Genomic DNA, 71,185 nt, shown 5'->3' on the forward strand with positions numbered 1-71,185 from the left:
GGGAACGTGAACGGTTTGGGAGCACTTGGGGGGAGCTTGGGAAGCTCTAACCGGGCTCTTTAGGGCGCAGGGAAGGGCAGGAGTTTTAGGCACAGACCTGTGTTCTGAGGGACTCTGGGGGACCCAGGGAATGACAGAAGCTGAACTCCCAGAAGTGACTGTAACAGGAATCTGTGGGGTTGGGAGCTTCCATAGGATCTGGGGATGCTTTTGGGGTGGTCCCGAATGGGCGCTGAGGGGGACCTTAGGAATCCTGGAGGCTCTGGGGGACACTTACGGGACATGTCGGGGGCAGATACCGGGGTGCTGGGGAGCGCGGTGCATGATGGGTGTTTTACTCCCGGCTCCAATGGGGCTCAACTGGTGTGTGGGGCATGATGGGAGTTATAGGCAAAAAGAAAAGATGGCGTCGAGTCTAGGCACCGCCCATGATGCCACGATCTCTGGAGCTGATTGGCTGCGGGCGATGATGGGCGGGAGCTTCGACAAATGGGAGGTGGCGTAGGCAGGAACAGACCATTCAAGCCTTCCCAGTACAGCCCAGTTCATCCCCAGTACAGCCCAGGAGAATCCCAGTGCACCACCAGGCCCTTCCTGTACAGCCCAGTTCATCCCTAACACAGCCCAGTCCATTCCCACTGCCCCTCGAGGCCCTACCAGTACTCTCCAGTCTCTCCCAGTACACCTTAGTTCATGCCCAGTCCCTTCCAGTTCCCCCCAGTGTCATCCACAGTATGTGCCAGTGTCTGCCAGACTTCCCCACAGTGTTCCCAGTGTCCCTAGTTTGTCCAAGTATTACTCACATTATCCCCAGTTTGCCCCAGTATGGCCCAGTATCACTCCCAGTACATCCTGGAATGTCCTCAGTGTGTCTCTGTGTACCCCCAACATCCACCCTCACAGCTGGCCCAGGGCAGCTCTGCAGTGGTTTTGGTGGAACCTTGGGCTGGCACACACCTGAGAAGTGTGTCTGTTTGCAGTGGGGAACATTAGGAGTTTTAGATTGCTTTAAAAAAACCAAAAATACAAAACTCCTCTTTGCCAGACCTTCTGAGGAGAGACCCTGGATCAACATCAATCACAGAATGCTGCAATCACCTCTGCTCTAAAGAGAACAGTAATAAAATACGCCCTTGAAAATAGGAATGGATATTTTTAAGAAGCTCTTTCAAATATTTCTCCATATCTGGTGTTGAAAACCTTCCTAATGAACTGCACTGGACCAGAGGGAAATCATTGCAGAACCATTGTTTGTCAGGACTTGCTTGATCCCAGTGAGCCCCGTGGTGCATTTGGTGCTGCCCAGGAGCTCCAAATAATATTTTGGAAAGATTGGCTCTCTCTGCAGTGCTGCTCTTGCCAGGAGCCCAGCCCAGCTCAGCAGCACAGACACAGCACAAGGACTTTAATGACCCTCTCGGGGTTGGGGCTGAGTCCCTGAACATCAGTCCCTGAGAGGGAGCTGAAGAAACCTCTCAAGAATTCAAAGTTAGATCCAAACTCCAAAGTTTCTCTTACTTTTAGTGAGTCCCACTGATAAATATGAAGGAGAAAGTCTCCCAAGGGTTGAATTAGAGCAGAAAATTGATGACAATGATGTCAGGTAGGCAAAAATAGAGTAAAGGAGGAAAAGAAACCTCTCAAGAATTCAAAGTCAGATTCAGAGTCCAAAGTTTCCTGAAGTTCTAAAGGGTCCCCCTGAGGGACATGACTGAGAAAGTGTCCCCAGGTGTGGGTTTATTGTATTTACATTATATTTCTGAAATGTGGTTTTATTTTTTTATGACATGTTTTTAAAATGTGGGCTTATTATTTTTATGTTACAATTTTTGGTGGGAGTTTTTTCTTTTCTGAATGAAACAGAGAGACAGGTCTTCTGAGTTGCTTTAGAAAGTGTGATTTAATTTTTTTTAATTTTCTATCCAGGCAGAAAGGGTAAGTTTGTCTTACAGATGTTCACAGCATAGCTTAGAAGTCAGAAGACTTACGGCTACAAGGTCTTTTCAGGATTTATTAACCAATAAAACACTGTTAACAGAGATATTTAGGTTTCTAATTCAATACTAAGATATTTCACCTTACTGACCCATAATACAGAGTGAACTTTCTTAGCCAATTATATCCTGACACACAAACTTACATTGCTGCAATCTAAAACTTCTTGTTCCCTTTGTAAGTACCTTTATTTCTTCTAGATCTTAAATTCCAAAGCTAAAGCTATCTCTACTTAACTGTGTTTAATTCTAAGCTTTGGCTTACAGACTCTTGCATTTTGAATTCTAACACAGCCATGAATTGAGTTTGCTCTGGGTGTTGCCTGCAGCCTCCATCAGCTCCAGCTGGGCTTTGCCTTTCCTGAACACATGAACACACGCTCAGGGCAGATTTCTGAATTCCTCCTCTGTACCTTGTCCTCACTTCCACCTCCTGGTCGTTGTGCTGTGGCTCATGCCTGTCATTTGTCCCTGAGGCAGCACAGCCCCCCTGGCCAGCACAGGCCCCACATCCCCTCATCAGACACGGCACAGCACAGGGAGTGGTTTGGGTGGGCAAATGTTCCCCACCAGAGTGTCCACTCCACACCTCAGTGTCCAGTCCCAGCACCCACATCCTGTGCCAGGGGTCACAGAGAGCCCTGCTCTGGGCTCTGCCAAGGGCTGGGTGAGGAGGGAGCCCGGGCAGGGCTGATGGTGCCCCTAGAGCAGTGCTGAAATGGGCAGGAGGAAGGAGATAAGCACAGAACAAATAGACCAAGACACTGGGGTGAGAGCCCAGGTCTGGAAGTGGCTGATGGAAGAGGCTGGAGGGATGCTGAAAACCCTGGGGCACCTTCTCACACTGGCCATGCCACCAAGGCCACAGACCAAGCTCCTCAGTGCTGCACCTGCCTGTCTGAGATCCCTGCCAGGGGACTGGCACAGCAGCACACACCTGCTGGAACGTCCTGGCCCTGCAAAGTCACACAGCTCAGCTGACACGAGTGGGTTTTATCTCCTGAGCTCTCGCCTTAATTCCGTGGGGCTTCAGACTTCCACAATGCTCTCCTTGCTTCTGAAGTGTCACAATGGTCCCTTGCTGCCATGAGGCCCTGCAGGGTCACAATGGCCCTTTGGTTCCCCACAGTGTCACAATGGTCTCCATGATTCCATGGGGCCTTGCAATGCCACAATGGTCTCCATGGATCCACGGTGCCCTGCAGGATCACAATGGCCCTTGGGCTGCACCAGGCCCTGGAATGCAACAATGGCCTCTTGGTTCCACAAAGCCCTGCTGCTTCACACTGGGCCCTTGGCACCATGCAGCCCAGCAGGGCCACAGTGATGTCCTTGGTTCCATGAGATCCCACAGTGTCAAAATGGTCCCTTGCTTCCATACAGCCCAGCAGTGCCACAATAATGTCCGTGGTTCCACAGGGTCACCACAGTGTCACAATAATCTCTTGGATCCCTGCTGTCCCCACAGTGTCACAATGGCCCTTTCATTTCAGAACGCCCCACAGTGTCACAATGGTCTCCATGGTTCTCCATGGGGCCCCACAGTTTCACCATGGTCTCCACAGGAAGGAATCCATGAATCCCCCGTGTTTCATGGCCTCATGAACTGCAGCCACCAGAGGCAAAGGCCAGACAGCTATGACTGTCCTGGCAGTTTCTGTCTGGGAGAAACCCTTGCAGATAGGAATTCTGGATGAAAAGCACCAATTTTCACCATGGGTACCTGTACAGGAGGGATGGTTCTTTTCCATAGGAAGGAAAGCATGGAGCCCCAGTGTTTGAAGACCGGTGAGACCCAGTCCCAAGGAAGCCAAGGGCAGCCAGAATGTTGGAAATGGCAACTTTTGTTTGGGAGCAATCACAGATATTGAGAATTTTGGAGGGGGAAATCTCATTTTGGCAAGGGGTGCCTGGATGAGAAGGACAGTTCTTTTCCATTTAAAGGAAAGCCCAGGGTTTCAGGGGCACATGAGAAGAGACCCTCAACATGCCAAGGGCAGTTGGACCAGTCAGGCCAATCCAAGCAGACCTGCTACCTGTTCCCTTGGATCCATGTGGTCCTGCAGTGCCACCATGGTTGTGTCATATTGGATCCTTGGTTCCATGAGGCCCAGCTGTGTCACACTGGCCTCTTGTTTCACTGGGGCTACACAATGTCACAATGGTCCCTTGTTTCCATGAGCCCTTGCAGTGTCACAGGGGTCTCCTTGGTGCCACAGTATCCCAATGGACCCTTGGTTCCGTGGGGACTCACAATGTCAGAAGGGTCTCCTTGGTTCCATGAGGCCACAAAGTGTCACAGTGGCCCCTTGGTTCAATGAGGCCTGTGATGCCTTAAGATTTTAGCCTTTCTATTTTTCAAATCTTATACTCAATAGTGCATAACTCTAAACTCCATACAAAATGTTAGTTAACTGTCTTCACATTTTGGTCAGACAAAACAATTCCTCTAGGCCTGAAACTCAAGGACACCCTACAGTCTCAGGCTCTGAAAAATATCAACAAAAGTGAGTTCAGGGCTGAGAAAACTGAGGGAATATGGCTTCATGACCTGAAGCTGTAATTGGAGGATTAACCTCTGATACCAAATGAACCAAACTTAAATCTGTCTGAAAAACTCATCACCACTGTCCATCTTGGGTGTAGCCTCTGGGAGGCTTTTGACTGCCCAAGGTGAATCTATTGAAGGCCTTTAATAAATACTCACTTTATTCTCTTAACCTTGTCTAGCCTCTGTTCTAGGTAGCCACTCCAAGGCATCCCCTGTAGTGTCACAATAGTCTCCATGATTCCATAGGGCCCTGCAGTGTCACAACAGACCATTGATTCCATGAGACCCCACAGTGTCACTAGGGTCTCCTTGTTTCCAAAATGCCCCAAAATGCCGCAATAGCCCTTTACTTTCAGAAAGCCTCAAACTGTAAAAATGGTCTCCTTTGTACCATGATGCCCTGGACTGCAACAAAAATCTCCTTGGTTCCATGGTGTCAGGATGGTCCCTTCTTCCCATGGAGCCCCACCCTGTCACTGTGGTCCCCTTGATTCCATGAGGCTTTGCTGTTCTACAATGGTCCCAATGGCTAAAATCGTGTCCAGTGGGACTCTCTACAACTCCCTGAACAGAGGTTGTAGTCAGATGGGGGTCGATCTCTTCTCCCAGGCAACCACTGACATAGTGAGAGGACACAGTCTGAAGATGAGCCAGGGGGACTTTAGGTTTGACATCAGGAGAAAAATTCTTCACTCAGAGAGCGATTTGGCACTGGAATCTTCTGCCCTGGGAGGTGCTGGAGTCACTGTCTCTGGTGGCATTTAAAAACAGACTGCACGTGGCACACAGAGCCATGGTTTAGTTGATGAGGTGATGTTAGGTCCTAGGTTGGACATGATGATTTCAAATGTCTTTCCAAACTTCATTGCCTCTGTGATTCGTTTTCATAATAGTCTCCATTGTTCCATGAGGCCCTGCAATGTCACAATGGACCTTTGGTTCCATGAGTCCCCACAGTGTAACAATGGATCTTTGGTTCCATGAGGTTCCTCAGTGTCACAATGGTCTCCTTGGATCCACAGTGTCACAATGGCCCCTTGGTCACAATGAACTTCTGGTTCCATGAGCTTTCATACTCTCAGCAATAATTCTGCAGTGTCACCATGGACCCTTTGTTCCATGAGGTTCTGTGCTATAACATGGTCACCTTGGTTCTGTGAGGTTCTGCAGGGTCACATTGGACTCCTTGTCTCTGTGAGGCCCCACAGTGTCACAATGCACACATGGTTGCAGGAGGTTCCACAGTGTCACCATGGCCTCCTTGGATCTGCGGTGTCACAATGGCCCCTTGGTTCCATGAGGCCTTTCTCTGTCACAATGGACTTTTGGTTCCAGGAGGTTTCTCAGTGTCACAATGGTCTCCCTGGATCTGCTGTGACACAGTGGACCATAAGTTCCATGTGGTCCCATTCTGTCAAAATGGATTTTGGTTCCATGAGCTCCCACAGTGTCAAAAGGCCCCTTTGTTCCTTGAGGTTCCATAGTGGAATATTTGACTCCTTGGTTCTGTGAGGCCCAGCTGTCACCAAATCCCCAAAATATCAGAATAAGACTCCTTAACACTAATTTGATGTTAAAAAGGACATCATTTTTTTCAGGCCTGAGGTCCAATGTGGGATAACTCCTAACGTTACATGGACACATTATTCTATAAGTGTGTTGCGTATATTCAGTCATTACACATGTATTACAATTTACCCATTCCTATAAAACCCACCCCAAGTTCCCAGGATCTGTCCTTGTTTATTCTATCACTGCACCTTTGAGCCAGATGCCTTTTTCTTCTCTTCTGGCAGTCCCTGCAGGGAAAGCAGCCCCTGCATGCCTTGTTCCTCTGGTGAAAGTTCACAGGGACAGTAAAACTTGAATGAACCCTTTTGACATGAAGGTCAAGGCTTTGTGTGTGCAGGCAGAGGCAGGCAGGAGGCAGAGCTGTCAGCAAAGGAAGGGGCCAGCGAGGTGGGGCAGCCGGGGGATGACGACAGCCTGCAGGGACAGAGGCGCAGGGCATGGACACCGTAGGACAGCCTGGGCTGCAGAGGCCACAGGGATGGGCAGCAGCTGAAAGGCCCTGACACAGCCAACTCCTGCAGCACTTGGGCCATGCAGGCTGGCCCTGGGCCTGAGGCCAGCAGGGGACAAGTGAGCCTTGCTGTGCTGGGGCCTCATTGCCTCCTTGTCCCTGCTCAGCAGCCTGGCAGGGGCCGCCCCATGGTGCTGCCCTTGGCATTGCACATGGCCAGAGCCCAGTGGGCCGGGAAGAGCCCTGAGCAATGAGGGAGGGACAGGATCTGCCTTGCCAGGGGCTGGGGCTCAGCCCTTGTTCCTTTGCATTCCTGAAACACATCCAGGTTTGCTCAGCATCACAGACACCTTTCCCTTGTTTGTCCTCACCTGTCATCATTGCCTCCAGTGTTCTGCTCTAATTGGAATCTGGGGACACTTTCTTAGTCATATCCTTTAGTGGGACCCATTAAAACTTTAAGAAATTTTGGAGTTTGAAACTGAATCTGAGTTTTTGAGAAGTTTTCTTTCAGCTCTCTCTCAGGGACTGATTTTCAGGGACTCAGCACTATGGGAAAATCCCAGCTCTACAGAGATGGGGCAACTGAGAGGCATATTTTTTTAAAAATATTTTATTCCATTATCAGTCCCATTGATGGGTGAAACATAAGAGATGTATAACTCTACACCGTTCTATCAGAAGCCAACTTATTTCCTGGTTCCAATATTTTATAAATATTTTTCAGCCTATTAGCTTTTGCTACACAATGCTGCTAATACTTCTAACACCAATCACCTAGTATTTCGCTCCACAAGGTCACCCTTGAAAATTGGAATGGATATTTCTAAGAAGGTCTTTGAAATATTTCTCTAGAATTGGAGTTGAAAAACTTCTGAATGAACTGGAGCAGACCAGAGGGAAATCATTGCAGAACTGTTGTTTGCTAGGAAAACTCTCAAGATTTCAGTCATAATCGAACTCCAAAGTTTCTGATACCGTTTATGGGTTCCACTGAGGGACACGACTGAGAAAGTGTCCCCAGGTTGCAGTGTGAGCAGGAAATTGGAGGCAGAGATGACAGGTGGTGTGGGAAATGCAGGCACGGAGAGCTCTCAGGGCCTTGTGCATACAGGCTCAGAGATTGAGATGGATACAAGGCTTGACTTAAACCTTGGAGAAATCTTGGACAATAAGAGCATTAAAAGTAAAATAGATATAAAACAAGAATAGAAGTTTTTAATTTAAGTAGAAATATCTTTTTAGCAAACAGAAATATGCATTATGCAAGCAAAGCAGTATGCTAAGTAAGATAGGAAAAGATTGTAAAGCTTAGCAATAGAACCTGTTATAAAGTTAATTAAAACTTTAAGATATATCAATGTAGGTTTGTGAAGTGTTATAGGATTGGTTGAAAAATGATACATTGCAGCAATGCCATGGGAAGCAGAGCAATTAAAGAATGCTAGCAAACTTCACAGAAATATTTGATTGGCTAAAATACTAACATAAAGCATTGTAATTAGAATAGGAAGTCATGGAAGCAAGTGTCCATTGTGACACAGCAGGGCCTCATGGCACCCAGGAGAGCACTGTGACACAGTGGCAGTCTGGGGAAACCAAGTGTCAGCTGCAAACACAGTGGGGTCTCATGGAAGCCAGGTGCCATTTGGATATTGCCAGGGCACGTGGAATCCAGTGTTCATTGTGACACAGCACAGCCTCATGGAACTCAGCAGACCATTGGGACAACCTGGAATCTCAGGGATCCAAGGCTCTACATTGACCAAGTGGGGCCTCATGGGACACAGGTGCCACTGGGACACTGCCAGCTCTTGTGGAATCCAGTGTCCATTGTGACACAGCACAGCCTCATGGAAACATGGGGACCATGGTGACTCCATGGAATCTCATGGAAGCAAGTGTCAGTTGTGAACACGGCACAGCCTCATGGAACCCAGGGAAAAGTGGGACCATGCCATGGCTCATGGAAGCAAGGGGCCATTGTGACACATCAGGGCCTCTTGGAACCCAGGAGAACATTGTGGGGCAATGGAATCTGATGGAGCCAAGTGTCAATTGTCAAAACATCGAGGCCTCATGGAGCCCAAGTGACCATTGTGACTCCATGGAATCTCATGGAACAAACTGTCAGGTGTAACACAGCAGGGTGTCATGGAACACAGGTGCCACTGGGACATTGCCACTGCTCATGGAACCAGGTGTCCATTGTGACACAAATGGGCCTAATGGAACACAGGAGACCATTGTGACTCAGTGGAATCTCAAGAAACCAAAGCTGCATTGTGACACAGAGGGGCCTCATGGAACGAAGGAGACAATTGTGAGGCAATGGAATGTCCTGGAACAACAGGTAAATTTTCAAGGCAGCAGGGCCTGATGGAGCCCAGGTGCCAATGGAACATTTCCAAGGCTCATACTAGCAGGGTTCCATTGTGGCAGAGCCGGGCCTAAAGGGACACAGGAGAACATTGTTACCCAATGGAATCTCATGGAACCAAGTGTCCACTGTTTCACCCTGCAGCCTTACAGAGTGGTCCACCACTATATGTGGACCATTGTGTTGCAATGGAATATCCTGAGACTGTTGTGACAAACCTGGGCTTTATAAAACCAAGGAAACCCCTTTGATACAATCAAATCTTAAGGAACCAAGAGTCAGTTGTGAACATATAAGGTACTCAGGAAGCTAAGGAGAACATTGTGACACAGTGGAGTCTCATGGAACCAAGGCTTTATCTTGACAAAGTGAGGGCGAATAGGAGACAGGTGCCATGGGGACATTGTCAGCTCTTGTGGGATCCAGTGTCCATTGAGAGACAGGGCAGGTCATGGAAATACAGGGACCTTTGTGAGGCAATGGAACCAAGGGTCAATTCTGATAGAGAGGGGCCACATGGAACACAAGGGCCATGGAAATATTGCCAGGCCTAGTAGAAACAAGACACCACTGTGGCAGAACAAGGCCTAATGGGATCTGGGAGAGCAGTGTGAAACAATGGAATGTCATGGAAGCAAGTGTCCATTGTGACATGGCAGGGCCTCATGGAACCCACAGGGTCATTGCCAAGGCTCGTGCTAGCAAGGCTCCACTGTGACAAAGAACATCCTCATGGCACCCAGGAGAACATTGTGATGCAATGGATTCTCATGGAACCAAGAATCCATTAGGACAAAGCGGGGCCTGATGGAAACCTGGTGCCACTGGGACATCTTGAGCCTTGGAGGAAGCAAGTGTCCATTGTGACACAGCACAGCCTCGTGAATCACAGGAGAGCACAGTGACACCATGGAATCTTGGGGAACCAAGTGTCAATTGTAAACACAGCGGGCACTCATGGACGCCAGGAGAACATTGTGACCCAATAGAAACTCATGGAACCAAGTGTGAATTGTTCCAAAGAGGGACCTCATGGCACCCATTGTGACACCGTGGAAACACTTGGAAGCAAATGTCCACTGTTTCATGTGGCACAAATGAGCAAGTTAGAGCTCTGGAGACCATTGTGACACAATGGAACCATGTGGACCAAAGGGTCCCTAGTGACACTGCAGGGCCTCATGGAATGCAAGAGACCACTCTGATGGAATAGAAATGCATGGATTCAAGTGTCCACTGTTTCACGTTACAACCTCATGGAATCAAGGAGACCATTGTGGTACAATGGAATTTCAAGGAAACACGAGATAATTGTCAACCTATTACTGATGACTAAAACTGCATGTTGGATTCCTGAGCTGTGGAGCCACTCAAAACAGCCTCCTCCACAAGGTTCAGCCAGGGGGTTTTACCACCCTGGCCTCAGTTCAAATCTTGCTGCCCCAGTCATGGTGGCCCAGCCCCTGTGCAGGCCCAGCCCAGGACAGGAGCATTGTGGGTGGAAATGGCCCCTGTGCCATGGTGCCCACAGCAGCCCTGGGGCTCTGTGCCCCATGGCCTCCCTGCTGGGCAGCCTCTGCCAGCTCCTGCACAGCCCGTGGCACCTGTGGGCCTGCACTGACAGCCCTGCCCCGGGCTCTGCCGGGCTCTGGGCCAGCACAGAGGCCGGGCAGGGCTGGCCATGGCCGGCAACAGGCCCTGAGCCCCGCAGGAGGATGGAGCTGGGCCACAGCCAAACTCAGCCCAGGCCAAAGCTGGGCTCAGCAGCCAGGGCTGGCAAGGGCTGGGGACAGAGGCTGGCGCTGACAAATGTCCTGGGCCCCCTCCCTGCTCTGTGCATGCCACCAAGGGCACAGAGCAGCCTCCTCTCTGGGCCACTTGCCTGTTTGCAATGCCTTGCCCAGGCGCTGGCCCTGCCCCACAAGGCCTGGGCTGAGTCGTGCCCCTGCCCGCTCAGCCAGGCTGACATGGACACTGCTGCTTTCTCTGGCAGGCTCTCTCAGGCCAGCCCAGCTCCCTGCAAGCTGTGCCAGCTGCCCTGAGCTCTGTGCAGCACCAAGGGCCTCTCCCCAGCACAGCCCAGCCGGCTCTGGCCCCACAGCTCTGCTCAGGCCAGGGGGCTCTGGGCAGTGGCCCCACGGCCTCAGCCCCTGCCAAGGGCACAGCAGCAGCTGCAGCTCAGAGAGGACTCAGCCCCAGCCATGGCCAAGCTGCTTGGCCAAGGCAAAAGGAGGCTCCCTGGCTGCCCTGCTCCCCTCTCCCTCAGCTCCTGACAGCTCTGCAGCCCCTCCTGCCATCCCATCTGCCCAGGCCAGCACAACAGCCCCGGCCTTGGGGCCCTCCAGAGCTGCTCCTGCTCCAGGCCCAGGGCCCATCCCAGAGCTGGGGCAGCCACAAAGCTGTGCCCATTTCTGTTCATTGCTGCTCTGATGAGGATGGATCCTCAGACACTTGGAGGTTGCTGATGAATTTCACTACTCTAGAGACCTCTTCCTTATTGAGCTCTTCAGTTTAGGAATTCAGTGACAAAGACTCATAAACATTCTTTCAAATCACCCAAACAAGAAAATCCTGGAGGAATAATTTAAGATTTGAATTCTTCTGTTGGTAATTAGATTTCAGAAATTAATTCCAGGAGAATATACTATACTGAAAACAATGCAGGGAAAACTGTTTTGTCCTGTTAAATTTTCTTTTCCTGTTGAAAGTTTAATATTAGCAATGTCCAATTGATACTGACCCCCAGAACCTTCTAATGCAGTCTGAATATATATGAAAATCAAGATCTTTCATCGCTGATAATCAATAACACTTTGTCACCATTTCCTCCCCACCATTTCCCTCATCCAACCCCTGGGACTCCTATGGATCAGGAATGGTGTGGCCAGCAGGAGCAGGGCAGTGATTCTTCCCCTGTGCTCACCACTGGTTTGGCAGCACCTCGAGTGCTGTGTCCAGTTCTGGGCCCCCAAATTAGGAAGAACATGGAGGGTCTGGAGTGAGTCCAGAGAAGGGCAACAAGGCTGGTGAGGGGTCTGGAACACAAGTCCTGTGAGGAGCAGCTGAGGGAGCTGGGGATGTTTATCCTGGAGAAGAGGAGGCTCAGGGAGACAAGGTGGTGTCAGGACACAGGTTGGACTTGATGATCTCCAAGGTCTTTTCCAGCCTGGCTGATTCTGTGATTCCCTGAAACCACCCCTGGAGCAGGTGCAGGATGAGCCCTGGGCCTCCTCTTCAGCAGGTCCAGCAGCCCAGGTCCCTCAGCTTCTCCACACAGCCCCAAAGCCCATCCTGTCAGTCCTGCAGAGCCTCTCCAGCCCCTCCTCATTGCCCACAACAGGGAGCCCCACACCCAGACACAGCAGCCCAGATGTGCCCCCCTGGCCTGTGGTGCCTCTGGCAAGGGAGCAGCACGAGGCACTGCAGGACCCTGCAGAGAATTCCTGCAGCACTTGGAGGATGATCCTGCTCCCCAAGGGACGTTCCCATGGTGCCAGCTCAGGAACTGAAATGGGGAGTGGGGCCAGAGAGGAAAGGGCAAACAGGGATGAGCTGTTTGTAGAGAAGGGAACAGGGGTGGGCAAGAGCAAGAAATGTGGATCAGGAAAGAGGAAAGAAAGCAAAGGTGAAGAAGGAACTGCTCAGGGCAGTTGAAGACATATATAGCAATAAGGCAGATAGGCAGAATAAAAACGACAATATAAGAATAAATAAAAAGTAGAAGTAGAAGAACAACTAGAGGAACAAGAAGAAGCACATAAGAAGAAATAGTGATAATAAGAAGAAAATTAATAATAATAGGAAGAAGGATTATAGAAATACGATGATGAAGAAATAGTGGTAGTAGTAAAAATAATAATAATTTTAAGCATCGATATAAGAAGAATAATATAGAGAATAAGAAGAATAAGAAGTAGAAGAAGAGGAGGAGGAGGACTACGAAGAAATAGAACTAGGAGGAAATAATTATAATAAATATAATAAAGTAATGATGATAATACTAATTTCTATTAATGTTATCAAGTTAAAATGCACATCCACACATCTTCTAGAGTCACAGTATAGTCTGGCTTCAGAAGGAACTCAAAAATCCTCTCCTGAATAAAGAGGCTGAGACCAGCCCAGCCCAGCCCTCCTTCACCTGACTGCAGCTTTGGCCTGGGACTTGAGCTGCCAAACAGCACCTGAGGTACCATAAAGGTGACACCATTGATCAATTCTCTCTGCTCTAGGGACAAGGACACAGCACTGAGGCAGGAGAATGTATCCCAAGAAAGCCAAAGCCAGCAGGTGTCCTGAAAATCAGCTTGGGCCAGGCTGGGGCTGGGGGAGGCCGTAGCCCACAGGCTCATCTGCTGAGGCCACTGTTGAGGAATGGCTTTCTGATCAGGGCCATGGGTCTTTGGATGCATTGTTCAAACAATCCCCCTGTTGATCAGAATAAGACAGGCTGTTCATCATTTCACAAGTGTTGCAATGTGTGCTGATGTGACAAGGGCACTGTAATCTTGTCATCCTGCTCTGTGTAACTTGAGAGAAGTTTCTCATGAGAACAAGAAAGAACCCTGGCAAGAAGAAGCAGCAAGGCAGAAATGTGTGTGCGACCAATCAAAATGTGACTGCTGTACTTGTTGCTGGCTAAGTGAATAAAAAGCCATTGTAACAGAGAATAAACGGAGCTTGCTTTATCAATCATATTGATTGTCTGCATGCCTCCCCTCGCCGTCACTCGCCCCACCCTGCAGTTTGGCGCCCGGAACAGGGACCCCCACTCCTTGTTCTGGTTAGCGAAGGGAGATCAGAGCAGCACCGGTAGCAGCGACCGGGGAGTGGAAGATCGGGTGACGCTGGCGTAAGAATCCTGATCTGTGCTTGAACTGCCTTACAGGAGGAGTTCACCGTCTGAGGAAGGGCTAAACCTGCAAAGGCTGCACATTTCTATACATGTAAGGGACAGTTGCCGGCTGTGGATGAAATGGATAATGAGGTAGCCTTTCATTTATTTATACGCTTTTTTAGAAAAATGGGGAGTAAAGGATATTGACCTCAAAATAGAACTGGCAGGTCTGATTGCCTTTGAAAAGGCATCAGGATTTTTTAAGGACAGTGGAGATTTGTTTGTGGTAGATGAGTGGAATAAATTTGGTCAGGTATTGTGGGATATGGTTATAGATGACTCTAATCCAGCTAAAAATCTTATGAAACCTTGGCGGGCAATAACAAAGTGCTTGCAGAGGCATTTAACTGAGAAGCAGGTTGCTGCAGTGGCATCCTCTCACTTAAATGCAGGAACAGCTGCTGCAGAGTCGGATGCAGGCAGACTGAAGTTAGGAGTTCAGTCCGTGCCTATTCCTCCGACGGGAGGTCCGGTGCGAGTTAGCCGCCAACCGGAGTCAGAGACCGATCGTGCACGACCCTCTGCCCCGCTGATGGATAGTGATGAGGATAATGATTCATTGTCCCCAGGGGAGGAGGCTGAGATAGACGAGGAGGCAGCCAGAGATCATGGGGATGGTAATGACTGTTTGATTAGCATGAGAAGTGAGAGAAATAAGAAAGGGACTGAGAAAAGAAAAAAGGGCAGTGCTCAGATTTCCCCAGTAAACTGGAAAGTGATTTAAAGAACAGCAATTGAGAATCAGGATTAGAAGTTTGTAGCGGATATAAGGGAGGATATTTTAGCCTTCCCAGTTGTATATACACCGGGTGAGGGAGGACTTGCTGGAGAATACAATGCTATTGACTGGAGACTGCTGATGCAGTTGTGACAAACCGTAAATGAGACAGGGGCAATAAATAGTGCAGATGTTCAGGAATGGATGAAAGGGGCATTGCTGTGACAGTGTGTGTTAGAGAATTCTAACCCTTTTACAAGGAACATACTAGTGACACTGCCGGCTGATGCTTCAGTTGAGGAAATGTTAGACAGAATGAGCAGAGTGCCCGTAGGTCATCAAGCCTTGGTAGTGGAAACAGTGAAGAAGTTAGGGAAAGATTTGGTGCAGACACAGCAACAAGCTTTCGCAGCAGCCCTTGCTCCTCTTCGCCTGAACTCACCTCAAAAGGTAGGAGTCCCACGGTCCAAGGACAAGTGTCATCGCCGTGGACGCAGATGACACCTGCGGCATCAATGCAAAGTACAAAAGGTGTGGTTCCCCCAGTGCCAAATGAATAACCACAGCTTGGAAGCTTGTCGCCGAAAGTCAAAAAACGATGGACTGAGAGCGAGAAGTGGCGGCTCGCAGACCCCAACAGCGGCTCAGGTGACAACAGCGCCACCTTGCGCCTGCCAGTGCAATCAGCAGCCAGGCTCCAACCCGCCACCTCAGGGAGCCTCGCACTGGCCCTGGCAACCGCAATAGACGGCACCCTGATCGACAACAGACCACAGAAAGGTCCCACTGGACTAAAAGGACCATTGATTATAGGAGGCCAAGCCCATGGAGCATTGTTATTGGGTCGGTCCTCCAGCAGCATGAAGGGACTTTTTGCATTACCTGGACTTATTGATGTGGATTATAATGGAGAAATCTGCATTATGGTTCAAACACATTTCCCACCAATGTATATCCCTAAAGGAAGCAGGATCGCACAGCTTGTACCTATGCAGCAGTTAACAGTGGCAATGACTCCAGCTAATAAGGAAGAAAGAGGTGGGAAAGGATTTGGATCTACAGGTGGACTTGCATTATTGACACTTTCAATGGAAAATCGTCCTGGTGTAAATGCAGTTATTAAGTGTGGCCGACAAACTTTACGCCTTCCTGTCCTTTTGGACCCCGGCTCTGACTTGACTATCATTTGCCAATTGATTTGGCCACCACAATGTCCACTACAAAGAATGATGGGAGGAGTAGAAGGAGTGGGTGGAGCTGCTATTGCACAGCGAAGCGGAGATATAGTCCAAGTTACTATAGATGGCAAAACTGTTTCTATCTATGTCACCATAATGCCACTGCCAGAAAAGGTTAATGCCCTGATTGGAAGAGATGTGCTGACCTCTTTAGGCTTTGTCCTAACAACAGAGAGACCTTTTCCCTCGGGGCTATTGGATGGACTTTCCCGATTCAGCTGAAATGGCTGACTGATCAGCCGGTATGGATCGACCAGTGGCCGATGAAAAAGGAAAGTCTACAACAGGTTCAGATGTTAGTTCAAGAGCAATTAAATCAAGGATATTTTAAATTATCCACAAGCCCATGGAACACTCCTATTTTTGTGATAAAGAAAAAATCTGGAACATATCATTTGCTGCATGACTTAAGAGCAGTGAATGCAGAGATGCAGACCATGGGAGCCTTGCAGCCTGGACTGCCTAATCCAGCAATGATCCCAGAGCATTGGCATCTACTGATTGTGGATCTCAAAGACTGTTTTTTCACAATTTGCTTACATCCAGAGGACACACAGCGTTTTGCTTTTACAGTTCCATCCATTAATCGAGAAGCACCTGCACAGAGCTTTGAATGGGTGGTTCTACTGCAAGGAATGAAGAACAGTCCCACTCTATGTCAGCTGTTTGTGGCTCGTGCATTACAACCCATTCGAATTGCATGGCTAGATGCCATGATCTACCACTACATGGATGACATATCAGTGGCTCAGAAACAACCCTTGAATCCACAACAAGAGAAATTCTTGACACAACAGTTGCTGCAACAGGGTTTATCAATTGCCCCAGAAAAAGTTCAGCGTTTTCCTATGTGGAAATATTTGGGAGGGAAAATTGATAATGCCACAATTAGGCCACAAAAGTTAACTATCAATATGGACATAAAAAATTTAAATGATGGACAAAAGCTCATGGGAGACTCACAGTGGCTACGACCAGTGGTTGGGATTACTAATGAACAGTTGGAAGATTTGTGACCACTGTTGAAAGGAACTGATCCCACTGCTCCAGTAAGGCTCTCGCCCTTGCAGAATAACATGATTAAGCAGTTGAGCACTATAATTGCACGGCGAGTGGTTGATCGTCTTGACCCTGACCTCCCAATTGATCTTACCATTCTAATTGGGCCATCACAGTTGCTTGGTGCACTTAAGCAGCACAAAAAGAAAAAGGGGGAGCAAGAGGAGGTCAAAGTTCTTGAACGGCTATTTCCACACTTACAACCATGAAAAACGATCCAGCAAAAAGTTGAGGACTTGGCTGAACTTATTTGTAAAGGAAGAACTCGAATAGTGCAGGTGTTGGGCAAGGAGCCTGGAACCATCTATTTGCCTCTTAAAAGAGAAGAGCTGGAGTGGTACCTGCAGAATTCTCAACTGTTACAAACTAGTCTCCTGAGTGAGGCACAGGACATCAATGTCAGCTCACTTAAAGTTTCAGTGCTTAAGTGGATGAGCCAGCAGAACTGGTTACAGATTCCAAAATATAGTGCACAGCCTCTCCAAGGAGCAGTTACAGTTTTTACTGATGCAGGAAGAAAATCACGGCGTGCTGCTGCCACGTGGCATGATGGCTCTAAATGGCATCATATCATTTTACAAGCAGAGACTGAAGACTCCTTACAAACTTTGGAACTGAGAGCAGTTGTTTGGTCTTTTAAAAAATGGCCAAGAGACAGGTTAAATGTTATAACTGACTCTCTGTATGTGGCTGGAATAGCTGCAAGAATTGAAGATGCCAGAATCAAGGACATACAGAACCCTCAGCTTTTTGAGCTGTTGAGACAACTGCAAGCATGCATCAATCAAAGGAAGAAATCATATTCTGCCTTGCATATTAGAAGCCACAAATGAACCCAAGGTTTGGGAGAAGGCAATATGAGTGCAGACCAATTGGTCTCTGTGTCAGAGCCAATTAGTGAATTCACCAAGGCCTGTGAAGCTCATGCTACATTTCATCAAAATGCCCGTGGCTTACACAAGTATTTCAACATCACGATGGAGGAGGCCAGAGGAATAGTCCGAGCATGCCCTACCTGTAGCCATCATGGTCCGGGTCTCGGTGTTGGGGTTAATCCTCGAGGTTTAGGCCCGAATGAAGTATGGCAAATGGATGTTACACATGTATCGGAATTTGGCCAACTCAAATATGTGCATGTTACAGTGGACACATATAGTCACTTTATTTGGGCCACGGCACAAACTGGAGAAAGGGCCTTACACGTGACTCGACACTTAACTTACTGCTTTGCAGTCATGGGGGTTCCTAAACAATTAAAGATGGAAAATGGTCCAGCCTATGTCAGTGAAAGGCTGAGAAAATTTTGTCAGCTTTGGGGTATACAGCATCCCACTGGGGTTGCTCATTCCCCTACCAGACAGGCAATTGTGGAATGAGCAAATCAGACTTTAAAGTTATATCTTGGAAAATTTCAAGGCATAACAGATGTGCAAGAAAGACTAGCCAAAGCATTGTTTGTGATGAATTACCTTTGTATATTTGCTGAGCAGAATGTTCCCGTGGCATATGTTCATAGTGGACTTGAGGGGGTAAAAAGTAAAGAGGAATAACCCTTTTTCCTTTCAGCATTCCAACATGTAATTCTTCCAATTTGAATGCTACCCTTGATAGCTGTGATCAATGGGCACCACAGTGCTCTCCTTGGTTCTACAGTGGTTGCTTGGTTCCAGAAAGTTCTTCAGTGTCACAGTGGTCTCCTTGGTTCCATGAGGCTCTGCAATGTCCCAATATCCCTTCGTTTCCATGAGCTTCTGTCCCATCAACCATGTCCTTTGCTCCAGTGAGGCCCCGCAATGGCACACTGGACCCTTGGCTCCATGAGGTTCCATAGTGTGACATGGTTGCCTTGATTCCAAGAGGTTCTGCTGGGTCACACTGGACCCTTGGTTCCATGAAGTTCCGTGGTATCGCCATGGTTTCCCTGGATCCGCAGTAGCACTATGGACCATAGGTTTCATGCAGCTTTGCTGTGCTACAGTGGCTCCTTGGTTCCATCAAGTGCCACTGTGTAACAAGGGAATCTTGGTCCCATGAGGTTCTGGGCTGTCACAATGGTGTCCTGGGTTCTGGACTCTAACAACGGACCCTTGGTTCCACGAGGTTCCATTACGTCACAATGCTCTCCTTGGTTCCACAAGGCCTTGCTTTGTCACAATGGACCCTTGGTTCCATGAGCTTCCCTAGTGTAACCATGGTCTCCTGGGATCTGCATTGTCACAATGGACAATTGGTTGCATGGGAGCCTGCTGTGTCACAAGAGAGCCTTAGTTCCATGAGGTTCTGGACTGTCACAGTGGTCTCCCTGCTTCAACGAGGCCCTGGAGTGTCACAAGGGCTGCTTGGTTCTGTGAGCTTCCACAACGTCCCAATGGTCTCCTTGTTTCTGCAGTGTCATAGTGGACTCTTGGTTCCATTAGGTTCTCTAAATGTCACAGGTCTCCTTGGTTCCATGTGGCCCTGCTGTGTCACCACAGCCCCTTGGTTCCAGGAGTTTCTGGGCTGTCAGCAGTGGTTCCTTTGTTCCAATCAGGCACCGCTGTGTCACACTGCACCCTGGCTTCCATGAAGTTCTTCAGTGTCACAGTGGCCCCTTGGATCCATGCGGTCCCATAGTGTCACCATGGTCTCCTTGGATCTGCATTGTCATCAGGGACCATTGGTTCCATGTGGCCTGGCTGTGTCACAGTGATGTGGATTCCGTAATTGCCTTCAGCGTCACAATGGAGCCTTGTTTCTGTGAGGCTCTCAACTGTCACAATTGTCTCCTTGGTTCCATCAGCCCCCGCTGTGTCACAAGGGTCCCCTTGGTTCCATGAGCACACCAAAGCTTTGCACAAACATTGCAAAGCACCTGCTTAACACACCTGGGAACATCTGTCTGCATTCAAAAGAGAGGTCACAGCTGAGAAAGGCACCAGCAGCTTCCATCTGCAACAGAGATGCAGGGAAAGGACAGGGACAGAGAATTCAGCTGGAAGACTCCGAGAATTCTGCATCCAGACATCATTTCTGGTCCCACTGTCCCTAGTAGAAAGGTGTCATCATTCCAGGCAGCCTGTACTCAGCATGTGCTTCTACAGTGGGGGTTTGTCGTTTAGGAAACCTGCTCAGGCTTTTCCCTTCTTTCCTCACAAACAGGAATACTTGTCCTGGGCCTGGATGCAGGCAGAGCCCTGAGGAGAGCAGGTGGGACATGGTGCAGTGGGCAGGGACAGCCAGCTGCAGAGTTCAGGGGGAAGGGCTTCTGGTGCAGGGCCAGGGATGTCAGTCCCAGCTGGGCCCTGTCAGACATGGTGAGGCTGGGCTTGGGGAGCAGCTTGTCCAAACAGGGTCAGCCTGCAAGGGGCTCATTCTTCTGTGTATGCAGACCTGCTTAGGAGAAATTCAGGATCAAGATCACCTGGGGAATGCTTCAATCCCTTCTTCTCTGAAATGAAAAGTAAAACAATACTCACTTGATGAAAGAAAAATGTCATGAGCTGCACATTGAAATCTTCCTCCTTAAGGGAACTCCAAACTGACTCCAATGAGCTGCACAAGCCCTGAAATCATGAAGACAATGGAAGGAAGACAAAGAGCTCCTGAGGGATTTCTGTATTTTAATGATCCCCACAGCACATTTGTGGCTGAGTCCAGGACCCCCAGGCACTGAGAGAAGGTTGAAGAAGCTGCTCAAGCAGTCAGAAACAAAACTCCAAGTCCCTTGTGTGGACACACACATTTAGAAAGCTCAGAAATTGCAGTTTGGCAATTCCTCTCAGGCCTGGATTTCTCCTGTCTCTCAGGTCCATTCCCAGGCTGACAAGCTGACTACAGCTTCAGTTGAGGGAGGCAGTCTCCCAGAGTGATAACTTGGTGAAAAACAGAAGGGAATTCATAATAAAGATTAACACCTGGTGTCTTTCCCATGGGACATCCGGACATGCTGTCCCAGGGATATTTTTCCCAATTGTCCAATGAACTACTGTCCTGTCCTAACTGCACGTAACACACTTTAAATACGGGACGTCCGTACAATAACATTGGCCTTTTTTCCTAAAAGACGTCCGTGTGTGTTGCTGTCCTTTCTCTCTCTTTGCAGTGCAGTAACCACACCATTGGAGCATCACTGGCCCCACTGAGGGCAGGGACTGCCAAAGGCTCCCCAGGGAGTGGTGAGAGCAGATCCTTGAGGCCAGGATTGCAGGAGCCCGAGGCTGTGAGCAGGGAACTGCAATGCTGAGCAAGGCCTGGGCTGGTTGGAGGAAGCAGAAAGGCCAAGGCCTGAGCCCAGGCCTGGGCCAGCAGGGCCTGTCCCTCACAGGTGGCTCGGGGCTGTTCCTGGGGCAGTGGGATGGCAGGGGCAGCAAGGACAAATATCATCAAGCTGTGTTGAGATGGAGAACACATATGGTTTTGAAAAGTCAGGATTATAGAAGCCTATAATATGCTTAAGCAAGTGGAGGGAAAATAGAACACATAGCAGAAACAGTATGTAACAAATCAAATCGCAACTTAGTTGCCACGAAAAAAACATAAAGATGCATTGCCAAAATTCAGCAAAGCAAGACCTAAGTATCATACAAGCCAGACAAAGCAGAAACCTGTGTCTCCAAAATCTAGCCCTGAACAGATTAGTGTTTTTGAGTGGGACAGGTTCATCTGAAGAAGAGCCAGACCTCCACTGTGCCTGCCCAGAAGCAGAGCTCAAACAGCGATTACTGAGGAAGACGTACGGCCTTCATCCCAAAGACCACCGAGCACGACCACCAGGAGGGTGGCAGGCAATTATAACACAAAGCAGGAGAAGGTGGAGATGGGCGGGCAGGGAGGTGTGGGCTTGTGGGATCAATGTGTATTTATACCTGGCACCTGTCTGGACCAGGTACGCGTGGTTTGGAGGAGATATCCCCCCAAGTGTCCCAGCTGGCAATAAAACACCCTCTCTACAATTTCAGTGCCAGGTCCTTCTTCCCACAGTCAGTTGGCGAGCCAGGCAGGAGGTCTTTGTCTGGCTGCTGGAGCGCAGGGGACGTGGACATCCCAACGTGCCCTGGACTTTTTCCAGAGGGGACCTCGGCTCCCCAGTCCCTCACTGCAGGGATGAACAACAACCTCCTGTACGGCCTAGAGGTATGTTTTATTAAATTATTTTTGGAGAGGCCCGAGGTAAGGTGAGTAGGATGCCTGGCAGTAAGATGCTAGGGATGCCTGTGCATGGCTAAGAGCGTGTCAGAGACCTCGGGCACACAGAGCTCACAGGCTCGGGGAAGGAATTTTGAAGCTGGCAAAGGGGTTTCTGTTGACAACACAGGGTGGCCTCTAGCAAGTTTGGGGGTAACTGGAACAGGAACCAAGGTATTATCAGAATTATAAATAACATAAATCGCTGCTATAATCCTAACTGAAATGTTCTGTGTAAATTGTGCTCCTTGTTCATTGTAGGGTGGTGGAAGGAAGTATTTTATATGGTGATTGGTGTTTTGTGTTTGTGTTGCTCTAATTTTGGTGGTGGGAATTTGGGATTTGCGGTAATATTTTTTATGCTTTCTGTAGTGGACTTTTGCAATATCTTTGATATAATACTACCCTCTTGTGTTATTAACTGTAACTGCTACTTGTTAAAATTTTTTAAGGCCTGAGGCTTTATTGTTTCTGAGGTAATTCTGTCCTCTTGTGTCTATAAGTGTAAATAACAGGGTAGTGATATTTTTTTGGAAACTGAAGGAGTTAAAAAGGTAAAAAGGTGGCAGAGGCTGGGGAGAGAGCACGAAGGGCTCAACCAAGCAAGGAAGCTCTTTTTAGGTGGTTCCAGCCCAATAAGGTTGGGTGTTTTAAAAGTTTGGGCTAGCTGGCTGTTGGGAAGGATGAATTAGGGAAACCTTATAAATACGAGTGCCTAGCAAAAGACTTTGAGAATATGGAAAATATAAGTGAAATAGAAATGATAGCAATTTTTGACTGTGTGGATGAAAGCAACTGAATGCCTGAAGGCCCCTTGGTTTAGATAATGTTAGATGCTGCCAATACCAAGAAACAAACAGGCATCCTCCCTAGGCACGGCAGGAAGGGTCCAGGATAAAATTTAGAGATAAGAAAAGTAGTAAAACATGGTAATACAGTGATTCCTATAGGTTGCATGCAAATGTTAGAGAATTTGTGTCTTGTATTAGATGGGTGAGTGGAAATCAGAATATTCAACATAGAAGATTTAATGTATTGTAAACGGGAAAATCGCTTTCTTATGCTCTTACTCTCTACGTTCTTACTTTCTTAAGCTCTCTTAAGCTCTCTTCTTTTACTCTCACTCTATCCCTTGCTCCACCCTGCTCTGAGCTGCGGCTGCAGTTCCTAGCAGGGCCTTATATATACCCACGCCCTACAAATAAACTGCAAACTTTAAGACCAGAATAAAAAGAGCACCTGAGTTTGTCCCGACCGTCCCAAGGCAGTGATTCCTACAGCTGGCCATAAGTTAGAGTTGTAGATGGTGTTGGAGCTGAGACTGAGAGCGTGCTGCAGTTTGGGATGGAGTCTGCTGTGAGGAAGAAGGGACATGTGGTCATGCAAGGGACACATAAGGTCAGAAGATGCTGTGTGAGGGACAGATAGGTTTGGGGTGCTGGGTAAGGGACAGGTTTGGGTTAGCTGGTCATGTAGAAGGAAGAAGGAAACTTTCAGAGAGAAGGAGGGAAGGATTCATGCTGTGTGGAGCTGTCTGTGAGGAAAGGAGTCAGAGTTGCCTGAGGGAAGACTGCATAGAGATGTAAAGTTTTAAATAAAAGACTGGTGTTGGTGCCAGTCGTGTCCATCTCGACATAATTACTACACTACCCATTTCCAGGGACTATGCAGAAGACTTCTGCTTTGGGAAAGGTTTGTGTAGCTTTTATATTTTATAAAGCGAAGTGTGTGTCACTCAGAAATTCAAGGCTCATCTCCATTCAGCTGCTCTCAAGGTAAGATGTTCATGGTCAGCTGGGAATTCCACCTCCCTGGCAGCAGAGAGAACTCAGGACAGGACAGATGTCCGGCCTGGGTTATCTCAGCAATTCCTGAGAGGGGGAAGATGCCCTGAGTGATGGCCCCAGCTGATGGACAGAACAGATGAGCTCTGCTGGGCCATAGGGGAAGTCCTGCTGCAGGAACCTCATGGAACCAAGGCTCTGTTGTGACATTGTGATGGCTCCTGGAACCAAGGAGACCGTGGTGACACCAATGAACCTCATGGAACCAAGGGTCTGCTGTGACACTTTGGAACTCCAGAGACCATTGTTGAGTACAGAACCTCATGGAACCAAGAGTCCATTGTGACAGATCAATGCCTGATGGAACCCAAAAGAGCATTGTGACACCGTGGGGCCCCATGGACCCAAATCTCCACTGGGGCAGTACAGAACCTCATGGAACCAAGGGGCCTTTGTGACACTGCAAGGCCTCAGGGAACCAAGGAGTGCAAAGGTCTCAAACATTCCTTGCAGGGTTCTGCCTTGGGGAAGGGGAACCCCTTTGGTGACACCATGGGCTGGCACTCACCTGACAAGTGTGTCTGTTTGCAGTGGGGAAAATTAGAAATTCTTGATTGCTTCAAAAAAATACAAAAACGAAAAACACCTCTTTGCCTGAGTGCAGCCAGTTCTCCAAGCAAAGCAGGTCCCAGGTGAGGGAGGACAGACAGGATGGGGTTGGGGAATGTGGAGCAAGGTTGTCCACACTGGCTCAGACCTCAAGGCACAGCTTCTGTGAGCAGGCCAGACCTCCTGAGGAGAGAACCTGGAGCAATATCAGTCACAGAATGCTGCAATCACCCCTGCTCCAAAGAGAACAGCAAAAAAAGACAACCTTTAAATAGGAATGTGTATTTCTTAGAAGCTCTTTGATGTATTTCTCCTTAACTATTTTAAGCAATCTTCCTAATGAACTGCACCAGACCAGAGGGAAATCAAGGCAGAGCCATGGTTTGTCAGGACTTGCTTGATCTCAGTGAGCCCCGTGCATTTGGTGCTGATCCCTTGAACCTCAGGGCCTGAGAGGAGATTGCACAAACGTTTCCTGGGTGATGTTGGACATTCTGTTGTCCTGGTGACATGGAACAGCCATGCCCAGCAGGGGTATATACGGGGCACAGGGCCCTGTGCTGCCCAGTCCCAGGAGCATGAGCGGCTCAGTAGGAAGCAGCTCCAGGGATCTCTGTGCACCAGACCACTTTGCACATGGAGAAGCAAACACTGAAGCCCAACTCCCAGGCAGCCAGCCCCTTGCCCAGCAGCATGGAAGACCAGGCCCACAGCGGGCAGTGGCTGGGGACAGGTGACAGCTCAGGCCAACTGCCATGCAGCAAAGTTACAAGCAACTACCCTGAGGGATCCCATGGGGAAACCTGCATTGGGCAGGAGGTGTCCCTACAGGAAATCTGGAGCAACCATGAGCTGTCTGATTGGGAAGCCTGCATCCTGGAAGAGCTGTCCCACAGCTACGTTGATACTTACCAAGAAGTGTCGGACTGGGAAGAGTCCGTGGACCAAAAGCATTCTGAGGAGGAAGACTCAGTTGACCAGCAGGAGTCCACAGGAAATGGTGAGACACCCTCAGTGCCATCCAACTGGGAAAATGACAGCAAACCAGGCCTCATGCAGCACAGTTGGGAACGCAGAATCGGGGACAAGGCCTTGCTGCATGAGGAAGATGAGTGGGATGGAGTGAACATCCTCGAGCTCGTGGAAGATCAGCAAGAGCGAGAGTGAAGATGGGCAGGTCTCTCAGCAGGCGGGTTCCCTGGGGCTGCCCCTCGTGAGGCCTGGGTTGAGGCGGCACCACCTGAGCCGAGCTCCCCAGGCCTGTGCCGCGCCTCCCCTGCCCGTGTGAAAGTGCCTGTGCCCATCCGGAAGTGTCCATCGCGGCTGCGGCGGGCACTGCGGGCGCTGCGCCGCCTCTGCCGCTGCCCCTGCCTGGCTCCACAGCCCGAGCAGTAGGGCCCGCGGCCGGAGCCAGCCCGGGCCTGTCAGATGGCGGCCGGCCCGCAGCCTGCCCCCGGCCTGAGCCAGCCACACGGGCTGCCTTGGCCTGCGCATGGCCCTGCAGCCTCAGCAGGGCCCGCCTGCTTGAGACCATCCGAGTGATTCTACCAGCCCCAAACCTGCCTGCCACTCCAGTCCCACCAACAGCCTGGCACCACCACCATCATCCTGAGAGTGTGTCCCCAAGCACCACAGCCAGACAACTCCAGAACATGCAGGTCCATCGACTCCACCACCTCCCAGAACAACTTCAGCTGATGTCTGACAGCTCTTCCAGGAAAAAAGTCTCCTACTTTTTCACCAGAACCTTCCCTGTTCAAAAATAGTAGTAGGAAAAAAATAAAAAATCCCCCAAAAACCACAAAACCTACAAAAAGAAACTCACAATAAAAGACTAGGAGTAGGAATAAATAGAAGAATATGAAGAACAGGAAGAAACAGCAGCCGTAAATTAGGATAGGAATTAAGAATAAAAAAAATTAAATAGGAATAGGCATAGGCATAGGAATAAGAAAAGAATAAGAATGGGAATAAGAATAGGTATAAGAATAAGAATATGAATAGAATAAGAAGAAAAGAAGAAGATGGAAAAGTACAAGAAGAAGAAAATGAAGAAGAAGGAGAAAAAGAAGAAGGAAGAGAAGAAAAAGTAGTAGAAGTAAATTATAATAAATATTAAAATAAATAAATTATGATGCTCATAATATTCGGAATGAGTCAAATTAAACTAAACATCCACACATCTTTTAGAGTCATAGTATACTGTGGGTTGAGAAGGACATCAAAAACCATCTAGTTCCATCTGATTACCTTACTCAATCTTTCTCTCCCTCTAAGTCCTCTGAACTCATTCTTCCAGGTCCACGTCCTCCTTATGCTGGGGTCCCCACACACGGACGTCGTTCTCCAGGCAGGCTCTCCCACAAATGGCCTAGAAGGCCACTCTCACCTCCCTTGGCTGCTGCCCTTTGCTCCTTTCCATGCAGCCCAGCCCATGGCTGCTTTCTGGACTGGCAGCACCCACTGCCACGTGGCGCTGAGCTTCTCCTCCATATGCACCCCAAGTGCTTCTCCTCAGCCCCTGCCCCACTCTGCTTCCTGTCCCCTGCAAAGGCCGTGCTGAGGGCAGCTCCAGCCACTCTCGGCGCCATTGGCAAAGCCATTGCAGAGCCCCGGGGCTGAGGCAGAGCCCTCCCTGAGGGACACCCCTCATCCCCGGCCTGCAGCCGCCCATGGAGCCGCTGACCACAACTCCCTGCCTGCGTCCATCCGGCCAATTCCTCTGGCCCTGCACAGCCCGGCCTGCAAAGCCAGGCCTGGCAGTGCGGGGCTCGGGGGCTCTGTCCTGGGGCCCACTTCTAATTTTAAAGCTCTTTGCCCGTTCAGGTAGGCACTGAGCTCCTGAAGCAATGATAATTTGGCCCCACCAGGGCAGTGGGGAGAGCAGAGGCTGGTGGTAGGTAGGGGTGCAGTATTTTGGGGAGTCACTAGATGGTGGGAATGCTGATACCCAGCATTAATGAATGCTGTCAGCTCCGCTTAGCCAAACTCCTGGAGAAAATCTTCAGCCCCTGCTCTGGGACCTCTCATTTTAGAAACTCTCTATATTAGTACTAAAACCTTCCTATCGTAACTTTCTGACTATAAATTATTCCTTAGCTTTAGTTACTACCTCTAGCTAGATCTAAATTTTGAAATCTTAGTCTAGACTCCCCACCCTTTCTTCTGGAGCTCCAGTAGAGAAGGAGATGCCAACTGCTCCTCTTCCAGTCTGTGTCCTTGGAAATACCAAATTCCCCCGTGACTCTGCCATGGTTTATCCCCAGCTGGCACATAAGCCACACACAGGAGCTCCCTTACTCCCCTTGGTGGAACGGGGGAGAGTAAAAGTAAAAGTGAGAAATTTTGTGGATTGATATAACACAGTTGGACAGAGAAAGCAAAATCCACATGCACAAGCAAAGCAAAGCGAGGAATTAATTCACAACTTCCCAAGGTTAGGCAGGTGTTCTGCCATCCTCAGAAAAGCTGGGCTCCATCACATGTAACAGTGACTTGGAAGACAAACTCCATCACTCCCAACATCCCCCCTCTTCCCTCTACTCCCACTTTATATGCTGAGCATGACGGTAGGTGCTCAGGATTGTCCCTTTGATCAGCTGGGGTCAGCTGTCCTAGAAATGTCAGGGTGGTGCAAGAGGCAGAAAAACCCTTGACTTTTTGTTGTTCCAAGCCCTGCTCAGCAATACTAAAATCACCTCTGTACAGTCACTACTGTTTCCAGCACAACTCTGAAACACAGCCCCATACTGGCTGAAAAGAATGAATTCTATCCCAGCCAAAACCTGTGCAGACTCTAATCCAAAAGGTCCCTCATTTCCAACCATTTGTGATTGGAGACAGATGCAGGTCCAGAAAACAGTGATAGACACAGCTGTGAGTATGGGAGCTGCATGGTCTGTTCCACAAAAGGCCAGGCTGGGGCTGGGGGAGGCCGTAGCCCACAGGCTCATCTGCTGAGGCCACCTTTGCACACACTGCCCACAGCCAGCCAGGGAGGACGAGAGTTCTGGGGCTGTGGGGGAACCTCTGCTCACAGGCACTCAACACCCATCCTCCCTCACACAAACTGGCTCCGCTGGAAAATGCCCAGCCCGGGAAGGCCACATCCACGGCACATGGCCGTGAGGGACACCTGAGGAGGGGCCAGAATCCATCCCAGAGCCCCAAAGCGCTGCCCAGACTCACTGCTGAGGCCTTGCAGCAGAGCACTGCTCCTGATGCAAAGGGAGGCAGCAGAGCCAGAGGCTGCTGCCAGAGCCTGTGTCAGACTTGTCCCTGCCAGGGGAGGAACCTGGGCCTTCCCCCCTGGCCCAAGAGTGTATGGACCCCCAGAACTCCGTGTCTGTGGGGCACCCTGAGCACCAAGAAGACAGAGATGTAGAGCATCCACACTATGCCACTGGGATCCATCTCCAAGGGATCTGGGGATGGTCTCCTTCAGAGAGCAGAATTCCATTGGAATCCACAGAGTGCTGAGGTTTTCTAATTCATCTGGCTCTGTCACTCTCTTTCTCTCCCCCCACCTCTATTCCATTTTGGTTTTTCTCTCTCTGTCATTGTTTCTGCCTCTCATTTACTCTTCAGTAAAATCCACACTATTGACTTTGGCACATGGTCTCATATGCACCCTAACTGAGGCAGAGCCATTTCTGATCATTTCAATCAGTGGATCAGAACAAGGGGCTGGAAGCCCTCCAGTCTGGCTGCTGCTCCATGCCACTTCCAGGGCCTTGGGCTGCTGAAGGGCTGCTGGGCTGGGCCGTTTGTGACACAGGGGTGTTCTATCGGGTTCCTGGGTGATGAGGGACATTCTGTTGTCCTGGTGACATGGCACAGCCCCAACCTGCAGGGCTATAGAAGGGGCCCAGGGCCCTGCACTGCCCAGTGCCAGGAGTGCCACTCACTCAGGAGGAAGCAGCTCCCGGGATCTCTGTGTGCCACACAGTTGCAGATGGAGAAGGAAAAGGAGAACCCCAGCTCCAAAGCATCCAGCCCCATGGCCAGCAGGCTGGAAGAGCAGGCCCTCAGCGGGCAGGGGCTGGCAGCAGGTGACAGCTCAGGCCTGGTAACATGCAGCAACGATACCAGCAGCTGCCAAGAGGGATCCCAAGGGGAAAGCTGCATTGGGCAGGTGCTTCTCCCAGAAGAAACCAGCACTTACCAGCAAGAGTCCCAAGGACAAGCCTGCATTGGGCAGCAGCTCTCCCCTGCACAAGTCTGCAGCGACCATGAGGTCTCCAACTGGGATGAATGTGTCCAGGAAGAGGTGTCCCACAGCCATGTCAGCAGCTACCAAGAACTGTCAGACTGGCAAGAATGCATCAAGCAAGAGCTTTCCCATACAGAAGACTCCGTTGAGCAGGAGGTGTCCAGAGGAAGTGGTTATGGAACCTGTTCCACAGCAAATCAGGCTGTAGTCCCACCCTTGATCCTTCGGGAGCTGGCAGACACGAAAACACACATTTTGGGGTTGAAAATCTTCTGAAACATCTAAAAAAGGTAGTAATAGGAAAAGGAGTGACTGACATTGTACAATCAATAGCGAGCAAATGTGAAATCTCCTGTAAAAACAACCCTGACATGAGGAAAACAGATGTATTAGGAGTGACAAAGGTGGGGGATCTTCCTGGAGATTACTGGCAAATAGGTTTTGCAGAGTTACCACACAAAGAGGGATACTGGTACCTACTGGTATGAGTTGACACCTTCAATGGATGGCCAGAGGCTTACCCCTGTCGCACTAGCAAATGCCAGGAAGTGGTGAAAATTTTGTTCAATCACAGAATTCCAAGGCTTGGGATTTCCTTGGGGATGTCATCAGATAGGGAACCACACTTCATTGCAGCAGTAGTTAAAGAGGTTAGCTGGATTTGGGGAATGACTTGGGATCTGCATACACCTTACTGACCCCAAGCGAGTAGTAAAGTTGAATGTGTGAATGGGACTCTCAAAACACAAATTAGCAAACTTTGTCAGGAAACATCCATGACATTGGTTCAAGCCTTGCCTAAAGCTTTACTGAGAATCCAGATACAACCTAGACAGAGGGATAACATCAGTCCCTATGAAATATTGTATGGCAGACCTTATCAAATTCCACTTATTGCAGGTGAAATTCACGTGAAGGGGAGACTTGATTTACAGAGGTATCTGATGGCTTTAGGTTCCACTTTGCAGAAGCTCCAGAATTACATCGTGCTATCCAGAGCCATAGGACTGGGCACACCTGCACATCCCTTCCAGCCTGGGAACTGGGTCTATATTAAGTAATGGGACAGTGATCCTCTACAAGCCAAGTGGAGAGGACCATCCCAAGTGCTGCTGACCACCCTCGCTGCAGTCAAAGTTGCTGGCAAAGGACCCTGGATTCACTACTCCAGAGTTAAGAAAGCTTCTGCCCCTGAAACAACTGTAAAAACAGAAACTGATGCAGACAAAAATATTCTTTAAATGATTCCTCTTCTGTGCATAAAGAACTATTCATGATAATAATTACTTTTCTTTGCCTGACTGTGCCTGACTGTAAAAGACACTATTACAGTTAGATATTTATTACTGATCATTGTTGTTTATTATTATTATTGCTAGTGTTAATTCATTCCTGTTAGATACTTATCTATTATTAGATATTTACTGGTAGATATGTACTGTTATTAGATACTTATCCATTGTTAGATATGTATTTAGTATTAGATATTTATCTGTTCTTAGTTACTTGCTATTGTTAGATAAATTGTTAGATCTATTGTTAGATCTGTTATTAAATACCTATTATTAGTAGATATTTAGAATAGAGACTTGACAAGGTAAAGGCCTTGTCAAGCCTCTGAAGGGGGAAATGATGCCTTGGAGTTTAGCTTTTCTATTTTTCACATTCTCTGCTGTTTAATGTGTAACTCTGAAACTTCATCTTAGGTGTTAGTAGGTTCTCTTCACAGGTAGTTAGAAAAACAATCCCTTCCCAGCTAGAAAATCAAGCTCACACATTACCCCAAAGAAGCACAAACAACGTGGAAGGGAAGGGGGCAATGCAGAGGGCTGAGACTTCATAACCCTGGGCTGTGGTTGGACAATTGACCCCAATGTGCAGACGAACCAAAACTTATCAAAGTGTAAAACTCATGACCAGGATCCGCCTTGGATTTGACTTGGGTGGAGCCCCGGCCAGGCTCTTGCTCTGCCCAAAGTGTATCCTTTCAATAAAACCCGATTTGATTCCTTTTGCTCTGCCTGCTCTCTGTTCCGGCTCAGCCTTCCCAGGCATCATCAGTAGCAAGTTAACCTCAGGAGGAACAGGATAAATCCTTGTATGCTAAGGCACCTGCTTGTGACTTCATCTTACTGCTGGCAACCAGGAATCAGGATACTTGAATATTGACAGTGACTCTGGTCCCAATAATTCAGCGTTTCAGATCACCACTATCACTAACAGTAGTGCCCTTGCTAGACAGTGCCCTGGGGCAGTTTCTAGCCTGAGTCATTTTCACCTGCAGCTGGATGAAATACAGCTTAACTTCAAACAAGACAGAGGCTGATTTACAGCAGCCAGAAGTGTAGCTATATATTTCAAATATCTTTTCAACACTAAATAATAAATAATAAAATAAATAAATAAATAAATAAAATAACTAAATGCCTTTCTTTTTCCAGGCTTCCTTGAATGTGCAGAGTCTACAAAAATTCAGATCATACAAATTGCAGTACCAGAGAAAATTGTTCCAGCTGCCTCCTCATTCATTCATTCAACTTAGTCATCCAAAACACGCCAGGAAGACTGTACAGGTGCCATAAGTATCTTTATTTTTCAAGGCTGTATCCTGCCTGGTCATTGACAGAGATTTTGTGCCAGTTGCTTGCACTGTCCATAAATATAGAAACCAGTAGTTTCTGGTTTCTCTTCTGGTCCTTTGTGAGAGTATGTGTGCATCACTGCCCCTGGAAGAATGGCTATCTCCCAGTGCATCTCAGTTTCTCTCCTGTAAGTCATTACAAGGCTATCTCTTCAGGGAATTATGTGGACACCTGGAAAAAAAAAAAGAAAAGGAAAAAAAAGAGAGAGAGTATATTCTCTGGTTCATATTGTAGTTACAATCTGCTTCAATTTGGTGCTACAATGAGCTAGCTAGATTAGAAACTGAAAAAATGATAGGGAAAAAATGAGAGAGAGGAGGAACAAAAAGATAAATTTATACAAGCCAGAACCAGTGCAGAAGTAAACCTAGAAAAAAAAGAAGACTCTTTTGAGGAAAAGCAAAGAAAAGAAGAAAAATACCTGTTATGAGTGAGACACAGACTCAGACTGACAGGGAATGTGAATCATTTATTCAAAGAAATGAGCTGGTTTTATACACTTTTTCAAGGCACAGTATTTGTTTATATGGCAATTCCCACTCCATGACCTATCTCATGTTGCCATGTCAGCAACTCGCTTTCTTAATGTCCTTCTATGGGGTGACCACATGTAATTCACCCATCTGTCAGCTTCTGGCACACTCCTCTGCCATAGGGCTCTGCCTGTGACACCTCCTGCCCAGGTCAGGCAGAGACAAGCTCCTCTATGCTCCTCTGTGCTGCTCTGTGCTGCCCTGTGCTGCTCTGTGCTGCTCTGTGCTGCCCTGTGCTGCTCTGTGCTGCTCTGTGCTCCTCTGTGCTGCCCTGTGCTGCCCTGTGCTGCCCTGTGCTGCCCTGTGCTGCCCTGTGCTGTTCTGTGCTGCTCTGTGCTGCCCTGTGCTGCCCTGTGCTGCTCTGTGCTGCTCTGTGCTGCCCTGTGCTCCTCTGTGCTGCTCTGTGCTGCCCTGTGCTGCTCTGTGCTGCCATGTGATTCTGCAGGTGCATTCCACAGCCCACAGCTCAACTCCATCCCATCCCTTCCCAGAAATACAGGTTAGAAAGAAGGGACAGACAAGATTTGTATATCTGTCACTTTAGTAGCTGAATTTGCCATAAACTTCTGTTGAGATCTGATTAGCTCTGCAGGGAGCAATATAAGTGGGAAAGCATTAGATGTAACTGAACTTGTGATAAATCTTCCTGCAGCCAAGCATTAGTCAGACATATACTTATCTAACAACAAGTCATGGTTACAGATTAATCCTGACTGGTACTTTCAGAATTATGGATAAAATTGATCGTTTAGTGTTGACTTCTACAATTGCCCAAGGTAACAGGATGGGGTTCTAGAGTAGGACCCACAGCTGGTCTGTGGGCTAGAGAGGGTTAATCAATGAGGTTTGTTTTGAGAAGTATTCTCTGACCAAGGCTATTGGCCTGGAGACCAAGAAGAGAAGAAGGAGAAGAAGATAAGCAAGAAGAAACCTGAGCTGGGAAAAGTATTTTTAGAAAAGTTTTGTGGAAAACAGAAGCATAGATGGCTTTACACCAATCAACTTTGTGTTGATCTATTGTAACCAATGGATAAAGTGTAAACTTTGTAGAGTGTATAAAAGACAGCCTGCTGTTGTAAGAAATGGGATATTGGCCTTCTGAGACGTAGTGTGTTTATTTGTATGTTGTGCCTGCCTCTATAGCAACAGGGTTCTCCTTAACTAAAGGAATTACTCAATTTGAGGGTGAAGACATAGAACTGCACACTTCTGACACAATTGGGATCATTAATATTGTCACAGAAGTGTATGTGAACAGCTTCTACACCAGGTACTAGTCACATCCCATATAGTAAATTTCTTAGCAGCTTATTTAACATTTTAAAATCGAAGATACTAAGTTTTAAAACCAGCTGACTTTCTGATTTTCAGTTTGGAAGAATCCTTTTTGCCCTACTTTTCCAGATGTGATAGGCATTGCTCAAAGGCTTCATTCCTCTGGTGCCTGAAAGTAGAAATGCAGTATAAGAACATCTCCGGTGTTCTTCATGATGTTGGGTGTGATGAATAAGGGAAAGTAATAATTTATATGCGTGGTTGTTATTACACCTTAAAAAATGTGCAGCTGGTCAATAGAGAGAAGATTGTTTCTTTTCCTATGGTATCTAGACTCCATCTCTGTGATTCATTGTGGTTAGGATCTGTCATTTTTCATGGGTAAGCAAAACAGAAAATTAGGGAGCCTGTTTTCTTGAAAATGGAGATTTAATTGCCCAATTATCTCTCACATAAAATATTTTTTGGAATCAAAATTCAGTTTTCTTATAAAGCTCTTGATTTTCATTTCTTTGAAATAAAAATTGTGCACTTTTTGAAAAATATAGGATGAACTAATTCTTCTTGATTGACTTCACATGCTTCTAAGCTTTAACTGAATTGACTTTGTACTGTAAACAGACACTGTTCTTGAACACCTCTTGTGCATATGTGTTTGATTTCCACAAGGGTCACATGCAGTTTCTATGCTAACATCATAAGGACACTTAGCATTAAACTTCTTAGGAGAAAGAAACCTGGTCCTGACATTTGTTTGGTGGAATCATAGAAGGTGGTACTTGCTTAGTACTTGTGTAGCTAGTGATATATCTTAAACGGTTTCTAATGAAGATCATTACAGATATTTCTGTAATTACAGCTATTTCTTTTGCCAAAGCTTAGTGTGTTTTCTTTGTCATCATCGTGATTCTTAAGTAATTTTCATCATGTATCAATATATATAATGCCAAATCATATATCCCTAGTGAGTATCCAGCCTGGCCTTGAACACTTCCAGGGATGGGGCATCCACAACTTCTCTGGACTACCTGTTTTAGTGCCTCAGAGTTAAGTATTTCTTCCTAATTCCTAATATGTAAATTAAACCTACTGTCTTTTAGTCTGAATCCATTCCCCTTTGTCCTGTCACTACCCTTGTAAAAAGTCTCTCTCCGTCTTTCTTGAAGGCTCCCTTTATGTTCTGGAAGGCCCCAGTGAGCTCATCCCAATGCGTCTTCTGGCGGCTGAACAGACCCAATTCTCTCAGCCTGTCCTTGTAGGAGAGGAGCTTCATCTTTCTACTCATTGTGGTGGCCTCCTCTGGACTCACTCCAACAGCTCCATGTTATTGCTGTGCTGGAGCCCCAGAGCTGGCTGCAGCACTTGAGGTACACTCTCACTTCCTTAGAAAGGATGAGTTGCAATGAGGTGGACCTCTGACTTAATTTGTAAAATGTAGTGATTTCTGGGGCAAAGAGGTGATGAAATCCATCTTCATTTAATAATCCCATTCGTTTCAGAAGAAAAAGCAGCAACATAGAGAAGAAGTGGTTAGGGGATTTGCTGATAGATGGAGTAGGTAGTTCTCTTTTGCAACTCTGTTTTAGATCAAGAAAGAGATGCTAGTGAGTTTTTGGGGAAAGAGACTAGAAGTAATGAATCCAAAGTGTAAAAGATGAGTGAGAAAGAGGAATGTGATCTGGTGTGAGCACTAAAAGTGCAGACAAAAACCTTGAACAGTCTGTCAGTTAGAGTTCAGCAGCACTTGTTTATTGTTATATAAATGCTATAAAAGTATCTTACCAACGAATTCCTGCAAAAGTACAGGTGGCCTGTAAACCTGATTCGTATTGAAGAACCTCTTGTATGATTGTCTTGGTTTGAAAGACAGGTATTTGCTAAGGAAAGGCAAGAGCCCCTTTCCTGAGATGCAGAGTGCAATCCCCTCCCTTTTAATTATTTGGGTTTCAAATCAGAGGCCTTCAGGCAGGAGATATGGGGATAAGAATAACAGTTCTTTACTGGTATCTAACAAGGCAGAAAACAACAACAGCTATAAAAATTGGCAACAGAACAGTCTAGCTGCGCTCCAGTCCCTTCTGGCCGCAGGCCGTCTCCCTGTGCTGTTACCGGTGCTGGGGGCAGGGCAGGTCCCGCGCAGTTGAAGAGGGCTGGGTGATGGCGGCTGCGGCCCAGGGGTGAGCGGGGATGGGGAAAGTGACTCCCCCCTCACGGTGTCAGTCATGGTGCTCAGCAGAGTGTCTGGAGATAGTAGGGTGAGCTAGGAGAGCAGCAGAGCGATGTCCAAAGGCAGGGAGCGTGGATCTCAGTGCTGGGATTGCAGGGAAGATGCCAGAGCAGAGCCCAGGTTGTCTTCCCACTCCACGAGCCAAGTGAGCGAGAGAGAGCCCCGCTCCAGACTCCCCGTCCCACCTTTCCTTTTCCGGTTCCCCCCCCCTCCCCCTCCAGCCACCCCCCTACGAGAGAACATTATCTGTCGTTTCAAGGTGTAGCCACAATTACTTAGCATAACAATGGGAAGAATTCCACAGAAAGAAAAGGGGAACAATCCAACCCCCAACACAGGTGGTGTGGGAAATGCAGGCACGGAGAGCTCTCAGGGCCTTGTGCATACAGGCTCAGAGATTGAGATGGATACAAGGTTTAGCCTAAAACCTTGGAGAAGGCTTGGGGAATCAGAGCATGAAAAGAAAAATAGACATAAAACAAGAATATACGTTTTTAGTTTAAATAGAAATATGTTTTAAGGAAACAGAAATATGCATTATGTAAGCAAAGCAGTATGTTAAGTGAGATAGAAAAAAATGTTAAAGTTTAGCCATAGAACCTGTTACATACTTAGCCAGGAGCTTAAGATGCATCAATGTAAGTTTATGAAGTGTTTGATGATTTGTTGTAAAATGACACATTGTGGCAAAGCCATGAGAAGCAAAGCAATTAATGATTGGTGTAAAAAAGATGCTAGCAAACTTTGTAGGAGTATTTGATTGGCTGAAAACCTAACATAAGACATTGTAACTAAGAATTGGGCAGGTTCTGATATTATGGCTTTGGAGATAACACCTTTAATATCTCACCTTTCTATGAGACTGATGCCATGTGGCATTAAAGCATCCTTTACAATATCTCTCAGTTGCCCTGTCTTTTGTAATAATAATATCCCAATAGGCATTATTTGGACATTAAAGCTGCCAATTAGTCAATATGGATTTAAGGACACCAGGTCTATCCATTAAAACCAATGGGGATTTTGGTGAAATTTGGTCCTAAAATGGGTAAATGTGGGGGAAATGTTGGGCTGAATTCTGGGAATTTCCACTTCAGGATTGCAGTGCTGATGCTCTGGATGTCCTGGAGGCCAATCCTTAATTACTGAACCCTCACCTGTGATCCATACTGGAGCTGTGCCTCCAGGTAAACCCTAAAATTTCCATTTTCATCTCAAAGTCTGGGAATTCCGAGCCCCAAATTGGGAATTTTGGCACCAAAAATGTTGGGACATCAGCTCTGCCCACTGAAATCAACAGGGATTGAAGGACACCAGGTCTGCTCCAATGAAGTCAATAGGGATTGAGGGACACCAGGTCTACCCATTGATAGGGCTTGATTGGGAAGAGTTACTGTTGAAACTGGGAGCACTGGGAAGGGCTAAGGGGGGACACTGGCAACACTGAAGCAAAAGTGGGACCAGTGGGAGGGATTTGTAGATATAAATGGAGATAAACAAGACTCCAGGTGTAAGCCATTGAAATCAGTAAGAATTTAGGGTGAGCAGGTCTACCCATCAAAGGCAATGGGGTTTAAAGGCACCAGGTCTACCCAATCAAAGCAATGAGGATGTTTGAGAAACTGGTTCTGGGGGCCCCAGGGGTTTTGGTAATCCAGGTGTCCAAGGGGTACCCAGGTGTATCCAGGTGATTTCTCGGGGTCCACCCAGGTGATTTTTGGGGATAGCCAGGTGTACCCAGGTGATTGCTGGGGGAGGATCCAGGTGATTTTGGGCAGTATCCAGATGTACCAGATAATTTTTGGGGATATCCAGGTTATTTTTGGGGTACCCAAGTGCCCTGACTCACCCTGACAGGCCAGGAGAAGATGATGGCCACCGTCCTCCCAGTCGACGTGGACACATGTCACCCTTGGCATCTGCAGGGCTGTTGGGGGGCACTCCAACATTCAGGGGTACCCCAAAACTCCAGGTGAGGACATCAGGGCTAGGAGGGAGCCCTGAGTTACCACGGGAGAGGATGCAGGGCAGGTACAGCCAGGTGCTTTGGTGCATGGGGTTGGTGAAGATGGTATTCTGCAGCAGCTCCAGCTCTGGGGTGGGCAAAGGAGGCCCCCCAAAATCTCAGGGGGGCAGCAGGGGAAACCCGAATATCTCAGTAGGTACACCCAGGTATCCAGGAGTTCAGGTGTGCCCATTAAAGTCATTGGGGATTTAGGGAAACCAGGTCTGCCCATTCAACCCAACAGAACCCACCAGCTCCCACTATAGGCGAGGGAGGGGCTGGAAAATTTGGGGGATCTGGCAAAATTGTTGGAGTTTTTCTGGGGAATCCCTCACCTTGCTTCAGCCTTCCAGGGGGCAGTGTCCTTGCTGTAGTTCCTGGTGGGCATCAGCAGCCCCAGGCAGTGTTGCCAGGCTGAGAAGTTGGAGAAGCTGCAGCTCAGCAGGGTCCTGGTGAAGGCCAGCTCGGCCTTGAGGTCCAACCCGGTCACAAGTGCCTACCAATGTTCCCAGGTGTGGACTGGGAAGACACCAGTATAAACCAGTAAGCACTGGGAGTCACCCCCTGAGCCCCTGAGCCCATGGTGGCAGCACCCAGTATAAACCAGTAAGCTCAGCACAACCTGAAGTCCCTCCCAGTAGATCCCAAGCCCCATCCCAGTATAAATCAGTAAGGCCAGCATCCCCAGAAGTTGCTCCCAGTGAAGTGCCAAGCATCCCCAAGCCCCCTCCCAGTATAACCCAGTAGACACCAGTTTAACCCAGTAAAATCCAGAATATCCCTGTATAACCCAGTATAAACCACTACAACCCACTATAACCCCCAGGACCACATCCCAGTATAAACCAGTATAACCCAGTATAACTCACAGTCAGCCACCAGGTCCTCCTAGCCAGCAGGGGGCACAAACACACCCCTGCTCCATTTCGCAATAGAACCCAGTACAAACCAGTAACACCCCAGCACCCCATCCCAGTGCAAGGTGATTGAGCATCACAGACTGTCTCAGTGACATCATAGAGCTGAGTGTGACATCACAGGGCAGAGGTCTGACATCACAGAGCAGGCTGTGACATCACAGGAGGGGCTGTGTGACATCCCAGCAGGGCTGTGTGAGGTCACTGCGTTGGTCACCCTGCCCCAGCCCCCCCTCACAGTTTCCCCAGACAAGTCCAATGCTGTTCATGCCCAGCAGGGTCCCCTGTCCCCCGGGATCCCCCTGCTCCACCTGGAGCCACAGCCTCCCCCAAGGATGTTCCACAAATCAACCCCAGAGCCTGACACGGGGACAAGGGGCCAGGGCTGTGTGACCAGGACATCAAGGCCGTGGATTATCCAGGTCACTGGGGCCTGGTTTGGGTTGCCCAGGGCAGGAAAGATGTCTGGCAGCTGGAGCAGGGTGAGGGAAGGGCCTCCAAGGTGGGGCTGGAGCCCTTTGGCTGTGAGGAGAGGCTGAGGGAGCTGGGCTTGTCCAGCCCGGAGCAGGGAAGGCTGAGGGGCTCCTCATGCCAGCAAGGACAGGAGGAATTAAAAAGAGTCAGGCTGATTTCAGCATTTCCTCAACACCAAAAGCAGCATGAACTCCCTTTCCCCATCCATCACTGAAAGCTTTGCAAATAGAACATTCTTCAAGCTGTTTTAACTGCACTCCAGGCAGAGCAGTCTGGTTCAACACATTAATTGTGTTTATATCTATTATAACATCCACTTTGCCTACAAATCTACAAACAGGAAAAGAAAACAAAACAATTTTTTCTATATTGTTTTCAATATAGTATATTCACTTTGAATGCGCTTCTGAAGTCTTTCTAATTAACCACAGAAGAATTGTAGACTAAAATTTTTTCCCAGGAGATTGTTTTATTTGCGTGTTTTGAAAAAATGTTAATTACTCGTTGCCACTGAATTTCTCAACTGAAGACCTCAGGAAAGAAGAGGCCTCTGGAGTAGAAAAATTCATCAGCAACCTCCAAGTGGCTGAGGATCCATCCTCATCAGAGCAGCAAAGAACAGAAATGGGCACAGCTTTGTGGCTGCCCCAGCTTTGGGATGGGCCCTGGGCCTGGAGCAGGAGCAGGTCTGGAGGGCCCCAAGGCCGGGGCTGTTGTGCTGGCCTGGGCAGATGGGATGGCAGGAGGGGCTGCAGAGCTGTCAGGAGCTGAGGGAGAGGGGAGCAGGGCACCCAGGGAGCCTCCTTTTGCCTTGGCCAAGCAGCTTGGCCATGGCTGGGGCTGAGTCCTCTCTGAGCTGCAGCTGCTGCTGTGCCCTTGGCAGGGGCTGAGGCTGTGGGGCCACTGCCCAGAGCCCCCTGGCCTGAGCAGAGCTGTGGGGCCAGAGCCAGCTGGGCTGTGCTGGGGAGAGGCCCTTGGTGCTGCACAGAGCTCAGGGCAGCTGGCACAGCTTGCAGGGAGCTGGGCTGGCCTGAGAGAGCCTGCCAGAGAAAGCAGCAGTGTCCATGTCAGCCTGGCTGAGCGTGCAGGGGCACGACTCAGCCCAGGCCTTGTGGGGCAGGGCCAGCGCCTGGGCAAGGCATTGCAAACAGGCAAGTGGCCCAGAGAGGAGGCTGCTCTGTGCCCTTGGTGGCATGCACAGAGCAGGGAGGGGGCCCAGGACATTTGTCAGTGCCAGCCTCTGTCCCCAGCCCTTGCCAGCCCTGGCTGCTGAGCCCAGCTTTGGCCTGGGCTGAGTTTGGCTGTGGCCCAGCTCCATCCTCCTGCGGGGCTCAGGGCCTGTTGCCGGCCATGGCCAGCCCTGCCCGGCCTCTGTGCTGGCCCAGAGCCCGGCAGAGCCCGGGGCAGGGCTGTCAGTGCAGGCCCACAGGTGCCACGGGCTGTGCAGGAGCTGGCAGAGGCTGCCCAGCAGGGAGGCCATGGGGCACAGAGCCCCAGGGCTGCTGTGGGCACCACGGCTGCACCTCCAGCTCCAGAGGAGATGGGACAGATGGGAGCAGAGACAAATCATTCCTGCTGCATTCTTTACTGTGTTTGCTTATACAGGTGACCTGCATCCATATGTAGAGGGCGTGTTTTGTTTCAGATAACACTGGTAGAGTGATAGGCATAATATTATTTAGCTGAAAAATTTATTTTTATGCATAATACACAGTGAGAACGAAAAGACACATATGATCAGAAGAGTATCTGAGTTTTTCAGGGGATGACAGAGACTCATCAATGTTCCAGTAGTCAAACCTGTTCAAAAACTTTCCTCAGAGCTTCCTTGAGATGAGAGGAGACCACCAGAGACCAAGGCCAGACAGAGATCCCTGTCCTGGCAGCTTTTGTCTGGGAGAACCCTTGCATATAGGGAATTTTTCATGTGGAGTATCAATTTTGGCCATGGGCACCTGGAAAAATGGATGGTTCTTTTCCATAGGAAGGAAAGCACAGAGCTTCAGTTCTCGAGGGGCTGATGAGAGTCAGATCTCAACATTCCAAGATCACCTGGGCCTGTCAGGTGGCTCCTGGGAAGCGAAACCACCCAGATCTGTTCCATCTTCCCTTGCTTCCATGACACCCTGCAGGGTCACAATGGCCCTTTGGTTCCCCACAGTGTCACAATGGTCTCCATGATTCCATGGGGCCTTGCAATGCCACAATGGTCTCCATGGATCCACGGTGCCCTGCCGGATCACAATGGAGCTTGGGCTGCACGAGGCCCTGTAATGCAACAATGGCCTCTTGGTTCCACAAAGCCCTGCTGCTTCACACTGGGCCCTTGGCACCATGCAGCCCAGCAGGGCCACAGTGATGTCCTTGGTGCCACAGAGTCCTCACAGTGTCACAATGGTCTCCATAGGAAGGAAACAACCAAGCCCCAGCATGGCAGGGGCTGATGAACTCAATCATCAGAGGTCACAGCTGGGCTGTCTGTCCTGGCAGGTTTGTCTGTGAACAAGCCTTGGATGTATGGAATTTTGACTTTGGAATCCCAATTTCAGCCATTTGTGCCTGGAGGATACAGCCAGGTCTTTTCCATAGAAAGGAAATCACTCAGTCCCAGTGTTTGGAAAGCAGGTGAGAGCTGGTCCTCAGGAGGCCACAGCAAGCCAGACCTGTCTGTAGTGGCAGCTTTTGTCCAGGAGCAATCATTGGATATAGGACTTTTGGAGGTGGAATCCCAATTTCAACCATGGGTGCCAGGAGACGAGAATGGTTCTTTTCCACTGGAAGGAAAGCACAGAGCCCTGGTGTTTCAGGTGGTAGATGAGCAGTAGCCACCAGAAGCCAAGACCAGCCAGACCTTTTTACCCTGGTAGTTTTTGTCTGGGAGTTATTCTTGGTTACACAGAATTTTGGAGGCAGAATCCCAATTTCAACCATGAGCACCTGGAGAAGGATGGTTCTTTCCTATGGGAAGGAAAGCAGAAAGCCCTAATGTCAAAGGGCAAATTAAAGGAGACCACCAGAGAACAAGGCCAGCCAGACCTGTCTGGGTAGCTTTTGTCTGGGAAGAAACTCTGGCATATAGGAATTTTGGAGGAAAATTACCAATTTTGTCCATGGTTACCTGTGCAGGAAGGATGATTTTTTTCCCTAGGAAGGAAAGCCCTGAGCCCCAGTGTTTGAAGGCAGGTGAGAACGAGCCCTCAGGAAGCCAAGGGCAGCCAGGCTTGTTGGTAATGGCAGCTTTTATCTGGGAGCAATCCCTGGATATTGGGAATTTTGGAGGTGGAATCCTGTTTCAACCATGGGTGCCTGGATGAGAAGGACAGTTCATTTCCATGTGAAGGAAAGTCCAGAGCCCCAGTGTTTCAGGGGTACATGAGAAAAGACCCTCAAGATGCCAAGGGCAGTTGGACCAGTCAGGCCAAGCCAAGCAGACCTGTTACCTGTTCCCTTGGATCCTTGGGGCCCTGCAGTGCCACAATGGCAGTGTCATATTGGATCCTTGGTTCCATGAGGCCCAGCTGTGTCACACTGGCCTCTTGTTTCCATGGGCTCCACAATGTCACAATGCTCCCTTGGTCCCATGAGCCCTTGCAGTGTCACAGGGGTCTCCTTGGTGTCACAGTATCACAATGGACCCTTGGTTCCATGGGGACTCACAATGACAGAAGGGTCTCCTTGGTTCCCTGAGGTCCTGCAGAGCCCCTTGATTCAATGAGGCCTCAAAGTGTCATCATGGTCTCCAGGATTCCATGAAGCCCCACAATGTCACAATGGACCTTTGGTTCCATGGGGTCCAGCACCGTTCCATGAATCCTTAGTTCCATGGGGCCCTGTAGTGTCACAATGGACTCCTTGGTTCAAAGGTGCCACAGAGTGACACAATCACCCCTTGGCCTGATGAGACCCCTTAGTGTCACAATGGTTCCTTGGTTCCATGGGGCCCCATAATGTCACAATGGCCCCTTAGTTCAATGAGGTCTTTAGTGTTTCCATGATTCCATAAGGCCTTGCAGAGTCACAACAGACCATTGGTTCCATTGAGCCCCCCAGTGTCACTATGGTCCCCTTGGCTCCACAAGGCTCTGAAGTGCCACAATGGCCCTTTGGTTTCACAAGGCCTCAAAGTGTAAAAATGCCCTCCATGGTTTCATGAGGCCCTGTTGTGTCACAATGGACCTTTGGTTCCATGGTGCCCCACAGTGTCACAATGGTATCCTTGGTTCCATGGTGTCAGAATGGACCCTTCATCCCATGCAGACCCACAGTGTTCACTGTAGTGCCCTTGATTCCATGAGGCCCTGCCATGCTGAAATGGCCCCTTGGTTCCAGTGGGTCCCAAAGTGTCAGAATGGTCTCCATTGTTCCATGAGGCCCTGCAATGTCACTGTGGTCCCCTTGGTTCCACAGGGCCCCACAGTGTAATAATGCACTCTTGGTTCCATGAGGTTCCTTGTCACAATGGCCTCCTTGGATCCACAGTGTCACAATGGCCCCTTGGCTCCAGGTGGCCACGCTGTGTCACAATGGCTCATGGCTCCATGAGGCCACACAGTTTAACAAAGGACCCTTGGTTCCATGAGGCTTTGCTGTGTCACAATGGACTTCTGGTTCCATGAGATTTCATACTGCCAACAACAATCTCCCTGGTTCTGCAGTGTCACCATGGACCCTTTGTTCCATGACGTTCTGTAGTATAACATTGTCACCTTGGTTCTGTGAGGTTCTGCAGTGTCACAGTGGGCCCATGGCTCCACGAGGCCTTGCTGTGTCACAATGGCTCCTTGGTTCCAAGAGGTTTCTCAGTGTCACAATGATCTCCTTTGATCCACAGTGTCACAATGGCCCCTTGGCTCCATGTGGCCCCAATGTATCAAAATGGATTTTGGTTCCATGGGGTTCTGCTGTGCCACAATGGCCCCTTTGTTCCATCAGTTTGCACAGTGTCACAGTTGACTCCTTGGATCTGGGAGGCCCTGCCATGACCTAATCTACAAAATAGCTGAATAGGACTCCTTAACACTAATTTGCTATTTAAGAGGATATTATTTATTCAGGCCTGAGGTCTAGTGAGAGATTACTCCTAACCATACGTGGACATGTAATTCTACAAGTGTGTCACTTATATTCAGTCACTGCTGGTGCATTTCAATTTACCCATTGTCATAACCGACCCCCCCCTGTTTCCCAGGTTCAGTCCTTGTTTTATCTATCACTGCACCCTTGAGCCAGATGTGGTCTTATTGTCTTCCAAAAATCCTTGCAGAGAAAGCAGTCCCCGCAAGCCTTTTTATTAAGCTAAAAGTTCACAGTCACAGTAAAATTGGAATTAAATATTTTGGTATCAAGGCCAAGGCTTTGTGTGTGCAGGCAGAGGCAGGCAGGAGGCAGAGCTGTCAGCAAAGGAAGGGGCCAGCGAGGTGGGGCAGCCGGGGGATGACGACAGCCTGCAGGGACAGAGGCGCAGGGCATGGACACCGTAGGACAGCCTGGGCTGCAGAGGGCACAGGGATGGGCAGCAGCTGAAAGGCCCTGACACAGCCAACTCCTGCAGCACTTGGGCCATGCAGGCTGGCCCTGGGCCTGAGGCCAGCAGGGGACAAGTGAGCCTTGCTGTGCTGGGGCCTCATTGCCTCCTTGTCCCTGCTCAGCAGCCTGGCAGGGGCCGCCCCATGGTGCTGCCCTTGGCATTGCACATGGCCAGAGCCCAGTGGGCCGGGAAGAGCCCTGAGCAATGAGGGAGGGACAGGATCTGCCTTGCCAGGGGCTGGGGCTCAGCCCTTGTTCCTTTGGATTCCTGAAACACATCCAGGTTTGCTCAGCATCAGAGACACCTTTCCCTTGTTAGTCCCCACCTGTCATCACTGCCTCCACTGTTCTGCTCTAACTGGAACCTGGGGACACTTTCTGAGTTGTGTCCCTCACTGAGACTCATTAAAACTTCAAGAAACTTTGGAGATTGAAGCTGAATTTGAGTTCTTGAGAGGTTTCTAAAGCTCCCTCTCAGGGACTGATGTCCAGGGACTCAGCACCAAAGCCCTGAGAGGGTCATTAAAGTCCTTGTGCTGTGTCTGTGCTGATGAGCTGGGCTGGGCTCTTGGCACAAAGGCAGCTCCTGGCAACCAAGAAAAGCTTCATAAAGACATTTCTGCTGAGGAGCAGCTCCTCTCCCAGCCCAGCAGGGCTGAGGGCACTGCCTGCAGGCACTGAGGGGACAGGAGCCAGGCACAGACAGGCTCAAGGCAATCAGGACTGGGAAGACATTGAGCTGAGTCTGCACTCGGGGAAACATCTTCACAGCCCTGGACATGGTGAGTGTGTGGGTGCAGGGCAATGTCCCCTGTGATCCTGGAGGGATCTCCTGGAGCCAGCACAGCCCACAGCCTGGGGAATGTGTCAGGAGGACTCTCCCAGTTTCTCTGAGACAGAGCAGGAAGAGGAGGAGGATGTGCTGCAGTGCAGCTGCTGCAGCCCTCAGGGCTCTTGGCCAGCCCAGCCCATGTGCCACCTGCCAGGGACAGCTCTCAGCCTGCCTGGCAGCTCCCCATGGACTGTGGGGAGAAGTTGGAGGTGCAAGGAGCCACCCCCATCAGGGCAGATTCCTCCTGCTGTGGAGATGGTGCTGCATGGCCAGGGCTGCTCTCAGCTTTCTCCTCAAGGCAAGGCAAAGGGGCTGTCAGGTGTGTCTGTGTCACTGACACTCCTGCACTGTCCCACTGGCCATCAGCACATCTGCCTCCCATCTCCCTCACAAAGTGCCTCCTCACCCTCCTGTGCCTACAGACAGCAGCAGCAGCACCTTGGCTTGCAGCATCTCAGTTTGTGTGAGCTGCCCTTAAGGCCCTGCTGGCAGGGAGATGGCCCTGGGCAGTGCCCTGTGCTGGGAGGGGTGTGCAGGGCAGAGCTGGGCTGGGATCTGGGAGCATGGACGGGGACAAGGCTTGGATAGAGAGAAACAGCTCCCAGTAGGCACAAGTGCAGGCAGCAGAGAGCCAGAGCAAACATTTGAATCCTTTGATGTCTATGTGCACAAGTAAAGAGAGAAGGGTTTGAAGAAAGCGATTTTTAAACATGAGTTGTCAAAAAGCCCACTTTATTTTCAAAAATGTTTTAACTGAGATCACCCTGAAATAGTTGCAGGAGTAATGAGCAAACGGCACCTGTGTGTCACCAGCAGGTGTGACTGTACTGGGGCACAGGGAGCCCTGTTTTCTCCCTGGGCTTCCCAGTGTTCAGTCTGAGAGCAATGCTGAAGATGAGGAAGTAACTCAGCAGCAAAAAGCTGAAATCAAAAATAAAAAAGAAAAAGGAATGTGAAATTTCCCCCAAGAGAATTTTCAGTGAATATGTAAGAAAATAGCATAGGATTCACCAATGGAAACCTGTCCCAGCTTGTCAATGTTTTTTTAAACAGTCCACCATGCCCAGAGTGAAGAAATGTCCAACAGCAGCTCCATCAGCCACTTCCTCCTGCTGCCATTGGCAGACACGCAGCAGCTGCAGCTCCTGCACTTCTGCCTCTTCCTGGCCATCTCCCTGGCTGCCCTCCTGGCCAACGGCCTCATCATCAGCGCCGTAGCCTGCGGCCACCACCTGCACACCCCCATGTTCTTCTTCCTGCTCAACCTGGCCCTCACTGACCTGGGCTCCATCTGCACCACTGTCCCCAAAGCCATGCACAATTCCCTCTGGGACACCAGAATCATCACCTTTGAAGGATGTGCTACACAACTATTTACATTTGCTTTTTTTATTTCAGCAGAATTTTCCCTTCTGACTGTCATGAGCTACGACCGCTACGTGTCCATCTGCAAACCCCTGCACTACGGGACCCTCCTGGGCAGCAGAGCTTGTGCCCACATGGCAGCAGCTGCCTGGGCCAGTGGCTTTCTCACTGCTCTTCTGCACACGGCAAATACATTTTCCCTGCCCCTGTGCCATGGCAATGCCCTGGGCCAGTTCTTCTGTGAAATCCCACACATCCTCAAGCTCTCCTGCTCCAAATCCTATCTCAGGAAATTCGGGGTTTCTGCTTTCACCACCTCCTTAGCATTTGGCTGTTTTGTGTTCATTGTTTTCTCCTATGTGCAGATCTTTAGAGTCGTTTTTAGGATCCCCTCAGAGCAGGGACGGCACAAAGCCTTTTCCACCTGCCTCCCTCACCTGGCTGTGCTCTCCCTGTTCATCAGCACTGCAGTGTTTGCTCACCTGAAGCCCCCTTCCATCTCCTCCCCATCCCTGGATCTGGCCCTGTCAGTTCTGTACTCAGTGGTGCCTCCAGCCCTGAATCCCCTCATCTACAGCCTGCGGAACCAGGAGCTCAAGGATGGCCTGAGAAATTTTATCAATCTTCATTTTCAGAAGCAATAAATGCTCTCTTTTCTTCTGCAAAGGCCTTAGAATGTAACTCTTCACAATCTCTTTTTAATTTTTTTCTTATTTGTCTATTTTTTATTTGGTAGCTTTTTCTACTGTTCTTGTGTTTCATACAAAATACTGAAACATTACTCATTGTATTTCTATATTATAATCTACATTTCTTTTGGAACACAAAGACTTGCATGAGGTCTCGTCCCTCTGTATTTAAATAAAAGCAAGTGCCTGCGCTGTCCTGTGTGTTCACGATTCTTCCTCAGCCCTTCTCTGTCTCTGCAGGGCAGTGCCTGTGAGCAGAGGTGGAGGGAAGAGACTCCCAGCACAGCAGCACAGCCAGGGACAATGGCCCTGGCTCTTCCCACATCTGCTCTTCCCAGCTCCACCCTCTCCTTGCCAGCCCTTCTGTGGCTGTGAGGCTGCAGTGCTCTGGCAGCTTGGTCCCTGTCCTGCTGTGTGTCCGTGCTGTGCCCACAGGCAGGGACAGGCCATGGGCACTGCTGGGACACAGCTGGGCTCCAGCACAGCAGCTCCATCAGCAAAGGGCATCTCCTGAGGGCAGGGCAGGAAGGCTTTGCTCTCCTCCAGAGCTGCTGTCAGCAATGTGCTGCAGGAATGCCCTGGCCAAGCAAAGCCCAGTGCCTGGGGCAGAGGGGCAGTGTGCAGGGGGCACACAGCAGTGTCCTGGCACAGCCAGAGCTCCTGGGATGGACCTGAGGGAGCAGCAGAGCAGGGCCTGGGCTGTGTCTTTGTTCTAGGCACAGAACACCTGGGAAGGTGCCCCAGGGCAATTGTCCCACACCAGCCCCTGCAAACACCACACCCAGCACTGGCCTCTCCCCCAGCTGCAGGAGGTTGTTTGTCCCTGCATGGAGGGACACCGAGTGACCAGGCCAGCAGGCCATGTTTGCCCTGTACTGAGGAGATTTCAGTAGTGCATCGTGTGTGTGTGGGGAGATGAACATGATTGGGCACAAACACCATCACTAGCACTCGGGGGTGGCACAGTTCTGGTGGCACAAAGAGTCCCTTGAGGCCACTACACTCTGGGAAACCACCTGAATTCATTACTGGGCTGTGGTTGGGACTGCATAGAGAGAAACATCCTGGGCAGGGAGGCTCCAGGAAGAAATGCTCAGGACAGCCATGGACTGCACAAAGAGACCACTGGAGTGATGGTCTGTGGGGAGAAATCAGAGCTGCCTCCCTTCTCAGCCACCCCGAGGACCTGGACAGGGCTGTGCTGTGTTCTGGGCTCTGACCTGGAACTGAGGGATGTGGAAAAAGCCTTTGATGTCAGGGATGGTGACAAGGCTGGGTAGAGTCACTGTGAGTCCTCTCTCAAACACCTTGGAAAGGCCAGAGCCATCTCAGAGGGTCCTGGGCATTTGGGAAGGGCAGACGTGGAACCAGTCTGCAAACAGGGCAGGGAGGGGCACTGGGACAGTCACAGACTGGTCAGGCTCAGCAGGGAAGGGCAGGTGGCAAATCCTCCTGCAGCCATTCCAGGCACTGGCAGCACAAGGCACGGATTGCAGAACCCCCGTGGGAGGGAAAAGAAGGGGATGTTGTGTGCCCAGACTTTAGCCAGGCCTGGGACATGGTCTGCTGTGCTCTCCTCAGAGCCAGACTGGAGAGAGCTGGGCTGCAGGAGAGGAACATGGGGTGGGTGGGAATTTGGCTGAACAATCAGGGTGAAATGTCATCCATGGCACAGAGTCCTCTTGGCAGCCACTCCCTGGTGACAGCCCTCAGTGACCAGCCCTTGACCACCACTGTGGAACGTTTCTATTATCTCTACAATGGCATGAAATGCACTTTCAATTCCTTTGTGGATGCTGCCAAATGGCAGGGAGTCTGTGACCAAACTCATCTAATAATGGTGACTGCTAAATGCAATTGTGCAGGTGACTGTGTTAGGTAAATTTCTCTTGCTGTCAGGTGCCAACCAAAAACAAGAAAAGGCAGAAAAAACTTATGCATCAGAAGAAAGGCAGTTCACTAGGGAAAAGAACCACACCCAACCGAAAAAAACCGAAACCCAACCAAAGAAACCAAAGCGAAATCCACCCACAACAATGTAAAAACCCCAGAACCAACCAGAAAAAGCAAAGGCCACAACGAGAGCCAAAGCAAATCCTCAGGAAATGTCTTGTCAGATGGAAATATTTAACCACCTTGTGGCAGGAAAGAATTCTTTTGTTGCAGATGCTGTTTTTTAAAGGAAAAAGTCATTACAAAAATTTAATCCTCTACCCCCCTTCCATCCCTGCTTCTCCCAGGTGATTGCTGATTGTGGTGTGACATGGAATGGAACATCCCTTGGGCCAGTCCAGCCCAGCTGTCCCATCCCTGTTCCCTCAGGAACACTTGCCCACCCCAAGCCCATGGGTTGGAGGGGCTTGCAGACACGCCTTGTGGGGCGAGCACTGTGACAGCTAATGAATACATAATCAGTGTGAGTGATAAAAGCTCTGTTTGCCTGGTGCCCAGTGCACTCGAGTAGATGAAGGATTGCCCAAGTGACCACCATGGTGTCATAAAGAATACCTGCTCTCAAATCCTCAAAACTGTGTTCAAAAGTTGCTATCCAGCAGATTTCAGTATCACTGGTGTCCCTGACTCCATTATGCCCCTTGCACACTTTCACAAGGGCCCCTTGGTTCCATGAGGCCCTGCTAGATAACAATGGACCCTTGGTTCCATTTGGGTCTGTACTGTCAAAATGGCCTCCATGGTTCTGCACTGCCACAATGCTCTCCTTGGTGCCACAAGGCCTTGGTGTGTCACAACAGCCCCTTGGTTCCATGAACTGCCATAGTGTCAGCACGGTCTCTTGGATCTGCAGTATCATCATGGACAATTGGTTACAAGCAGCCCCGCTGTGTCACAATGAATATTTGTTTCATGAGGCCCCACAGTGTCACCATGGCCCCTTGGTTCCCCGAGGCCTCGCTGTAGAACAATGGCCTCTCAGTTCCAGGAGGTTTTGTACTGTCAACAGTGCTCTCCTTGCTTCTACAGTGGCTGCTTGCTTCCATAAGGTTCCTCAGTGTCACAGTGGTCTCCTTGGTTCCATGAGGCTCTGCAATGTCCCAATAGCCCATCGTTTCCATGAGCTTCTGTCCCATCAACCATGTCCTTTGCTCCAGTGAGGCCCCGCAATGGCACACTGGACCCTTGGTTCCATGAGGTTCCATAGTGTAACATGGTTGCCTTGATTCCAAGAGGTTCTGCTGGGTCACACTGGACCCTTGGTTCCATGAGCTTCCATAGTGTAACTACGGTCTCCTGGGATCTGCATTGTCACAATGGACAATTGGTTGCATGGGAGCCTGCTGTGTCACAAGAGAGCCTTAGTTCCATGACGTTCTGGACCGTCACAGTGGTCTCCCTGCTTCAACGAGGCCCTGGAGTGTCACAAGGGCTGCTTGGTTCTGTGAGCTTCCACAACGTCCCAATGGTCTCCTTGTTTCTGCAGTGTCATAGTGGACTCTTGGTTCCATGAGGTTCCTAAATGTCACAGGTCTCCTTGGTTCCATGTGGCCTGGCTGTGTCACAGTGATCTGGATTCCATAATTCCCTTCAGTGTCACAATGGAGCCTTGTTTCTGTGAGGCTCTGAACTGTCACAATTGTCTCCTTGGTTCCATCAGCCCCCGCTGTGTCACAAGGGTCCCCTTGGTGAAATCCCACACATCCTCAAGCTCTCCTGCTCACACTCCTACCTCAGGCAACTTGGGCTTCTTGTGCTAAGTGCTTTTCTATATTTTGGTTGTTTTGTGTTCATTGTTTTCTCCTATGTGCAGATCTTCAGGGCTGTGCTGAGGATCCCCTCTGAGCAGGGACGGCACAAAGCCTTTTCCTCCTGCCTCCCTCACCTGGCTGTGCTCTCCCTGTTCCTCAGCACAGGCACATTTGCCTACCTGAAGCCCCCTTCCATCTCCTCCCCATCCCTGGATCTGGCCCTGTCAGTTCTGTACTCAGTGGTGCCTCCAGCCCTGAATCCTCTCATCTACAGCCTGAGGAACCAGGAGCTCAAGGATGGCCTGATAAAAATTATCATGAATGCTGCTCAGAAACAATAAACTCTTCTTCTTCTGCATAGCTGTTTTTGTGTCAGATTCATGCTTACTTTGTGTCCTGTATTTTTTGCTGCTGACACAGTTGTTACACTATTGAGAATTTGTTTGCACAGAAGTCCTTGGCTGTACAATGTTTAATTCAGTGTTTGCCCTTCTAGCAAACCCAGAGACTGTATAACCAGGAGCTATACTACCCATGTGCTTACACCAAATAAAGAACTCTGTATTGCCATGCTCCCCTGACACCTTTCCTCTCTGACTTCTCTGGAGCTGCAGGGTCGGTGCCTCTGGGCAGAGCTGGGGTGAAAAGGGAACCCCAGTGCTCCTCACTGCCTGGCAGCCCCAGGGCTTCTGCTCCAGAACCTCCCCATCCTTGTCTTCCACACTCCCCTTCAGAGCCCCTGGGCTGGTTTAAGGCCTCAGGGCTCTCTCACCTCAGCCCCAGTCCTGCTGTGTGACTGTCCAGGGACTGCAGGCAGGGACAGGCCGTGGGCACTGCAGGGACAGAGCTGGGCTCTGCACCAACATTTCCATCATGCAAGGGCATCTCCCCAGTGCAGGGCCTGAAAGCTTCAATCGCCTTCCCAGTTTGCTCTCATGGATGTTCCCAACACAGCGCCCTGGAGAGGAGAGCAGCAGTGACCAGCACAAGTGTGGCAGTGTTCAGGGTGGGGCTGTCCCAGCAGTGCCCTGGCAAAGCCAGCGCCGCTCCCAGCAGTGGCCTCTCACCCCAGGGCACAGAGGTTGTTCTTCCCTCCCTGGAGGGACATCAAGTGACAGGGTCAGGAGTCTGTGCTTGCAGTGCAGGGACATTCCACAGCCCTGAACATCCTGTGTGTGTGTGAGGGGACATAAACCCAGTGACACAGACACCTGCAGCTGTTCCTGGAGTTTCCAGAGAGTAACATCCCCTGGGAACCCCTGGATGCAGGGCTGGGATGAGCTCCTGAGCACAGAGCTCACTCTGGGGCCCCATGGACCCAAAGGGCCATTGTGACCCTGCAGGGTCTCATGGAAGCAAGGGGCCATTGTGACACTGTGGGGCCTCATGGAACCAAGGCCCCATGGATGGTTTTGCTTCCCGGGGGCCTCCTGACAGGTCAGGCTGACCTTCAGACCCTGGAAAACTGGGACCTTGTGCTTTCCTTCCTATGGAGAAGAGCCATCCATTTTTCCAGGTGCCCACAGACAAAACATATACTTCCCCTGAAAAATTCCCTAAATGCAAGTGTTCTCCTACTCAAAAGCTGCCAGGACAGAGAGCTCTGGCTGGTCTTAGACTGTGGTGGTCTCATCTCAAGAAAGCCCTGAGGGAAGTATTTAAACAGGTTTGAACATCAGTGAGTCACTCATCATCTGCAAAATTCAGATGCTGTTCTGATTTTATGTGTCTTTGTTTCTCACTGTGTGAATAAAATAATTTTTTCAGATAAATAATATTCTTATAACTCTACCAGTGTTATCTGAAACAAAACACGTCCTCTACATATGGATGCAGGTCACCTGTATAAGCAAACACAGTAAAGAATGCAGCAGGAATGATTTGTCTCTGCTCCCATCTGTCCCATCTCCTCTGGAGCTGGAGGTGCAGCCGTGGTGCCCACAGCAGCCCTGGGGCTCTGTGCCCCATGGCCTCCCTGCTGGGCAGCCTCTGCCAGCTCCTGCACAGCCCGTGGCACCTGTGGGCCTGCACTGACAGCCCTGCCCCGGGCTCTGCCGGGCTCTGGGCCAGCACAGAGGCCGGGCAGGGCTGGCCATGGCCGGCAACAGGCCCTGAGCCCCGCAGGAGGATGGAGCTGGGCCACAGCCAAACTCAGCCCAGGCCAAAGCTGGGCTCAGCAGCCAGGGCTGGCAAGGGCTGGGGACAGAGGCTGGCACTGACAAATGTCCTGGGCCCCCTCCCTGCTCTGTGCATGCCACCAAGGGCACAGAGCAGCCTCCTCTCTGGGCCACTTGCCTGTTTGCAATGCCTTGCCCAGGCGCTGGCCCTGCCCCACAAGGCCTGGGCTGAGTCGTGCCCCTGCCCGCTCAGCCAGGCTGACATGGACACTGCTGCTTTCTCTGGCAGGCTCTCTCAGGCCAGCCCAGCTCCCTGCAAGCTGTGCCAGCTGCCCTGAGCTCTGTGCAGCACCAAGGGCCTCTCCCCAGCACAGCCCAGCCGGCTCTGGCCCCACAGCTCTGCTCAGGCCAGGGGGCTCTGGGCAGTGGCCCCACGGCCTCAGCCCCTGCCAAGGGCACAGCAGCAGCTGCAGCTCAGAGAGGACTCAGCCCCAGCCATGGCCAAGCTGCTTGGCCAAGGCAAAAGGAGGCTCCCTGGGTGCCCTGCTCCCCTCTCCCTCAGCTCCTGACAGCTCTGCAGCCCCTCCTGCCATCCCATCTGCCCAGGCCAGCACAACAGCCCCGGCCTTGGGGCCCTCCAGACCTGCTCCTGCTCCAGGCCCAGGGCCCATCCCAAAGCTGGGGCAGCCACAAAGCTGTGCCCATTTCTGTTCTTTGCTGCTCTGATGAGGATGGATCCTCAGCCACTTGGAGGTTGCTGATGAATTTCACTCCTCCAGAGGCCTCTTCTTTCCTGAGGGCTTCAGTTGAGAAATTCAGTGGCAACGAGTAATTAACATTTGTTCAAAACACGCAAATAAAACAATCTCCTAGGAAAAATTTTATTCTACAATTCTTCTGTGGTTAATTAGAAAGACTTCAGAAGCGCATTCAAAGTGAATATACTATATTGAAAACAATATAGAAAAAATTGTTTTGTTTTCTTTTCCTGTTTGTAGATTTGTAGGCAAAGTGGATGTTATAATAGATATAAACACAATTAATGTGTTGTACCAGCCTGCTCTGCCTGGAGTGCAGTTAAAACAGCTTGAAGAATGTTCTATTTGCAAAGCTTTCAGTGATGGCTGGGGAAAGGGAGTTCATGCTGCTTTTGGTGTTGAGGAAATGCTGAAAGCAGCCTGACTCATTTTAACTCCTCCTGTCCTTGCTGGGATGTGGAGCCCCTCAGCCTTCCCTGCTCCGGGCTGGACAAGCCCAGCTCCCTCAGCCTCTCCTCACAGCCAAAGGGCTCCAGCCCCACCTTGGAGGCCCTTCCCTCACCCTGCTCCAGCTGCCAGACATCTTTCCTGCCCTGGGCAACCCAAACCAGGCCCCAGTGACCTGGATAATCCACGGCCTTGATGTCCTGGTCACACAGCCCTGGCCCCTTGTCCCCGTGTCAGGCTCTGGGGTTGATTTGTGGAACATCCTTGGGGGAGGCTGTGGCTCCAGGTGGAGCAGGGGGATCCCGGGGGACAGGGGACCCTGCTGGGCATGAACAGCATTGGACTTGTCTGGGGAAACTGTGAGGGGGGGCTGGGGCAGAGTGACCAACGCAGTGACCTCACACAGCCCTGCTGGGATGTCACACAGCCCCTCCTGTGATGTCACAGCCTGCTCTGTGATGTCAGACCTCTGCCCTGTGATGTCACAGTCAGCTCTGTGATGTCACTGGGACAGCCTGTGATGCTCAATCACCTTGCACTGGGATGGGGTGCTGGGGTATTACTGGTTTGTACTGGGTTCTATTGGGAAATGGAGCAGGGGTGTGTTTGTGCCCCCTGCTGGCTGGGAGGACCTGGTGGCCGACTGTGAGTTATACTGGCTTATACTGGTTTATACTGGGATGTGGTCCTGGGGGTGACTGGGTTGTAGTGGTTTATACTGGGTTATACAGGGATATTCTGGATTTTACTGGGTTAAACTGGAGTGTACTGGGTTATACTGGGAGGGGGCTTGGGGATGCTTGGCACTTCACTGGGAGCAACTTCTGGGGATGCTGGCCTTACTGATTTATACTGGGATGGGGCTTGGGATCTACTGGGAGCGACTTCAGGTTGTGCTGAGCTTACTGGTTTATACTGGGAGCTGCCGCCATGGGCTCACGGGCTCAGAGGTGACTCCCAGTGCTTACTGGTTTATACTGGTGTCTTCCCAGTCCACACCTGGGAACATTGGTAGGCATTTGTGACTGGGCTGGACCTCAAGGCCGAGCTGGCCTTCACCAGGGCCCTGCTGAGCCACAGCTTCTCCAACTTCTCAGCCTGGCAACACTGCCTGGGGCTGCTGATGCCCACCAGGAACTACAGCAAGGACACTGCCCCCTGGAAGGCTGAAGCAAGGTGAGGGATTCCCCAGAAAAACTCCAACAATTTTGCCAGATCCCCCAAATTTTCCAGCCCCTCCCTCGCCTATAGTGGGAGCTGGTGGGTTCTGTTGGGTTGAATGGGCAGACCTGGTTTCCCTAAATCCCCAATGACTTTAATGGGCACACCTGAACTCCTGGATACCTGGGTGTACCCACTGAGATATTGGGGTTTCCCCTGCTGCCCCCCTGAGATTTTGGGGTGCCTCCTTTGCCCACCCCAGAGCTGGAGCTGCTGCAGAATACCATCTTCACCAACCCCATGCACCAAAGCACCTGGCTGTACCTGCCCTGCATCCTCTCCCATGGTAACTCAGAGCTCCCTCCTAGCCCTGATGTAATCACCTGGAGTTTTGGGGTAACCCCTGAATGTTGGAGTGCCCCCCAACAGCCCCACAGCAGCCAAGGGTGACATGTGTCCATGTCAACTAGGAGGACGGTGGCCATCATCTTCTCCTGGCCTGTCAGGGTGAGTCAGGGCACTTGGGTACCCCAGAAATAACCTGGATATTCCCAGAAATTATCTGGGTACATCTGGATACTGCCCAAAATCACCTGGATCCCCCCCCCCCAGCAATCACCTGGGTACACCAGGCTATCCCCAAAAATCACCTGGGTGGACCCCCAGAAATCACCTGGATACACCTGGGTACCCCTTGGACACCTGGATTACCAAAACCCCTGGGGCCCCCAGAACTCGTTTCTCCAACATCCTCATTGATTTGATTGGGTAGACCTGGTGCCTTTAAACCCCATTGCCTTTGAAGGGTAGACCTGCTGACCCTAAATTCTTACTGATTTCAATGGCTTACACCTGGAGTCTTGTTTATCTCCATTTCTATCTACAAATCCCTCCCACTGGTCCCACTTTTGCTTCAGTGCTGCCACTGTCCCCCCTTAGCCCTTCCCAGTGCTCCCAGTTTAAACAGTAACTCTTCCCAATCAAGCCTTATCAATGGGTACACCAGGTGTCCCTCAATCCCTATTGACTTCATTGGAGTAGACCTGGTGTCCTTCAATCCCTGGTGATTTCAGTGGGCAGAGCTGATGTCCCAACATTTTTGCTGCTAAAATTCCCAATTTTGGGCTCAGAATTCCCAGACTTTGAGATGAAAATGGAAATTTTAGGGTTTACCTGGAGGCACAGCTCCAGTATGGACCACAGGTGAGGGATCAGTAATTTAGGATTGGCCTCCAGGACATCCAGAGCATCAGCACTGCAATCCTGAAGTGGAAATTCCCAGAATTCAGCCCAACATTTCCCCCACATTTACCCATTTTAGGGCCAAATTTCACCAAAATCCCCATTGGTTTTAATGGATAGACCTGGTGTCCTTAAATCCATATTGACTAATTGGCAGCTTTAATGTCCAAATAATGCCTATTGGGATATTATTATTACAAAAGACAGGGCAACTGAGAGATATTGTAAAGGATGCTTTAATGCCACATGGCATCAGTCTCATAGAAAGGTGAGATATTAAAGGTGTTATCTCCAAAGCCATAATATCAGAACCTGCCTAATTCTTAGTTACAATGTCTTATGTTAGGTTTTCAGCCAATCAAATACTCCTACAAAGTTTGCTAGCATCTTTTTTACACCAATCATTAATTGCTTTGCTTCTCATGGCTTTGCCACAATGTGTCATTTTACAACAAATCATAAAACACTCCATAAACTTACATTGATGGATCTCAAGCTTCTGGCTAAGTATGTAACAGGTTCTATTGCTAAACTTTAACATTTTTTACTATCTCACTTAACATACTGCTTTGCTTACATAATGCATATTTCTGTTTCCTTAAAACATATTTCTACTTAAACTAAAAACTTATATTCTTGTTTTATGTCTATTTTTCCTTTCATGCTCTTATTGTCCAAGCCTTCTCCAAGGTCTTAGGTCAAGCCTTGTATCCATCTCAATCTCTGAGCCTGTATGCACAAGGCCCTGAGAGCTCTCCGTGCCTGCATTTCCCACACCACCTGTCATCTCTGCCTCCAATTTCCTGCTCACACTGCAACCTGGGGACACTTTCTCAGTCGTGTCCCTCAGTGAGACCCATGAACGGCATCAGAAACTTTGGAGTTTGATTCTGACTGAATTCTTCACAGGTTTCCTGGCAAACAACAGTTCTGCCTTGATTTCCCTCTGGTCTGCTCCAGTTCATTCAGTAGTTTTTCAACTCCAATTCTAGAGAAATATGACCATGACCTTCTTAGAAATGTCCATTCCAATTTTCAAGGGTGTATTTTATTAATGTTCTCTTTAGGGCAGAGGTGATTGCAGCATTCCGTGATTGATATTTATGAGAAATGGATTTGTAAAGGATTCTCAAAGCCTGACTGAAAGCTCACACAGTCTTGTACATCTGGATGCAAACTCTGAGATAAGGTGTGCTGACTCAGAATGGCCCTGGAATAGAGAAGACACTGCTGAGAGAGAGATTGAACTAAAAAGAAGTTTCAAACGATGGCCTTGCACAAAACCCAGATGTTTTGGAGAATTAGAACTGTGAAAGATGCCTTGGTGCAAAGCCACGTGGGGTACAATAATGAGTGGTTGGTGTTAGAAGTATTAGCACCATTGTGTAGCAAAAGCTGATAGGCTGAAACACATTAGAAAGGTATAGTAAACAGGAAATAACTTGGCTTTGGATAGAATGGCATTGAGTTTTAAATCTCTTATGTTTTACCCTCCAAGGAGTCTTATAATGGAATATTTTTAAAAATATGCCTCTCACTTGCCCCATCTCTGTAGAGCTGGGATTTTTCAACAGTGCTGAATCCCAGGACATCAGTCCCTGAGAGGGAGCTGAAGGAAAAATCCTCAAGAACTCAGATTCAGGTTCAAACTCCAAAGTTTCTTGAAGTTTTAATGGGTCTCACCCTGGTTCCAGTTAGAGCAGAGCACTGGAGGCAATGATGACGCGTAGGGACAAGCAAGAGAAATGTGTCTCTGGTGCTGAGCAAACCTGGATGTGTTTCAGGAATGCAAAGGTCCAAGGGCTGAGCCCCAGCCCCTGGTAAGGCAGATCCTGTCCCTCCCTCATTGCTCAGGGCTCTTCCCGGCCCACTGGGCTCTGGCCATGTGCAATGCCAAGGGCAGCACCATGGGGCGGCCCCTGCCAGGCTGCTGAGCAGGGACAAGGAGGCAATGAGGCCCCAGCACAGCAAGGCTCACTTGTCCCCTGCTGGCCTCAGGCCCAGGGCCAGCCTGCATGGCCCAAGTGCTGCAGGAGTTGGCTGTGTCAGGGCCTTTCAGCTGCTGCCCATCCCTGTGCCCTCTGCAGCCCAGGCTGTCCTACGGTGTCCATGCCCTGCGCCTCTGTCCCTGCAGGCTGTCGTCATCCCCCGGCTGCCCCACCTCGCTGGCCCCTTCCTTTGCTGACAGCTCTGCCTCCTGCCTGCCTCTGCCTGCACACACAAAGCCCTGGCCTTGATGTCAAATGGGTTCATTCAAGTTTTACTGTCCCTGTGAACTTTCACCAGAGGAACAAGGCATGCAGGGGCTGCTTTCCCTGCAGGGACTGCCAGAAGAGAAGAAGAAGACATCTGGCTCATGGGGGCGGTGACAGAAGAAACAAGGATTGAATTGGGAGCTTGGGGTGGGTTTTATAGGAATGGGTAAATTGTAATACATGTGTAATGACTGAATATATGCAACAGACTTAGAGAATAATGTGTCCATGTAACGTTAGGAGTTATCCCACATTGGACCTCAGACCTGAAAAAAATGATGTCCTTTTTAACATCAAATTAGTGTTAAGGAGTCTTATTCTGATATTTTGGAGATTTGGTGACAGCTGGGCCTCACAGAACCAAGGAGTCAAATATTCCACTATGGAACCTCAAGGAACAAAGGGGCCTTTTGACACTGTGGGAGCTCATGGAACCAAAATCCATTTTGACAGAATGGGACCACATGGAACTTATGGTCCACTGTGACAAGGCAGATCCAGGGAGACCTTTGTGACACTGAGAAACCTCCTGGAACCAAAAGTCCATTGTGACAGAGAAAGGCCTCATGGAACCAAGGGGCCATTGTGACACCGCAGATCCAAGGAGGCCATGGTGACACTGTGGAACCTCCTGCAACCATGGGTGCATTGTGACACTGTGGGGCCTCACAGAGACAAGGAGTCCAATGTGACACTGCAGGGCCTCACAGAACCAAGGTGACCATGTTATGGCACAGAACCTCATGGAACAAAGGGTCCATGGTGACACTGCAGAATTATTGCTGAGAGTATGAAAGCTCATGGAACCAGAAGTTCATTGTGACCAAGGGGCCATTGTGACACTGTGGATCCAAGGAGACCATTGTGACACTGAGGAACCTCATGGAACCAAAGATCCATTGTTACACTGTGGGGACTCATGGAACCAAAGGTCCATTGTGACATTGCAGGGCCTCGTGGAACAATGGAGACTATTATGAAAACGAATCACAGAGGCAATGAAGTTGGAAAAGACATTTGAAATCATCACGTCCAACCTAGGACCTAACATCACCTCATCAACTAAACCATGGCTCTATGTGCCATGTGCAGTCTGTTTTTAAATTCCACCAGAGACAGTGACTCCAGCACCTCCCTGGGCAGAAGATTCCAGTTCCAAATCGCTCTCTGAGTGAAGTATTTTTCTCCTGATGTCAAACCTAAACTCCCCCTGGCTCATCTTCAGACTGTGTCCTCTCACTATGTCAGTGGTTGTCTGGGAGAAGAGATCAACCCCCACCCGACTCCAACCTCGGTTCAGGGAGTTGTAGAGAGTCCCACTGGAGACCATTGTAGCCATTGGGGCTATTGTAGCACAGCAAGGCCTCATGGAATCACGGGGACCACAGTGACAGTGTGGGGCTCCATGGGAAGAAGGGACCATTCTGACACTGTGGAACCAAGGAGATTTTTGTTGCAGTCCAGGGCATCATGGTACAAAGGAGACCATTTTTACAAAGGTTTGAGGCTTTCTGAAAGCAAAGGGCTATTGGGGCATTTTGGGGCATTTTGGAAACAAGGAGACCCTAGTGACACTGTGGGGTCTCATGGAATCAATGGTCTGTTGTGACACTGCAGGGCCCTATGGAATCATGGAGACTATTGTGACACTACAGGTGATATCTTGGAGTGGCTACCTAGAACAGAGGCTAGACAAGGTTAAGAGAATAAAGTGAGTATTTATTAAAGGCCTTCAATAGATTCACCTTGGGCAATCAAAAGCCTCCCAGAGGCTACACCCAAGATGGACAGTGGTGATGAGTTTTTCAGACAGATTTAAGTTTGGTTCATTTGGTATCAGAGGTTAATCCTCCAATTACAGCTTCAGGCAATGAAGCCATATTCCCTCAGTTTTCTCAGCCCTGAACTCACTTTTGTTGATATTTTTCAGAGCCTGAGACTGTAGGGTGTCCTTGAGTTTCAGGCCTAGAGGAATTGTTTTGTCTGACCAAAATGTGAAGACAGTTCACTAACATTTTCTAGGGAGTTTAGAGTTATGCACTATTGAATATAAGATTTGAAAAATAGAAAGGCTAAAATCTTAAGGCATCACAGGCCTCATTGAACCAAGGGGCCACTGTGACACTTTGTGGCCTCATGGAACCAAGGAGACCCTTCTGACATTGTGAGTCCCCACGGAACCAAGGGTCCATTGGGATACTGTGGCACCAAGGAGACCCCTGTGACACTGCAAGGGCTCATGGAAACAAGGGACCATTGTGACATTGTGTAGCCCCAGTGAAACAAGAGGCCAGTGTGACACAGCTGGGCCTCATGGAACCAAGGATCCAATATGACACAACCATGGTGGCACTGCAGGACCACATGGATCCAAGGGAACAGGTAGCAGGTCTGCTTGGCTTGGCCTGACTGGTCCAACTGCCCTTGGCATCTTGAGGGTCTCTTCTCATGTGCCCCTGAAACCCTGGCCTTTCCTTCAAATGGAAAAGAACTGTCCTTCTCATCCAGGCACCCCGTGCCAAAATGAGATTTCCCCCTCCAAAATTCTCAATATCTGTGATTGCTCCCAAACAAAAGTTGCCATTTCCAACATTCTGGCTGCCCTTGGCTTCCTTAGGGCTGGGTCTCACTGGTCTTCAAACACTGGGGCTCCATGCTTTCCTTCCTATGGAAAAGAACCATCCCTCCTGTACAGGTACCCATGGCGAAAATTGGTGCTTTTCATCCAGAATTCCTATCTGCAAGGGTTTCTCCCAGACAGAAACTGCCAGGACAGTCATATCTGTCTGGCCTTTGCCTCTGGTGGCTGCAGTTCATGAGGCCATGAAACACGGGGGATTCATGGATTCCTTCCTGTGGAGACCATGGTGAAAGTGTGGGGCCCCATGGAGAACCATGGAGACCATTGTGACACTGTGGGGCGTTCTGAAATGAAAGGGCCATTGTGACACTGTGGGGACACCAGGGATCCAAGAGATTATTGTGACACTGTGGTGACCCTGTGGAACCACGGACATTATTGTGGCACTGCTGGGCTGTATGGAAGCAAGGGACCATTTTGACACTGTGGGATCTCATGGAACCAAGGACATCACTGTGGCCCTGCTGGGCCGCATGGTGCCAAGGGCCCAGTGTGAAGCAGCAGGGCTTTGTGGAACCAAGAGGCCACTGTTGCATTCCAGGGCCTGGTGCAGCCCAAGGGCCCTTGTGATCCTGCAGGGCACCGTGGATCCATGGAGACCATGGTGGCATTGCAAGGCCCCACGGAATCATGGAGACCATTGTGACACTGTGGGGAACCAAAGGGCCATTGTGACCCTGCAGGGTCTCATGGCAGCAAGGGACCATTGTGACACTTCAGAAGCAAGGAGAGCATTGTGGAAGTCTGAAGCCCCATGGAATTAAGGTGAGAGCTCAGGAGATAAAACCCACTCGTGTCAGCTGAGCTGTGTGACTCTGCAGGGCCAGGACGTTCCAGCAGGTGTGTGCTGCTGTGCCAGTCCCCTGGCAGGGATCTCAGACAGGCAGGTGCAGCACTGAGGAGCTTGGTCTGTGGCCTTGGTGGCATGGCCAGTGTGAGAAGGTGTCCCAGGGCTTTGAGAATCCCTCCAGCCTCTTCCATCAGCCACTTCCAGACCTGGGCTCTCACCCCAGTGTCTTGGTCTATTTGTTCTGTGCTTATCTCCTTCCTCCTGCCCATTTCAGCACTGCTCTAGGGGCAGCATCAGCCCTGCCCGGGCTCCCTCCTCACCCAGCCCTTGGCAGAGCCCAGAGCAGGGCTCTCTGTGACCCCTGGCACAGGATGTGGGTGCTGGGACTGGACACTGAGGTGTGGAGTGGACACTCTGGTGGGGAACATTTGCCCACCCAAACCACTCCCTGTGCTGTGCCGTGTCTGATGAGGGGATGTGGGGCCTGTGCTGGCCAGGGGGGCTGTGCTGCCTCAGGGACAAATGACAGGCATGAGCCACAGCACAACGACCAGGAGGTGGAAGTGAGGACAAGCTACAGAGGAGGAATTCAGAAATCTGCCCTGAGCGTGTGTTCATGTGTTCAGGAAAGGCAAAGCCCAGCTGGAGCTGATGGAGGCTGCAGGCAACACCCAGAGCAAACTCAATTCATGGCTGTGTTAGAATTCAAAATGCAAGGGTCTGTAAGCCAAAGCTTAGAATTAAACACAGTTAAGTAGAGATAGCTTTAGCTTTGGAATTTAAGATCTAGAAGAAATAATGGTACTTACAAAGGGAACAAGAAGTTTTAGAGTGCAGCAATGTAAGTTTGTGTGTCAGGATATAACTGGCTAAGAAAGTTCACTCTGTATTATGGGTCAGTAAGGCGAAATATCTTAGTATTGAATTAGAGACGTAAATATCTTTGTTAACAGTGTTTTATTGGTTAATAAATCCTGAAAATACCTTGTAGCCATAAGTCTTCTGACTTCTAAGCCATGCTGTGAACATCCCTAAGACAAACTTACCCTTTCTGCCTGGATAGAAAATAAAAAAAACAAATCACACATTCTAAAGCAACTCAGAAGTCCTGTCTCTCTGTTTCATTCAGAAAAGATCCCCACCAAAAATTGTAACATAAAAATAATAAGCCCACACTTTAAAAACATGTCATAAAAAAAATAAACCCACATTTTAAAAATATAATGTAAATACAATAAACCCACACCTGGGGACACTTTCTCAGTCATGCCCCTCAGAGGGACCCTTTAGAACTTCAGGAAACTTTGGACTCTGAATCTGACTTTGAATTCTTGAGAGGTTTCTTTTCCTCCTTTACCCTATTTTTGCCTACCTGACATCATTGTCATCAATTTTCTGCTCTAATTCAACCCTTGGGAGACTTTCTCCTTCATATTTATCAGCGGGACTCACTAAAAGGAAGAGAAACTTTGGAGTTTGAATCTTACTTGGAATTCTTGAGAGGTTTCTTCAGCTCCCTCTCAGGGACTGATGTTCAGAGACTCAGCCCCAACCCCGAGAGGGTCATTAAAGTCCTTGTGCTGTGTCTGTGCTGCTGAGCTGGGCTGGGCTCCTGGCAAGGGCAGCACTGCAGAGAGAGCCAATATTTCCAAAATATTATTTGGAGCTCCTTGGCAGCACCAAATGCACCACGGGGCTCACTGGGATCAAGCAAGTCCTGACAAACAATGGTTCTGCAATGATTTCCCTCTGGTCCAGTGCAGTTCATTAGGAAGGTTTTCAACACCAGATATGGAGAAATATTTGAAAGAGCTTCTTAAAAATATCCATTCCTATTTTCAAGGGCGTATTTTATTACTGTTCTCTTTAGAGCAGAGGTGATTGCAGCATTCTGTGATTGATGTTGATCCAGGGTCTCTCCTCAGAAGGTCTGGCAAAGAGGAGTTTTGTATTTTTGTTTTTTTTAAAGCAATCTAAAACTCCTAATGTTCCCCACTGCAAACAGACACACTCCTCAGGTGTGTGCCAGCCCAAGGTTCCACCAAAACCACTGCAGAGCTGCCCTGGGCCAGCTGTGAGGGTGGATGTTGGGGCTACACAGAGACACACTGAGGACATTCCAGGATGTACTGGGAGTGATACTGGGCCATACTGGGGCAAACTGGGGATAATGTGAGTAATACTTGGACAAACTAGGGACACTGGGAACACTGTGGGGAAGTCTGGCAGACACTGGCACATACTGTGGATGACACTGGGGGGAACTGGAAGGGACTGGGCATGAACTAAGGTGTACTGGGAGAGACTGGAGAGTACTGGTAGGGCCTCGAGGGGCAGTGGGAATGGACTGGGCTGTGTTAGGGATGAACTGGGCTGTACAGGAAGGGTCTGGTGGTGCACTGGGATTCTACTGGGCTGTACTGGGGATGAACTGGGCTGTACTGGGAGGGCTTGAATGGTCTGTTCCTGCCTACGCCACCTCCCATTTGTCGAGGCTCCCGCCCATCATTGCCCGCAGCCAATCAGCTCCAGAGATCGTGGCATCATGGGCGGTGCCTAGACTCGACGCCATCTTTTCTTTTTGCCTATAACTCCCATCATGCCCCACACACCAGTTGAGCCCCATTGGAGCCGGGAGTAAAACACCCATCATGCACTGCGCTCCCCAGCACCCCGGTATCTGCCCCCGACATGTCCCGTAAGTGTCCCCCAGAGCCTCCAGGATTCCTAAGGTCCCCCTCAGCGCCCATTCGGGACCACCCCAAAAGCATCCCCAGATCCTATGGAAGCTCCCAACCCCACAGATTCCTGTTACAGTCACTTCTGGGAGGTCAACTTCTGTCATTCCCTGGGTCCCCCAGAGTCCCTCAGAACACAGGTCTGTGCCTAAAACTCCTGCCCTTCCCTGCGCCCTAAAGAGCCCGGTTAGAGCTTCCCAAGCTCCCCCCAAGTGCTCCCGAACCGTTCACGTTCCCTCCTAAGCACCTCAAGTTGCGACTGGGACGCAAAAGTGTCCCCCAGGTGCCTTCCCGGACCACCAAACATCCACTTCCTGGACTACAGCTCCCATCATGCTCTGCGGTTCCCATAGAGTGCTATTGCAGCCGTGACTTCATCTCCCATCATGCACCGCGCCCCACCGAGAGACATTGTAGCTGCACCTACAACTCCCATGATGCTCCGCGGCCCTATTGAACCGTGTTATACCTGTGCCTACAACTCCCATCATCCCCCGTGCCCCGGAGAGCCCCATTAGAGCCCCCCAAGTGCCCGCCCGGACCCCAAATGGCCCCAGATTCCCCTCCCTGACCCCCAAGTGCCCCCTGGACCCCCAAGAGCTCCCCCGGACCCTGGAGTTTCTGTCAGAATCCTTAAGTGACCACCTGGCTACCTGAAGTGTCCTCCAGACCCTCAACTTCTCTCTAAATTCCCTCCCCGGACCCAAAACTTCCTGAAATGTACCCCAGAACATATCTTCATGGGCCCCAAAGTGGCCCTGTTTTATCCTGTCTGTGAAAATGATTAAAAAGATGAGAAAGGGATTAACATAGGACTAATTATCATGAACAGGGAGAAATCAATGGCCAATAGTGACCAATTAATTAATGAAGTGAATTGTGTTACTTAGAATGAATGGCCATTAATTTTTCTGATTGCTAAAATGCATAGATTTTTTCATATAAATAGAAAAATTAGGTATAAAAAAGTAATAATAGTATTATAAAAATAAAAGCATAATTATACTTTTATGACTTAATTAAATTACAATATTACTAATAAATTTATAGAGGGGTTTTTATGTTTTAGGATGGCAGTCCCAGCTAGGCAATGTCAGACATGGTGAGGCTGGGGGTGAGGAGCAGCTTGTCCAAACAGGGTTGGCCTGCAAGGGGCTCATTCTTCTGCAAGCCCAGACCTCCTAAGGAGACATTCAGCACCAAGATCGCTTAAGGAATGCTTCAGTCAGCCCTTCTCTGAACTGAAAAATAAAAATAATATGGCCTTGATCAAAACCAAAATTCCTTCTCTTCTCACTGGCAAGGCAAGCTCTGTCTCCTGCTGTTCACAAACAGAGAAGGGCTGGAGGGAGATGTGGTGCTCAGAGGCTGTTTGGGGTACAGTGACCATGAAATAATGCAGATTTTTAATATTCTGTGAAAGAAGGAGGGTCATCAACAAAACATCTACACTGGACCTACAGAGAGCAGACTTTGGCCTATTCAGAATGCAGAATTGGGAATAATTGAATTGGGTTTTTTTAAGGGGAGCAGCTCTTAAAGGATTCCAGGAAGAATGGAGACACTTCAAGAAAGGAATCTTGAAGGAGCAGAAGCAGCCTGTCCCTCACTTTCCTCACACAGGAAAGAGAGCTAGAGAGGAAAATAACTGGCCTGGCTAGGCAGGGAGCTTTTACCAGGAAGTCATGGAGAAAATAAGGTGCATTACCTTTGGACAGAGGAGCAAGCAACTCAGGAAACATTTAGAGAAGTTGTTAGGTCATGCAGAAAGAAAATCAGAGGTGAAAGCTCAAATGAGGAGTTAACCTGGCTGCTTCTGTGAAGGATAACAAAAATGATTTTATAAATGCATTAATGGCAAAAGGAGAACCACAGAAAATCTCCATTCCTTTCTTGGGGGGGATGTGTTTACCAAAGATGAGGAAAAGGCTGAAGTACTCAACCCCTTCTTTGCCTCAGTTTTCAACAATAAGACAAGTCATCCTCAGGACAAGTGTTCTCCTGAGCTGGTAGATGGGGACAGGGAGCAGAACAGACCCCTGGAATCCAGGGGGAAGCAGCTGGGGACCTGCTGAGCCACTCAGATGCTCACAGGTGTCTCTGGGACCAGATGGGATCCATCCCAGGGGGATGAGGGAGCTGCTGGATGAGCTGCCCAAGGTGCTCTCCATCATTTCTCATCAGTGCTGGCTCAGCAGGGAGGTGCCAGAGGACTGGAGGTGCCAATGTGAGCCCATCCCCAAGAAGGGCTGGAAGGAGGATGTGGGGAACTGCAGGCCTGTCAGCCTGACCTGGGTGCCTGGTGAGGTGATGGAACAGATCACCTTGAGTGCCATCACAGGGCACCTCCAGGATGGCTGAGGGATCAGAGGCAGCCAGCGTGGATTTCAATATCTGCATTGATGATCTGGATGAGGGCATGGAGTGCAGCTTCAGGAAATGTGCAGATGACACCAAGCTGGGTGTGAGTGAGGATGTGCTGGAGGGTAGGAGGGCTCTGCAGAGGGGCCTGGACAGGCTGGATCCAGGGCTCAAATCCAACAAGGTGAGGTTTAACAAGACCAAGTGCTGGGTCCTGCACTTTGGCCACAACAACCCCTGCAGTGCTCCAGGCTGGGCACAGAGTGGCTGGACAGCAGCCAGGCAGAAAGGGACCTGGGGGCACTGATGGACAGCAGGCTGGACATGAGCCAGCAGTGTGCCCAGGTGGCCAAGAAGGCCAATGGCAGCTGGCCTGGATCAGGAATGGTTTGGCCAGCAGGAGCAGGGCAGTGATTCTTCCCCTGTGCTCAGCACTGCTGACGCTGGACCTTGAGTCCTGTGTCCAGTTCCAGGCCTCCCCAGTTTAGGAAGGACATGGAGGGGCTGGAGCGTGTACAGAGAAGGGCAACAAGGCTGGTGAAGAGTCTAGAATACAAGTGCTCTGAGGAGTGGTTGAGAGAGTTTGGGTTATTGATCCTGGAGAAGAAGAGGCTTAGGGGAGACAATGTGGAGTCAAGGACAAAGTTGGACTCAATGATCTCCAAGATCTTTTCCAGCCTGGCTCATTCTGTGATTCTCTGAAACCACCCCTTGAGCAGTTGCAGGATGAGCCCTGGGCCTCCTCTTCACAAGGTCCAGCAACCCAGTTCCCTCAGCTTCTCCACACAGCCCCAAAGCCCATCCTGTCAGTCCTGCAGAGCCTCTCCAGCCCCTCCTCATTGCCCACAACAGGGAGCCCCACACCCAGACACAGCAGCCCAGATGTGTCCCCCTGGCCTGTGGTGCCTCTGGCAAGGGAACAGCACGAGGCACTGCAGGACCCTGCAGACAATTCCTGCAGCACATGGAGGATAATCCTGCTCCCCAAGGGACGTTCCCATGGTGCCAGCACAGGAACTGAAATGGGGAGTGGGGCCAGAGAGGAAAGGGCAAAAAGAGATGGGCTGTTTGCAGGGGAGGGAACAGAGATGGGCAATAGGAATAAATGTGGATCAGGAAAGAGGAAAGAAAAGAAAGGTGAAGCAAAGCGAATGCTCAGGGCAGTTTGGTGGTGGCTGCCAGGCAGCCCTGGCTCTGAACAATATCTGCAATGGGACAGGAAACTCATAGCTCAGGGGAACAAACTTTCTGGCCGACTCCAGAGGCCACAACAAACCTGAGTGGTTTCCCTGCCATCCCCCAGTCCTAGCTGGCCCCAGGGGCTGATGGCATTTGTGCTCACTCAGCTCCATGTCCCCACAGCAGCACCATGGGGGTGCTGACCCTGCTGTGTGCAATGCAAACAGGGGCTCCTGAGCCAGTGCTGCCGTGTGTGTGCCTGCAAGGATGCGGCTCCTGTGTGAGCTGGGGGAGAGGCCAGGGCTGCAGAGGGGGGATGTTGTTGGCAGGTGCATGAGGACGCTCTGGGACACTGCCCTGGGGTGTCCAGCACAGTGGGGATGGATCAGCCCCTGCTCTGCTGCTCCTTGCCAGGGTGTCCCCCTTGCAGGGAGCTTGCAGAGCACCAGCCATGCTGTTTTCCCCCAGCCTGCCCACGGCCAGCCTGGGGCTGCTCCCGGGGTTTTCTCTGCTCAGCATTGCCCTGGCCAAGGGTTCTGGAGAGAGCCTGGCCAAGGAGCCTGGAGCCCCCAGGCCCTGCCCTGAGGCGTTAGTGCTGCCCCAGCAGTGCCCATGGCACTGTCCCTGTCCCTGCTGCAGCCCTGGCACTGCCACCCCCAGGGCTGTGCCCGGCCCCCAGAGCACTCAGGCCCTGCAGCAACACGAGGGCCAGGAGGGCAGCGGGGCAGTGGCACGGGAGCAGCACTGGCAACACCAAGTGCTGCTGCTGCTGGGCACAGCTGCTGTGTCAGCACTGATCTGCCCCAGCTCTGCACACTGACATTGCTGCTGCAGCTCCAGAGAAGGGAACAAAAGGGAATTTCTGGTAAAAACTCTGTGGTGAGATCCTTTATTTCCTTTGAAGCTATTGAGAGCACAGCTCCTCATTGACACAGTCTGTGTGTCATAGTAAAGGTGAACAGAAACGAAAAAAGAAAAACACAAAAAATTACATTACTTAGTGGGCAATGTTAAAAAACTAAAACAAAGGAAATAAAAGAACAAACCAATATCCAAACCAAAAACAACATCCAAACCAACAGCTACAATCTAGGATTTCTTATATTACAAATGATTTGCAGCAATTGGCCAGCAGTTTACTTTTTCTGAAATCGTCCAGTGATCAGTGTCCACACTGCAGCCTTGAGCTCGTGGTTCCTCAGGCTGTAGATGAGGGGGTTCAGGGTTGGAGGCACCACTGAGTACAGAACTGACAGGGCCAGATCCAGGGATGGGGAAGACATGGAGCGGGGCTTCAGGTAGGTAAAAAAGCCAGTGCTGAGGAACAGGGAGACCACGGCCAGGTGAGGGAAGCAGGTGGAAAAGGCTTTGTGCCGTCCCTGCTCAGAGGGGATCCTCAGCACAGCCCTGAAGATCTGCACATAGGAGAAAACAATGAACACAAAACAACCAAGTGCTAAGAAGGTAGTGAAAACAGAAATCCCAAGTTCCCTGAGATAGGATTTTGAGCAGGAGAGCTTGAGGATGTGTGGGATTTCACAGAAGAACTGGCCCAGGGCATTGCCATGGCACAGGGGCAGGGAAAATGTATTGGCCGTGTGCAGCAGAGCAGTGAGAAAGCCACTGGCCCAGACAGCTGCTGCCATGTGGGCACAAGCTCTGCTGCCCAGGAGGGTCCC

At 49.8% G+C, this 71,185-nt stretch overlaps 2 protein-coding genes across 2 annotated transcripts in view; one reads left to right on the forward strand and one right to left on the reverse strand.

Moving 5' to 3' along the window:
- The first annotated feature begins 25,052 nt into the window (after positions 1-25,052).
- On the forward strand, positions 25,053-48,068 carry LOC148217411 (olfactory receptor 14J1-like). The gene is made up of 2 exons (XM_088158610.1): positions 25,053-25,579; positions 47,270-48,068. The coding sequence occupies exons 1-2, from the start codon at positions 25,053-25,055 to the stop codon at positions 48,066-48,068; spliced, it is 1,326 nt and encodes a 441-aa protein (XP_088014736.1).
- Positions 48,069-70,444: 22,376 nt separating this feature from the next.
- Positions 70,445-71,185, reverse strand: part of LOC148217412 (olfactory receptor 14J1-like) — a 1,131-nt gene continuing 390 nt past the window's right edge. Inside the window, exon 1 of the mRNA XM_088158611.1 lies at positions 70,445-71,185. This exon is cut by the window's right edge and continues 390 nt beyond it. Within this exon, the coding sequence (XP_088014737.1) occupies positions 70,643-71,185 (543 nt within the window). The 3' untranslated portion in view covers positions 70,445-70,642.

Source organism: Sturnus vulgaris, unplaced genomic scaffold (assembly GCF_052056855.1).
Source record: "Sturnus vulgaris isolate bStuVul1 unplaced genomic scaffold, bStuVul1.hap1 Scaffold_84, whole genome shotgun sequence".
Classification (NCBI taxonomy): domain Eukaryota; kingdom Metazoa; phylum Chordata; class Aves; order Passeriformes; family Sturnidae; genus Sturnus; species Sturnus vulgaris.

Bases quoted from the DNA above. Each gene is read 5' to 3' on its own strand.
- LOC148217411 (XM_088158610.1), top strand. From the start codon at position 25,053: ATGGAGAAGCAAACACTGAAGCCCAACTCCCAGGCAGCCAGCCCCTTG. The intron at 25,580-47,269 runs GTGAAGATGGGC...CCTCATCATCAG, and splicing joins GAAGATCAGCAAGAGCGAGA to CGCCGTAGCCTGCGGCCACC.